Source organism: Cyprinus carpio, chromosome A1 (assembly GCF_018340385.1).
Source record: "Cyprinus carpio isolate SPL01 chromosome A1, ASM1834038v1, whole genome shotgun sequence".
Lineage (NCBI taxonomy): Eukaryota > Metazoa > Chordata > Actinopteri > Cypriniformes > Cyprinidae > Cyprinus > Cyprinus carpio.
The window spans coordinates 37,549,960-37,622,048 of NC_056572.1; the positions used below are offsets into that span (position 1 = coordinate 37,549,960).

General features: G+C 35.3%; 2 protein-coding genes across 4 annotated transcripts in view; one reads left to right on the plus strand and one right to left on the minus strand.

The window, feature by feature from the left end:
* Positions 1-10,735: 10,735 nt before the first annotated feature.
* LOC122147425 (deoxynucleoside triphosphate triphosphohydrolase SAMHD1-like) lies at positions 10,736-48,616 on the plus strand. Its single transcript, XM_042769992.1, has 16 exons — positions 10,736-10,786; positions 11,868-11,957; positions 34,718-34,878; positions 34,958-35,073; positions 35,218-35,277; positions 35,798-35,811; positions 36,120-36,442; positions 36,586-36,694; positions 42,355-42,446; positions 42,561-42,646; positions 43,014-43,096; positions 43,338-43,373; positions 44,001-44,090; positions 44,169-44,316; positions 47,499-47,599; positions 48,527-48,616. The coding sequence occupies exons 1-16, from the start codon at positions 10,736-10,738 to the stop codon at positions 48,614-48,616; spliced, it is 1,650 nt and encodes a 549-aa protein (XP_042625926.1).
* A 21,579-nt stretch (positions 48,617-70,195) lies between these two features.
* LOC109070538 (deoxynucleoside triphosphate triphosphohydrolase SAMHD1-like) overlaps positions 70,196-72,089 on the minus strand; it is a 4,141-nt gene continuing 2,247 nt past the window's right edge. For all 3 annotated transcript variants that reach the window (XM_042765351.1, XM_042765343.1, XM_042765348.1), the window contains 5 exons: positions 71,980-72,089; positions 71,580-71,716; positions 71,298-71,390; positions 71,111-71,215; positions 70,196-70,988 (listed from right to left, as the gene is read on the minus strand). The exon at positions 71,980-72,089 is cut by the window's right edge and continues 3 nt beyond it. In XM_042765351.1, coding sequence (XP_042621285.1) covers positions 70,836-70,988; positions 71,111-71,215; positions 71,298-71,390; positions 71,580-71,716; positions 71,980-72,089 — 598 coding nt within the window. In that variant the 3' untranslated portion in view covers positions 70,196-70,835. The remainder of the gene's footprint in view (positions 70,989-71,110; positions 71,216-71,297; positions 71,391-71,579; positions 71,717-71,979) is intronic.

Genomic DNA, 72,089 nt, shown 5'->3' on the forward strand with positions numbered 1-72,089 from the left:
GTGGATAAGCGGATATAATAAGTTAAATGCATACCTGGAGGAGGACAGATACAAACTCATAGCCATCAGCCGATTAGAGCAGCTGTGGCCAAACGGCAAACGCGGAAGCGACCATAAATGCAGCCGCTCTCCTTTACCGAACCAAACCAGAGTCACGTTCGATCGCAACAGCAGAAACCACACCACATCCGGCAAATGACGCTCTGCCTAGGTGCATTCGGCAATGGCTTTTATAGCCCGCACAATTGATGACATTAAAATGCCCAGCCCAACCACTTAACTCTGGAAATCATGCCACATTAACATACTGCAGAGGTGGGACTTTCAAGTCACAAGCAAGTCTTCAAGTCATATCTCAAGTCCTCAAAGTGATGATTGTGCATTAGTGATGAACACCTACTGTTAACAATCAACATCACTGAAGAAAAGAGAGAACACAAGAACTACAACATGACCTTTAAGCACAGCCTTGGATGAAATCAATTGGACAAAAAAAAAAACTTTGCCACCATAATTGTGGTCAGTATTTGCTTCAGTTGTGCACTTGAGCCTTTTAACGGCTTTGTTATTTTTGTTTGTATTTGCTTAAGTTTTTTACAGTTTCATAGCAAGCATTTGTGCAATGCCGAAACAGGATCTTGAACTAGCAGGTGTCTTATATTTGTGATGACTGCATGAGCTTGATTTCTTGTTTATTCTCAAAACAAAAAAGAGATAAATAAGAAAAAAAAAAGGTGTTTAGAATTAGGTATTTAGCCATGATCATTTATCATATGGTCCTCAACAGTGGTGACAAATAATTATTCATACTGCAGTGCATTATGGGAGTTTTTTCATGTATTGCAAACATGAAGCATTTTGTTGTTGTCACCATTGTAGAGATTCATATGCTGGTTCTTGATATCTGTGTGTCTAAAAAGCACTGGAGTTCAAATTTCTGTATGTGGTGCACAGATTTAAAATTCGTTCTCTGTAAATATTAGAGCAGTATTTTTTTAAGTAGGTTGTAGTTTCACTGGGATGGTAGTTTTTAACCTAAACTTAAGGGAAAAAAAAAAAACTTTATTTTGAATATAATCACACCAGCTCATTGTGATTATACATTTATTGTATATCACTGAACTCCCTTCTCTACAACACCACTTACAGAGCTACAATAGAGATCTAGCACAAGTAAATAAAGAGTTAAGAGCACAACTAAATCAAACACTGATCTCCCTGATGATGGTGGCATCATCTTAACCAATAAAACATTAACATCTGGTCGCTCTGTAATTCTCATCAACAGCAGGTGATCATCACAATGCACAATCATCATTTTAATTAGTCACTTAATTATCTCATTAACTTTAACTCTTTTAGGACCTGGGATATGACTTGAAGACTTGCTTTTGACTTGAAAGTCCCACCTCTGACATACTGGCTGTTTTTTAGTACTTATAAACAGAGGTGGAGAGTCCAGGGGTCAGAAAGTAAAAGTCGGACCTGGGATATGATATATTTCAGATCTTACACCATGAACTCAGGGCAGCCTGATTTCACCAGAGGAGGAAATCAAAGTCATTCCTTCCAAGTCACAAACAAAGTCTCAAGTCAAATCCCAATGTCCTCAAAGAGTTTAAAGTTAATGAGATAATTAAGTGACTAATTAACATGATGATTGAGTGCATTAGTGCTGAACATGCTGTTGTTTGTTGTAAATTACAGAGGATCAGATGTTAATGTTTACATTGGTTAAAATGATGCCACCATCATGGAGATTCCAGTGTTTGATTTAGTTGTGCTCTTGGAAGACCTGACGTTCCCACTGTTGTACTACCGATCTTTCTCTGTAGTTCTATATGTGGGGTTTGTAGAGAAAAGAGATATATGAACATTAAAACAGATAGTCACAATGAGCTGGGTGATTATATTCAAAATACTGTTTGTTTTTTTTCATAAGTTTTAGATTTTGAATAATCATCCCACGTGGAAACTACAGCATGCAAAAAAAGTACTGTTATAATATTTACAGAGAATAAATTTTAAATCTGTGTAACACATGCAGAAATTTGAACTCCAGTGCTTTTTAGACACACACAGATATCAAGAACCAAGCATATGAATCTCTACAATGGTGAAAATCAACAAAATGCTTCATGTTGCAATACATGAAAAACTCCCATAATGCACTGCAGTATGAATAATTATTTGTCACCACTGTTGAGGATCATATGGTAAATGTTCATGGCTAAAATGCCTAATCCTAAACAAGTTTTTTTTTTCTTTAATATTGAAGTATTATGGCAGCAAAGTATAATGAGATATCACTCTTTTTTTTAAAGAACAATAAAAAAATTCAAATCAAGACCATACAGTCATCAAAAGCATAAGTTACCCGCTCTAAGGCTCAAGATTTGCTCAGGCATTGCACAAACGCTTGCTATGAAACAGTAATGCATTTGCTTAGAAGCAAATTTATCAAAACTGTTAAAAGGCTCAAGAGTCCAATTATGAGCACAATACTGACCACACATTATGGTGGCAAAGTTTTTTTTTTTTTCCTTTTTCAATTGATACTGCATCATCCAAAGGCTGGTGAGCTTAAAGTCAGTTGTAGTTCTTGTGTTTCTCTTTCCTCAGTGATGTTGATTATTTAACAGCAGGTGTTCATCATAATGCACAATCTTCATTTAAATTAGTCACTTAATTATTTCATTTAACTTTAACTCTTTGAGGACTTGGGATTTAACTTGAGACTCGTTTTGTGACTTGGGAAGGAAAATGACTTGATTCCTCCTCTGGTTGAAATCAGCTGCAGAAAGTTCAGCTGCTGAGTTCATTGGTGGAATAAACATATGGCAGGACTTTTACTTTCTGACCCCTGGACTCTCCACCTCTGCTTATAAAGCACACATTCTGCATGACCATATTCTACATCCCTAATCCTACCCAATACCTAAATTTAACAACTACACTGTAAAATCCAATAGTTTACCTTACTTAGATGTAATTAGTTATCTTTACGAATAGTTGTTATCTCTACTAGGTTGTATTAAAGTTTCAGCTCTTTTAAGGCAAATAAAAAAATTTACTTACTCTATTGAGTGACACTTAAAATATTCAAGTAGCCACAAAGGAACCAATGACATTAATAGACCAGTGAGAGGCTAGAAGGCAGTGCACTAATATGTTGCTAATTTGCCGATTCCGTTTTTTTTTTAACTCACTATTATAGTGATTAGCGTTCCCTTTGGTTGGGCACTTGAAACTTCATTTATGTTACTATAATTTTTTTTCTGTTAATGGAGAAATGCATCATGAAATCAGAGTTATTTGATTTCAAAGAAAAGTAATAAATAGGCTGGTTTTATAAAATGGGATATTCTTTAATTAAAGAGTAATAAATAGGCTGGTTTTATAAAATGTGTTGTTTAATAATGACTTTTTTGAGATTTTATTTTTCATAAATACCTTTGATATGGCCTTTTTATATAATCCTTAAATATTGTGCGGTAATACACTGAAGTCACACACAGGACTAAACCATTCATACGCTCATCACGTAATCACAACCTGGTAACAATTAAATGTATTTATTTTCATTAATTGTAACAATAGCCATTTTATTTGCTCTTTTTTGTTGTGTGCTACTGCTGAACAGACACAGGCACGCAAATAAAACTCTACGGCAAATAAAAACAACAACTGTAAAACAAAGCAACTGCATATGAAAATTTGAGCAATGATTCTGGCGCTTAGAATGCATTCTGGGAGTCAGTGAGTAGCTATACTAAGTCCATGAGATTAAACCTAAAATGAAAGGATCAAGTACCCCCTACAGTTCTCTTTTTTAGTTAACACTAGAACTCTTGTGCAAGTTAACTATACTAAGCATTTGTCAGTACAAAAACATACGTTATTTCCTATTTCACTTTGACTTAGTTTGTTTCAAAGGCAATCAGTTTGCATAGCTTTTTTTAAGTAAGGCCCAACTTATTATTGGTGTTTATTTTACAGTGTAACCTTACTCAAACTATTTCATAATGCGCAGCAAATCTTTAGGAGTTTGTTCAGGGAAAGTCTTAGTTAATAGTGAATATGTATTACCCTATTCCAAAGACACAGGGCTTTTGCTTCAAAACCACTGGAAAACAGCCTTATTGACAGACAGATCCAACAACAGAGAATCCAGAAAGTAACATTATAATCAAAGAACAAAAACAATGGTCATAGCAACATTCATCAACAATGGCAAGTACACCGAGAAGCACCCGGCTGCAGCTTGCAGATCGAGGTGGGGCTGCACCTGGGGCAGGTGTGCATGTGTCGGGGCACCTGGTGCCTACTCTGATTGGTTCGATCATCTTTCATAGACATACATGATAGAAAATGGTAAATGTGTGTGTTACTTTGGTGTGGATAGGATGGAGTATGTTCTTTAAAAAGCTAAAAATGCTGTACAGTTTTACAAAGCCCTCATTATACATGCAGCGCTGTTTATTGTTAACAGTAGACTCACAGTATATCTTGATCAAATATTGAGATCAGAGGGATGTTGTAGCTCTGCTGCGCAAGTTATAATCTTCTGGAAACCATGTCTAGATTCAATCGGATGAATCATTGGGACAGTTTCTAAAACACTTAACTGTAAAGTGCACGTTGGCTTTAATGCATTAAAACGGTGTTTTAAAAAGATCAAACTCAGTAAACAAATTATTAATAAAGCATTCTATTCACAGGCAAGCAGATATGAGTCCAGAATAAGAACGCAATGCGTTTAATTACACGTTAAGCATTTTCATCCCATAACCTGCTTATCTTTAAATAGAATGCTTTATTAAAAATGTTTACTGAGTTTGTTCTTTTTAAAACACGTTTAATGAATTGCGCTACGTTAAGCATTTTCCTTTAAGGCTAATGGTTTTCTATGGGAGGAAAACACTTAACACGTAATTAAACGCATTGCATTCTTATTCTGGACTCATCTGCTTGTCTGTGAATAGAATGCTTTATTAATAATGTGTTTACTGGCTTTTTTCTTAAAAAAAAAAAAAAAAAAAAAAAAAAAAAAAAACCTTTAATGAATTAAGCCATGTTAAGCGTAGAATGTTCAGAATCATTCCAGCTGATTCAAAAGAATCGACTCAATAATGGTCACAAAATGGGTATCGGAGAAGATACCCAATTTAATATATTAATTTAATATAAATAGATGATACCTTATAAAGTTTATTTCAATATTTGACCGCAGTGGCTGTGAGACAACTGCACTAAAATTAGAGCATGATGCGCATAAATTGCGTTTGTTACTATAGCAACAGATTACAGGTATCTCCTTTCAGAATCATCACTGGCCGGTAGAAATAAAAGTTTTTCGATTTCTTCACTTTAAAATAATGAGGAGCAGGATATTTTCCTCGAGAATAAAGGGTAAGGAAAAGTCTATGCTTGCCATGTTAGTAAGAAAATAAAGTCTTCATAAGATTGAAATGGCACACAGCAGACACATTAGCATGTTGCAGATAATTATACATAACAACAATTGTCTTGTCATGCTATATAAATTAAAACAATACTGATACATCCTTTTCATTTCCTTTCTCATACACTGATGATATGAAATAATCAAATTTACAATAATTATTTCATTCATAACTCATTCTTCTATCTGAAGACCTGATCCTCCCACTGTGGATAATAAACCCAATTCATTTATTAAATGTAGTTGGTTGTTCGTCTGTTAGCCTAAAGATCAGCTTAATTTAGCAAAACAATCATTTCAGAGACATGGCGAGTTACAGTTTAATGTTTTATTTTTTCTTCTGTGCATTATAATGAAGGCTTTGTAAAACTGCACAGCGTTTTTAGCTTTTTAAACAAAATACTACATTCTACACCAACTACGGACACATTGCCTATCATGTATGTCTATGAAAGACGATTGAACCAATCAGAGTAGGCATGGGGTGGGGTGACACGTGCAGCCCCGCCCCAGGTGCAGACTGCACAATTGTCAAACAACTTGCATGACAAAAATATCACATTTATGAAGCTTGAATTTGTGCTAAAATTAACATTCACAAATGATGTAGTAGCTTCAATACATAATACATACTGTAATCCTTAATGCTGCCATATTCAGTGGACTGTGCGGTTTGAAGCTGAAAATATCAATCACTTAATCCAGCTGTGTGCCTGTGCTTTGAGTTGTTGTTTGTGTTATTGTTTGCTACTTATGTATACTTGAGTTTTCCTGTTGTTACTTGTGTTTTCTTGTTAAGGTGAAATAAAATATTTGATTGAATATCTAAAATGTTATTTTAATACCACAGACCATACCACAGAGAAAAAAACGGAAGATCATTGGGAGACTGAGTTGCTAATCATTGAAGGATAATAATCTGTGTGTTTGTTTGAATGTGGTGGTGGTATGATTATAAAAACAAGAAATCGACAAGTGCAAAATAGGTTGAGTCATCCTTTTAAATTATAAAGAAATCCATAAGATTCTCATATATTCACTTGTTTTTTTTTCCATGTCACCAGTACAATATTTTATGGATAAAATTCGTTACCTCAATGCAAGTGTTACCCAGATAACATGCACAAATCAACTAAATGGGTAACACTTTATTAGGGACCCCATTATGGCTAATTAATCGTTGCTTATTAGCATGCCTATTGTGTAATGTTAACGAGGCCCAGTGGGGGCCCAGGTAAATTTAGCAGATAGATTTGAGATGATCAAATTAAGGAATAATGCCTGACTACGCCACCTTGGGAATTTCACCCAAAGAATCCAACTAAAAGGGTTTACACAGGTTCTCTACCAAGAGAGAAGCAAAACGTGGAGACACAAGTATCAGTCAAATACAAAAGTTTTATTTTAAGGACAAAAGCATAAATTAGACAACCTCAACATCAACTTTTAATACGAATTTACATCAGTCACTTCAACTTGTCATGGAGCTGTGGCCAAACTTACAGGGGAAGATACCTCCAATAATAAGGGGATCTCACAAATCTGCACAGCACACTCACATACCAATTATTAAAGAAACACCAGTGCACGCCAGCAGACCACAGCACACAATGAAGAAGCACCACCACCATCTACAGAGCAATGGTTGCCCTGGTCAAGAAGGCCTGCAGCTCCTAGACAAAAAGAACTCAATACACACGTGCGCGCACACACGCACGCACACGCACACACACACACACACACACAGAGTACCAATTACACAACTGTAAATAAAAGCTTAAACAATACTTTAACTCAAAATGAACTACAACAAATGTACAAACAAATGTTTCACAATACTATCAACCAAAATAAATCAATTAACAAAAACTGCAAATTTCACATTAATATGAAAACGAAATTGCAATACACAAGAACTCAATACAAAAGATTTTCAAAACCGCGATCAAACAAAAATGATAACAAAAAAAAAAAAAAAAAAAAAAAAAAATAACGGATACAGAATAATACCCCTGCTTTGAATATTAAATAGACAAGGAATCCAACAAATGTTAACACAGAAATAAGCGTGCACACAAAATAAAAACAATCAAGGGCTTTTGTTTTGAAACAAAACATTAACACATAAGACAACAGTTCGTTGGCACAGGTCAAACACTACCCCAGCCCACAAACAAGGACTCAATGCGAATCAAACATTAAGACAGACAGACAGCGGTGCTGCCACTGTAAAAGACTGTTATTCACGCCTGCAATGGGAACAAGACGCATACAATGAACCATCCCTATAATCTATAAAGAAAAACCAGAAAAAATCTATAAACGTTACCAAATGACACGCTGCGCGGGAACCGGAATGTAGGTGTAATTATGTATCCGCCTATTTTGCAACAGCCGTCACCCGTACACAACACATCAACTGAAATAAAACACAAATTGCGACTCGCACCACTTCCATGGTGGATAAGCGGATATAATAAGTTAAATGCATACCTGGAGGAGGACAGATACAAACTCATAGCCATCAGCCGATTAGAGCAGCTGTGACCAAACGGCAAACACGCGGGGGATTGGAAGGGGGGGGGGGCGACCATAAATGCAGCCGCTCTCACTTTACCGACACCAAAACCAGAGTCACGTTCGATCGCAACAGCACGAAACCACACCACATCCGGGAAATGAAGCTCTGCCTAGGTGCATTCGGCAATGGCCTTTTATAGCACGCACAATTGATGACATTAAAATGCCCCAGCCCAAACACTTAACTCTGAAATCTGCCACATTAACATACTGCAGAGGTGGGACATTTCAAGTCACAAGCAAGTCTTCAAGTCATATCTCAAGTCCTCAAAGTGATGATTGTGCATTAGTGATGAACACCTACTGTTAACAATCAACATCACTGAAGAAAAGAGAAACACAAGAACTACAACTGACTTTAAGCACAGCCTTGAATGAAATCAATTGGAAGAAAAAAAAAAAAACTTTGCCACCATAATTGTGGTCAGTATTTGCTTCAGTTGAGCACTTGAGCCTTTTAACAGCTTTGATAAATTTGCTTGTAAGCAAATGCATTACTGTTTCATAGCAAGCATTTGTGCAATGCCGAAACAGATCTTGAACTAGCAGGTGTCTTATATTTGTGATGACTGCATAAGCTTGATTTCTTGTTTATTCTCAAAACAAAAAAAAGATAAATAAGAAAAAAAAGCAGTGTTTAGAATTAGGCGTTTAGTCGTGATCATTTATCATATGGTCCCTCAACAGTGGTGGGACAAAATATTATTCATAACATAATTATTCATACTGCAGTGCATTATGGGAGTTTTTCATGTATTGCAACATGAAGCATTTTGTTGATTGTCACCATTGTAGAGATTCATAAGCTGGTTCTTGATATCTGTGTGTCTAAAAGCACTGGAGTTCAAATTTCTGTATGTGTTGCACAGATTTAAAATTCGTTTTCTGTACATATTAGAGCAGTTTTTTTTAAGTAGGTTGTAGTTCCACTGGGATGGTAGTCCTTAACCTAAACTTAAGGGGAAAAAAAACTTTATATTGAATATAATCACACCAGCTCATTGTGACTATACATTTATTGTATATCACTGAACCCCCTTCTCTACAACACCACATACAGAGCTACAGAGAGAGATCTAGCCACAAGTCAAGAGTCAAGAGGCACAACTAAATCAAACACTGCATCTCCATGATGGTGGCATCATTTTAACAATAAAACATTAACATCTGATCCTCTGTAATTCTCAAGGAAACAGCAGGTGATCATCACTAATGCACCAATCATCATCATTTAATTAGTCACTTAATTATCTCATTCTGACTTTAACTCTTTGAGGAGCTCCTGGGATATGACTTGAAGACTTGCTTTTGACTTGAAAGCCTCCCACCTCTGCATACTGGCTGTTTTTTAGTAGTAATAAAGCACACTGTTTCTGCATGACCATATTTCTACATCCCTAATCCCCTACCCAATACCTAATTTAAACAACTACCTTACAACTATTCATAAGCAGCAGCAAATTAGGAGTTTGTTCAGGGAAAGTCTTAGTTAATAGTGAATATGTATTACCTATTCCAAAGACACAGGCTTTGCTTAAAACAGGAAAACAGCCTATTGACAGACAGATCCAAAACAGTAATCCAGAGACATTAATCAAAAGAACAAAAACAATGGTCATAGCAACATTCATCAACAATGGCAAGTACACAGAGAAGCACCCGGCTGCAGCCTGCAGATCGAGGCAGGGCTGCACCTGGGGCAGGTCTGCATGTGTCACCCCACCCCATACCTACTCTGATTGTTCGATCATCTTTCATAGACATACATGATAGGAAATGTGGTGTGTTGTTGGTGTAGGACGGAGTATGTTGTTTAAAAAAGCTAAAAATGCTGTACAGTTTTTACAAAGCCCTCATTATAATGTAGCTGTTTTATTGTTAACTTGACTCAACCTATGTCTGATTTATTGAATCACGAGATGTTAGCTGCTGCAAGTTTAATCTTCTGGACAAGTCGAATTCATGAATGAATCATTGGGACATTCTAAAACACTTAACGTGAAAGTGCATGGCTTTATGCATTATTAAAACGTCGGTGTTTTAAAAAGAACTCAGTAAACAAATTATTAATAAAGCATTCTATTCACAGGCAAGCAGATATGAGTCCAGAATAAGAACGCAACTGCGTTTTAATTACACGTTAAGCGTTTTCATCCCATAACCTGCTTATCTTTAAATAGAATGCTTTATTAAAAATGTTTACTGAGTTTGTTCTTTTTAAAACACGTTTAATGAATTGTGCCACGTTAAGAGTTTTCCTTTTAGGCTAATGGTTTTATGGGAGGAAAACGCTTAACATGTAATTAAACGCATTGCATTCTTATTCTAGACTCTTTTGCTTGTCTGTGAGATAGATGCTTTAATTCACCATCAACCTGTGTGACTGTCTTTGGGGCTTTGGTCTTAAAAAAAAAAAAAAAAAAAAAAAAAAAAAAAACCTTTTAATGCATTAAGCCATGGTAAAGCGGTTAGAAATGTTCAGAATCATTCCAGCTGATTCAAAAGATCGACCATCATCATGGTCACAACAATGGGTATCGGAGAATATACCCAATTTAATATATTCAATTAATATAAAGAGATGATAACCTTATTAAAGTTTATTCAATATTTGACCGCTCAGTGGCTGTGATGAGCAAAATGCAACTAAAATTGAGCAACTTATGGCGCAATAAATTGCGTTTGTATACTATGCAACAGGATTACAGGTATCCACCTCCTTTCAGAATCATCCAAGGACGGGTAGGCGGTTAGACAATTGAGAAATAGAGTTTTTTCGATTTTTTTCGATTTATCACTTTAATAAAATACATGGAGGAGCAGTGATATTTTCCTCAGAAGTAAGGGGAAGGAAAAGTCCTATGCTTTGCAATGTAGTATAAAGAAAATTAAAGTTTCATTAAAATTGAAATGGAACACCACAGTCACATTAGCCTGTTGCAGATAATATACGTAACTAACAATTGTACTTGGGTCATGCTATATAAATTTTACAACAATTAATGACTACATCCTTTTCATTTCCTTTCTCATACACTGATGACTATGAAATAATCAAATTTAACAATTAATTATTTCATTTCATAACTCCATTCTTCTAGCTGAAGACCTGATCCTCACCACTGTGGATAATAACCCAATTCATTTATTAAATGTAGTTGGTTGTTTTCGTCTGTTAGAACTAAAGATCGTGCTTAATTTAGCCCAACAAACAATCATTTCAGAGACATGGCGAGTTAACAGTTTAATGGTTTATTTTTTCTTGCTGTGCATTTATAATGAAGGCGTTTTGTAACACTTGCACAGCGTTTTTCTTTAGCTTTTTTAAACAAAATACTAACATTCTACACCAACTACGGACACATTGCCTATCATGTACGTGTCCTATGAAAGACGAATTGAACCAATCAGTAGCATATGGGGTGGGGTGGGACACAGTGCAGCCCCGCCCCAGGTGCAGACTGCACAATTGTCAAACAACTTGCAATGACAAAAATATCACATGCTTTATGAAGCTTGAATTGTTATGCTAAAATTAACATTCACAAATGATGTAGTAGCTTCAATACATAATACATACTGTAATCCTTAATGCTTGCCATATTCAGTGGTCCAATGTGCGGTTTGAAAGCTGAAAATATCAATCACTTAATCCAGCTGTGCTTTGGAGTTCTTTGTTGCTGTTTGTTGTTACTTGTGTTTGCTACTTTACGGGTTATGTGCATGAGTTAGAGTATTTTCCTTGTTGTTACTTTGTAGTTTTCTTGTTAAGGTGAAATAAAATATTTGATTGAATATCTAAAATGTTATTTTAATACCACAGACCATACCACAGAGAAAAAAACGGAAGATCATTGGGGAGTTGCTAATCATTGAAGGAGAATACTCATCTGAGCGTTCAGCTGAAGTGAAGGTAAGATCAATATAAAAACAAGAAATCGACAAGTGCAAAATAGGTTGAGTCATCCTTTTAAATTATAAAGAAATCCATAAGATTCTCATATATTCACTTGTTTTTTTTCCATGTCACAGTACATATTTTATGGATAAATTCGTTCCTCAATGCAAGTTTTACCCAGATAACATGCACAATTCAACTAAAGGGTAACACCACTTTATTAGGGACCCATTATGGCTGAGATTAACTAGTTGCTTATTAGCATGCCTATTGTTAATGTTTACGAGGCCCAGTGTGGACCAGAGTAAATTTAGAAGATAGATTTGAGATGATCAAATTAAGGAATAATGCCTGACTACTCCACCTTGGGAATTTCCACACACCAAAAGAATCCAAACTAAAAGGGTTTACACAGGTTCTCTACCAAGAGAGAAGCAAAACGTCTGGAGACACAAGTATCAGTCAAATACAAAAGTTTTATTTAAAGACAAAAGCATTATTAATTAGTTCGACAACCCTCACATCAACTTTAACACGAATTTACATCAGTCACTTCAAACTGTCATGGAGCTGTGGCCAAACTACAGTGGAAGATACTCCAATAATAAAGGGATCTCACAAATCTGCACAGCACACTCACATCACCAATTAAGCAACCCCAGTGCACGCCCACAGACCACAGCACACAATGAAGAAGCACCACCACCATCTACAGAGAGCAATGGTGCCCTGGTCAAGAAGCCTGCAGCTCCTAGACAAAAAGAACTCAATAAAACACGTGCGCGCTCACCACACACACGCACAGCACACGCACGCACACACACACACACACACAGAGTCCCCAATTACACAACTGTAAAATAAAAGGCCTTAAACAATACTTTAACTCAAAATGAACTACAACAAATGTACAAACAAATGTTTCACAATACTATCAACCAAAATAAATCAATTAACAAAAACTGCAAATTTCACATTAATATGAAAACGAAATTGCAATACACAAGAACTCAATACAAAAGATTTTTCACAAAAAACCGCGACAAACAAAAAATGATAACAAAAAAAAAAAAAAAAAACAAACACACCATAAGGAGGATACAGAAAATACCGCTTTGAATTAAATAGCAAGTAATCCAACAAATTTAACACAACTTAAGCGTCACACCAAATATAAAACACTCAAGGGCTTTTGTTTTGAAACAAAAACATCACAAAGACCACAGTTCCGTTGGCACAGGTCAAAACACTACCCCAGCCCCAAAAACAAGGACTCAATGCGAATCAAAACATAAGACTAAAGACAGCGGTGCTGTCACTGTAAAGATGTTATTCACCCTGCAATGGGAACAAGAAGCATACAATGAACATCCTATAATCTATAAAGAAAACCAGAAAAACTATAAACTTACCAAATGACAGCTGCGGGAACCGGAATGTAGGTGTAATTACTCAGCCTATTTGCAACAGCCGTCACCCGTACACAACACATCAACTGAAATAAAACACAAATTGCGACTCGCAACACACTCCATGGTGGATCAGCGGATATAATAAGTTAATGCATACCTGGAGGAGGAACGATACAACATGGCCATCCAGACTACCCCCCCCCCCCCCCCCCCCCCATCAGTCCCCGATTAGTAGCAAGCTGTGACCCAAACGGCAAACGCGAGGAAGATGAACCTAGATGCAGCCGCTCTCCTTTACCGAACCAAACCGAGTCCCGTTCGATCGGCAACAGCACCGAAACCACACCACATCCGGGAAATGATTAAGAAGCTCTGCCTAGGTGCATTCGGCAATGGCTTTTATAGCCCGCACAATTGATGACATTAAAAATGCCCAGCCCAACCACTTGAACTCTGGAAATCATTGCCACATTAACCATACTGCAGAGGTGTGGGACTTTCAAGTCACAAGCAAGTCTTTCAATCTTAAGTCATTATCTCAAGTCCTCAAAGTGATTGACTGATTGTGCTGCATTAGTGATGACACCCTACTAGTTTAACAATCAACATCACTGAAGAGAAAGAGAAACACAAGAACTACAACTGACTTTAAGCACAGCCTTGAATGAAATCCAATTGGGAAGAAAAAAAAAAAACTTTGCCAACATAATTGTGGTCAGTTTTGCTTCAGTTGAGCACTTGAGCCTTTTAACAGCTTTGATAAATTTGCTTGTAAGCAAATGTATTACAGTTTCATAGCAAGCATTTGTGCAATGCCGAAACAGATCTTGAACTAGCAGGTGTCTTATATTTGTGATGACTGCATGAGCTTGATTTCTTGTTTATTCTCAAAACAAAAAAAAGATAAATAAGAAAAAAAAGCAGTGTTTAGAATTAGGCGTTTTAGTCGTGATCATTATAATTATGGGTTCCTCAACAGTGGTGACAAATAATTATTCATACTGCAGGGCATTATGGGAGTTTTTCATGTATTGCAACATGAAGCGTTTTGTTGGATTGGTACACCATTGGTTAGAGATTCATAAGCTGGTTCTTGATATCTGTGTGGTCTAAAAGCACCTGGAGGTTCAAATTTCTGTATGTGTTTGCACAGATTTAAAATTCGTGTTTCTGTACATATTAGAGCAGCTTTTTGTTTAAGTAGGTTGTAGTTCCATGGGATGGTGGTGTCCTTAACCTAAACTAAGGGGAAAAAAAAAAAAAAAAAAAACTTTATATTGAATACTACTGTCACACCAGCTCATTGTGACTTATACATTTATTGTATATCACTGAACTCTCTTCTCTACAACACCACATACAGAGCTACAGAGAGAGATCTAGCACAAGTCAAGAGTCAAGAGCACAACTAAATCAAACACTGATCTCCATGATGTGGCATCATTTTTAACCAATAAAACACATTAACATCTGATCCTCTGTAATTCTTCAATAAACAGCAGGTGATCATCACTTAATGCACAATCATCATCTTTAATTACGTCACTTAATTATCTCATTAACTTTAACTCTTTGAGGACCTGGATATTATGACTTGAAGACTTGCTTTTGACTTGAACAAGTCCCACCTCTGACATACTGGCTGTTTTTTAGTGTAGTTTAGTATAAAGCCACACATTCTGCAGACCATATTTCTACATCCCTAATCCTACCCAATACCTAAATTTAACAACTACCTTACTAACTATTCATAAAGCAGCAAATTAGGAGTTTTTTGTTCAGGGAAAGTCTTAGTTAATAGTGAATATGTATTACATCTTCCAAAGACACAGGCTTTGAATTATTAAAAACAGGAAAAACAGCCTATTGACAGGACAGATCCAAAACAGTAATCAGAAGACATTAATCAAAAGAACAAAAACAATGGTCCATAGCAACATTCATCAACAATTGGCAAACAATGGCAAGTACACCGAGAAGCACCCGGCTGCAGCCTGCAGATCGAGGTGGGGCTGCACCTGGGGCAGGTCTGCACGTGTCACCCCACCCCATACCTACTCTGATTGGTTCGATCATCTTTCATAGACATACATGATAGGAAATGTGTGTGTTGTTGGTGTAGGACGGAGTATGTTGTTTAAAAAGCTAAAAATGCTGTACAGTTTTACAAAGTCTTCATTATAATGTAGCTGTTTATTGTTAACTTGACTCACTATATCTGATTTATTGAATCACAAGATGTTAGCTGCTGCAAGTTTAATCTTCTGGACCAGTCGAATTCATGAATGAATCATTGGGACATTCTAAAATGCTTAATGTGAAAGTACATGGCTTTATGCATTAAAACGGTGTTTTAAAAAGATCAAACTCAGTAAACAAATTATAATAAAGCATTCTATTCACAGGCAAAGCAGATATGAGTCCAGAATAAGAACGCAATGCGTTTTAATTACACGTTAAGCGTTTTCATCCCATAACTGCTTATCTTTAAATAGAATGCTTTATTAAAATGTTTACTGAGTTTGTTCTTTTTTAAAACCGTTTAATGAATTGTGCCACGGTTAGCGTTTTCCTTTTAGGCTAATGGTTTCTTATGGGAGCGGGGGAAAACACTTAACACGTAATTAAACGCATTGCTTTCTTATTCTGAACTCATCTGCTTGTCTGTGAATAGAATGCTGTATTAATAATGTGTTTACTGGCTTTGGTCTTAAAAAAGAAAAAAAAATCATGCTTGTCATGCTATATAAATTAAAACAATATTTTCTCATACTCTGATGATATGAAAATCAAATTTACAGAAATTATTTAATCCATAATTCATTCTTCTATCTGAAGACCTGATCCTTCCACTGTGGATAATAAACCCAATTCATTTATAAAATGTAGTGGGTTGTTCGTCTGTTAGCCTAAAGATCAGCTTAATTTAGCAAAACAATCATTTTTTGGGGGTGGTGGGTTGTTGCTTTTTTGTTTTTTTTTTTTTTTTGTGTGTTATTTTTAATGATTTGTTTGTAAAACTGCACAGCGTTTTTAGCTTTTTAAACAAAATACTATTCTACACCAACTACACACACATTGCCTATCATGTATGTCTATGAAAGATGATCGAACCAATCAGAGTAGGTATGGGGTGGGGTGACACGTGCAGCCCCGCCCCAGGTGCAGACTGCCCAAGTCGGCCCGCCCCATACCTACTCTGATTGGTTCAACAGTCTTTCATAGACATACATGATAGGCAATATGTGCGTAGTTGGTGTAGGACAGAGTATATTGTTTAAAAAGCTAAAAACGCTATGCAGTTTTACAAAGCCTTCATTATAAAGCACAGTCTCTTATTATTAACTTGACTCACTATGTCTGTTTTATTGAACAATGTGATGTTAACTGCTGTAAATTTATTCTGCCGGACCAGTTAAATTCACAAACAAATCATTGGGACATAAATTAACTAGCATAAATGCATGTAATTTAACGTATTAAAACTGTGTTTTAAAAAATACTAATAAAACAAACAAACTATTAATAATGTGTCATTGTAATTTAGACAGACACATAAGTAATCAGCTTATGAATCTCAGCAATGGTGACACTCTAAAAATAAATAGATCAGTTCTTAACATCACAAAACATGCTACTAAAGCAAATAAAACAAATAACAATGTAGTAAGAATCCAAGAAAACAAGTGGACAATTGAGCAGTATAACTTATTCACGCTGCAATGCATGCTGGGAGTAATGGGTGGTACCCAGCATGCATTGCATAATGAAGCTTTTGATTGTCACCATTGTTGAGATTCATATGCTGAATCTTGATGTGTCTGTCTAAATTTCACCACTTTTTTTTTTTTTTTTTTGTTATGGTATTGTCTTAACAGTCTTTCATAACTTGCACACATAAATACTCATTGTTACAGCAGACAAAACAACAACAACAAAAAAATCCTTAGTGTTGAAAAGTCAGTTCAAGAGCCCAACTAAGCTAAACACTGATCTCCACTAAGTTCAGACACAGCATTAGATGAAATCAACTGAAATAAAAGAATACATTAAATCTCTCAATATCTGATTAAACAACTCCACAAACAGCAGCAGCATCTTCACATTACTGATGATGAATTGAGAATTAAGAGAGATTTAGATTTTGTTCACTGTTAAAAATTGCTGTAAAAAAGGACGAATTTTGACAGTAACATGCTGTTTTCCATTAAAGCAGTGCTTTTGGGTAATATTTGACATTTTCGAGAAAGTAGTCTGCTGCTATATATCGTGAATTAACAGAGTTTAAAGTCGACACTCAGAGACTGTTTCAAATCACACCCTACACCCTCATTCACTATTCCCTACACGAGTTTACTAATATAATCCACCTGACAGAGAGAATGAAATCTAATGAGTGAATTCAAACGGTGATGAACACCTGCTGTTAACGAGCAGAATAACTGAAGAAAAGAGAAACAAGACAAACACAAGAAATACAACTGACCACAGCCTTAGATTAAATCAACTGAAGATATAAGCAATCAACAAACAGCTTTACCACCTTCACACATTACTAACCAGACTGAATTTATTTCTGTTAGGTGTCTACAGAAGATCTTATTGAGAATAAACAACAGTTTAAATGATGTTGTTTTATTGTTTCATTTGATGTTGGAGATCAGTGTTAGTTTTAGTTGTGACTTTTGGGCATTAAATTTTGTTTGATTGTTATAACTGTGTATTGGCAGCACAGTTGTTCCAACAGAATGTTTGTGGTTGGTCAAGCAATGTTGGCTGTTTCTGATAGCTGTATTCTATTATTTGTGCTTAAAGTTTTGTTTGGTTCATACTGAGTCTAATTATGCGAGCATTTCATATGTTTAATTTTGTTTTTTTTTTGTTTGTTTTTAAATTTGTTAGTGTTTTTAAGTGCCATATAACAACCACTTAGTAAGAGATTTTAGGTTATTTATGTTTTTGAATTTTTTTGGTTAATGGTCAAAGAGAAACATCAAGAATCAGCTTATGAAACTCAACAATGGTGACAATCAAGAGCTTCATGATGCAATGCATACTGGGTACCACCCATCACTCCCAGCATGCATTGCAGCAATTGCAGCATGAATAAATTATACTACTCAGTTGTCCACTTGTTTCTCTGCATTCTTACTATGTTTTTATTTTATGTTGAGCTTTAGTACCAAGTACACCCGGCTGATTGCAGCATGAATAACTGCATCATATGGGGCGGGCCGGCTGCATGTGTCGCCCCACCCCATACCTATTGATGGGTTTCTATCGCTGCTTTCATAACACTGTAAAACCTGACAAGTCACAGTAACTCAAACGTTTGAGAGTAAACAGATATCCTTTAAAAACCTGACAAGTTACACTGCACTTGTAAAACCCGACAAGTAACTTAACTCAAACCGTTTGAGTAAACAGATTATCCTTAAAAACCTGACAAGTTACACTGTAAAACCCGACAAGTAACTTAACTCAAACCGTTTGAGTAAACAGATATCCTTAAAAACCTGACAAGTTACACTGTAAAACCCGACAAGTAACTTAACTCAAACCGTTTGAGTAAACAGATATCCTGAAAAACCTGACAAGTTAGGTTTACTCAAACCGTTTTGAAAAGGAAACCGATTGCCTTTAAACCAATTTAAGTTTTAAAACTAATAGTTGTGAGTACTCTGACCTTAATTCAGTTGAGGTTCACTGAAAGAAGATTATTACATTGCAATTAAATAATTAAGTGATTAATTGAGTGGTAAATTGTGAATTAGTGATGAACAGCTGCTGTTAACAAAAACGAATTTACTGAAGAAAAGAGAAACACAAGAACTACAACTGACTTCAGACACAGCCTTAGATAAAATAAACTGAAATAAAAAACATTAAATCTCTCAAGATCTGATTAAAAAAACCCCACAAACCAGCATCACCAGCTCTCACTTATTAATAACCAGACTGACTTTATTTCTGTCAGACGTCTACAGAAGATCTTATTGAGGAATTAACTAAGGTTTAGATGTTGATTTATGTTTTCATTTGAAGTAACCATGTTAGAGATCAGTGTTTGCTTTAGTTGGGCTCTTGACCCTTGATTTCTGTCTTAGTTTTTTCTTTGGCTGTTGTAACCATTTGTTGTAACCATTTGTTGTAACTCAAAAGCCCAGAGAAAATATCATCAGGTGTTATACACACACTCACACTCTTAAAAGCTGTTTTTATCCAAAGCATCTTACAGTGCATTAAGGTTAGCGTTTTTCTTTATCTAACCTGTACCTAGATGTTGGTTGTTATACTATATATTGGTGATGACGATCATTGATTATTGAACTGTTTGGAGTCTAATCTCTGATGAAATAGTGTGTTGGTGTAATTAGTTGGATTGATTACCAGTAAAAGCGATTCCAGGCAATAAAAGCCAGTGGTTCTGTGATAATCAGTTTAATATAAAGAACTTTCCAAAACAGCTTGATTTTCTGTGGTGTCCCTCAGTCACACACAGACATCAATAATCAGCATATAAACCTCAACAATGGTGACCATTTAAAAAAAAAAAAAAAAAACACACAGCAGAGCATGCTGGGAGCCATAGATGAGTTTTGTACTACAATGTACCCCAACATGCATTGCAGCATGTTTTTTTTTTCGTCACCATTGTTGAGGTTCATATTCTAATTATTGATGTCTGTGTGTGACTAGTTGCTGCCATAGAAGACTAAACTGTTTGGAAAAACTTTTATATTAACTGATTATAAAAACCACTGGCTTTTTGAATTGCTTTTATTGTAATCAACTGAACTATTTATAAAACACATATTTAGTCAGTTTTTAGACTCTGAACAGCTTCATGATTGACATCACCAGTATGCTGTACAACAACCAATACCTGATAATATTTTCCATGGGTTTTTGAGTTAAAACAAACATGTTTCAAAAACACATGGCTACAACAACCAGAAAAACTACACTGCAAACACTGATCTCTAACATGGTTACTTCAAATGAAACAATAAATCAACATCTAAACCTTAGTTAATTCTCAATAAGATCTTCTGTAGACGTCTGACAGAAATAAAGTCAGTCTGGTTACTAATAAGTGGAGCTGGTGATTCTGTTTGTTAACGGCAGCTGTTCATCACTAATGCTCAATCAGCACTTAATTAATCACTTGATTACATAATTGCAAAGTTTTAAAATTTACATGGTTTAAGTACAATCTGTTTACTCAAACGGTTTGAGTTACTATGACTTGTCAGGTTTTACAGTGTACACACATTTCTTATCGTGTATTTTTATGAAAGCCGATCAAACCAATCAGAGTAGGTATGGGGCGGTCTTCACGTGCAACCCCACCCCAGGTGCAGCCCCGCCTCGATCTGCAGGCTGCAGCCAGGTGTACTTGGGTATGTCCTTTCAGAATCATCACTGGCTGGTTGAAATAAATTCATTCATTCTTCTATTTGAAGACCTGATCCTCCCTCTGGATAATAAACCCAATTCATTTAGTATATGTAGTGGGTTGTTCATATGTTAGCCTAAAGACTCAGCTTAATTTAACACAACAATAATTTCAGGGACATGGAGAGTTACAGGCTAATGTTTTATTTCTTCTTCTGTGCATTATTATGAAGGCTTTGTAAAACTGCACAGCGTTTTTAGCGTTTTTAAAACAACATACTACAACCGTCCTCCACCGACTATGAACACATTTCCTATCATGTATGTCTATGAAAGACAAACGAAACCAATCAGAGTAGGTATGGGGTGGGGTGACGTGCAGGCCCCGCTTCCAGATGCGCAGCCCCGCCTCGATCTGCAGGCTGCAGCCCGGGTGCTTCTTTAGTAGCATGTTTTTTTTGTGATGTTTAGAACTGATCTGTTTATTTATTTTTTGGATTGTCACCATTGTTGAGATTCCTACACTGATTACTGATGTGTCTGTCTAAATTAAAACAAAGCTTTCAATGTTTTTTTTTTTTTTTATTGAGTGATATGTTTTTACAATCTTTCATAAATGGTTTGCATGGTGGGTGCTTGTTTTTCTGCTTTAGCATCAATGTTCAATAAGATAAGAGACACCAGATAAATTCAGTGAATCTAAAGCAAGAGAATGATTACTTTTACCAGTCTATGAAACAACAATGCCAGTTATATATAAAAGAATCAAAGACAATATATATATATATACCCCTTTGTATATATATATTATATATATACTTAGCTATATATATATATATTGTCTTTGATTCTTTTTCCCATAACAAACAACAGTTTCAGAATCACATTGGTACAGCAACAAAAAAAAAAGTTAAAATTATAAATGTTCATGGTTAAATGCCTAATACTAAACAGTGTTATTTTTTATTTTATTTTATTTTTTTCTTAATATTGAAGCATTATGGTGGCATTTGCATAATGAGATTTCTCTTTTTAAAAAAAAAAAATAATCAAGAGATTCAAATCAAGGTCATACAGTCATCAAAAGCATAAACTACCTGCCAGAGGTGGGACTTTCAAGTCAAAAGCAAGTCTTCAAGTCATATCCCAGGTCCTCAAAGAGTTAAAGTTAATGAGATAATTAAGTGACTAATTAAATGATGATTGTGCATTAGTGATGATCACCTGCTGTTATTGAGAATTACAGAGGATCAGATGTTAATGTTTTATTGGTTAAAATGATGCCACCATCATGGAGATCAGTGTTTGATTTAGTTGTACTCTTGACTTGTGCTAGATCTCTCTCTGTAGGTTTGTATGTGGTGTTGTAGAGAAGAGAGTTCAGTGATATACAATAACTGCATAGTCACAATGAGCTGGTATGATTATATTCAAAATAATACTTTTTTTTTCATAAGTTTAGGTTAAGAACAATCATCCCAGTGAAATTACAACACCCTTAAAAAGTACTGCTCTATTATTTATAGAGAATTTTTTTTAAATCTGTGTAACACATACAGAAATTTGGACTCCAGTGCTTTTAGACACACAGATATCAAGAACCAGCATATGAATCTATACAATGGTGACAATCAACAAAATGCTTCATGTTGCAATACATGAAAAACTCCTATAATGCACTGCAGTATGAATAATTATTTGTCTCCACTGTTGAGGATCATATGATATGAATGTTCATGGCTAAATGCCTAATCCTAAACACTAGTTTATTTATTTTTTTTTAATATTGAAGTATTATGGTGGCAATGTATAATGAAATACCACTCTTTTAAAAAAAAAGTAATAAAGAAATTGAAATCAAGATCCAACAGTCATCATAAGTTATCTGCAAGTTCAAGATTTGTTTCAGCGTTGCACAAATGTTTGCTATAAAACAGTAATGCATTTGCTTTGAAGCAAATTTATCAAAACTGTTAAAAGGCTCAAGATATTTTAGGCAATATTAAAATCCTGGACGGGACGTGTCCCGTATGAACTATAAAACTTAAAGTGTTGCTGGATTCATTTGTAGTTTAGTAATATGAGTGTAACATTTTTTTTTTTTTTTTTTACTTTTGATTTACTCCATAAGATTGAACAGTTACATGACAACCTGAACATAAGAACAGTTTGGGTTTAAATTATTTTGAGCTTCAATGTCATAAACAACCATAATCAAATGACCACAAACATAAATACTGTATAACAGATGTATCATAAAGACACAATTATAGCAATCAAACAAAACTTAAAGTTCAAAAGTCAAGGGTCAGGAGCACAATTAAAGCAAATACTGATCTCCACAATGGCAACGTCAAACAAAACAGTAAAACATCATCTAAATCTCTGTAACTCTCAATAAGATCTTTTGATCTCTGATCTGACAGAAATAAAGTCAGTCTGGTTAGTAATGCGTGAAGCTGGTAAAGCTGTTTGTTGATTGTTTGAATCTTCAGTTGATTTTGTGGCGAGTAGGACTTCTCTTTTACCGGCAACGCCACCCGGGGAATTTCACCCCGAGAATAGGATTTGACTAACTCAATAGTTAAACCACCAAAATACAAAAGCACACAGGTTTGAATTATGCATGAAGCCAGAGACGTAGTTCCGTTTAAAAGACAATTTTAATTCATACAATTACTAAAATACAAGTATAAGATACAATACTCCCTAAAATAGGGGAAATGAGTGCTGAGGCCTTACCAGTGGAGAGGTAGGGTCAAAGGGTGTGGGATCTCAGAGGAAGATTCCCCAATCACACGTGAACACTCACACACACACTGTGATAAAAAAAAACCCCAAAATAAGCAAACAAGGGAAAACACAGCACACAAGAAGAGACACCACCACCAAGGACACCGACACCACCACTTTCGGCACTCAGCACTGTGGGAGAGAGAACAGTCAATTATTGGGGAGTGAAATAAATCAATAAACCAAAAATAAATGAAAAAAAGCAACTTCAGTCTAAGGCAATTCTAGGCAGCAAAGGGGACTTAATAGCTGTCTAGAGCCTAACAAAAAGAACCAAAGTTTAACAAATCAAAGTTTCAGCAAAAATGAAAATCTTTATCAAAACTTAAAGAAATATAAATTAACCAAAAAAAACACTTAATCATAAATTTAACAAAAACCCATAAACATAGACCCCAATCTCCACACACATTAAGGAGCACAGTCAGTCCAAAAGATCTGTGTCACCAATCACTCAATTACAGCCCTGCCAGACACCCAGTTGGGCAACAGATCCTGGTGCTGGAAGGCCCTTAGCGGCATTCAGAGCTTAGAGTGAGCTCCTGTAGCTATAACTGGTTAAACAATCTACAGTTAAAACAATAGTTGAGACAAAACAGCAGCGTGACAGGGAAAGGAGGGGCTGGTGCAGATACCAGCACAAGCGAAGCGGTTTACAACCCTGACGTACACAAACAAACCAAAGTCAGTAACAATTTGTGATTAAAATATACACGTAATGCCAACTAGTATACATACGTACCCATCAAGGAGCCTCACACCAATAGTGATGATAGTACAGCTACACCGAGCCAGCAGCAAAACTCAACCCGGTTCCGTCACAGGAATGATCGGGTTTGTAACAGGGAGACACTGCAAAAGACACTGCACGCTATAACGCCCATCCTAACGTAAACAAGGCCTATAGATGAATAGAATTCAAGTAGGGCTCGCTGCAGCCTGCGGTGGACATCCAACCCCGCCCACATCCAAGTGTGACGTCAGAAGTCACGCCCATGGCCCCGACACAACCCCGCCCTCCCACATCCAAGTGTGACGTCAGAAGTCACGCCCATCCCGACACAACCCCACCCACGTCCAAGTGTGACGTAAACGAAAGCCACGCCCATATCAAATACGTCTCCTCATGTGATTTCCCCATCCCCGTACCTGGAAAACCTGGAAGTATGTTGAAACAATTTATGGAAGTTAATGGGATCTAAATAAATAATATTGTCCTTCGTTTTACTAATACACGTTTTTCTTATTTTTGTGTAAAGGATGTCTAGGCTAAAATGGCACAACTTAAATCTAATATATATTTAATATGTCTAATATACGGAGCTGATTTTGTCATCATAACCGCTCCTAAAACGCTTATGTTGATTAAAGTAGGATTATTGTCAATTAAAACTTTTAAACCTTACCTTGGTTCATTTATGTAATGAGATAAATTCAACATTTATTGAAAAAACGATTTTGACCTACCCAAGGCAAAATTGAAATGCATCAAATTTAAAGGGGACAATTAGATTTTAGTATTGTAAAAGTATGCAAATTTATTGTAAAAGTTGGTATTATATAATTGTCATTTAATTTTCTAAAGATTTAATTCCACTTATCATAAAGTGTTTAACATTTGAATGATAGAATCAACAGTTCCCCATATGCAGTAGGCTACACATACTTAGGCTGAATAAAGATTGCATTGAGTAGATTATATAAGTAACATGACATTGACCCTTCAGGCCTTGTTCATCACCAACTTGATATGAACATGTCCAGGTCCTCCACATACTTAAAGATGAATGAAAAAGGCATCCATTGTTTCATTGGGTATTTTTATATTTATTATTTTATAAAAATAATTACATGTATAATTTTACAAAAAAATAAATAAATAAATAATAATAATAATAATAAACACCACCAGTTTTTGAACAGTAAGATTTTTATTATTTTTTAAAGTCTCTTCTGCTCACCAAGCCGGGATTTATTTGATCCAAAACACAGCAAAAAACAGTAATGTGAAATATTTTTACAATTTAAAAGAACTGCTTTCTATTTGAATGTATTTTAAAAATGCAGTTTATTCCTGTGATCAAAGCTGAATTTTCTTCATCATTACTCCAGTCTTCAGTGTATTAACATAATAATAATAAAATGTTTTTTGAGCATCAAATCAGCATATTAGAATGAAGGATCATGTGACTGGAGTAAGTCACCTTTGAAATCACAGGAATAAATTTCATTTTAATAGAAATATAGAAAATTTTAATTTTAAATAGCAAAATATATTACAAAAGCAAAATATTATACAAATATTTTAAAATTGGACTATTTTTGCTGTACTTCGGATTAAATAAATGCAGGCTTGATGAGCAGAAGAGATTTCTTTAAAAACATTAAAAAAAATGTCACTGTTCAAAAACTTTTGACTGGTTTGTGTTTAACAAAAGGTATGCTCCAAATATTATAAAGTCTGAGCAGCTTGACGCAATGAGCAGCTGAATGATCAGATAAACAGTTCTTGACATGCAATACACACACATACATACATAGACTACACAGAGAGATTCCTTGCTTCAAATATATCCTCCGATTCTCCCTCCAGGTAGTCTTTGATGGCATTCTGTTGATTTTTACTGTCCATCTGGAGAACGGCAGGCCCTGTCACCCCCCCACAGAATAACCCACGATGACTCTGTACCACGCTGGACCAATGGTCCCTTACAAAACTTCCAGGTTTATGTCCTCTTGGCGCTCCTGTTAAAAATAGAGAATACATACGTGTTGGGGGTATATGTGTCCACTAAAAATTATTTTCCTCATCTCATTCTACATAAACATATTTATGATTTTAAAACACAAAAATCAATCGATATCTAAAGAAATGCTCTCACCATACCTCCGTGCACCACTGCATGGCTTATGTGGTCCTTCAAGTGAACTGTAACAAGTAAATTTTCTTTACTGGTGAAACCGCAGCAGGGACCCCTAACCCGGGAGAACTTGCCCTGCATCAGGCTTGGGACTGAAAATGTGTAGAATGCTGTCACAAAAACATGACAAACAAGCATTATGTGATCTTTTCGTTAATATAGAAGAATACAAAGATAATTTGTGACATACACAGAGTTATCCAGCAAGACATAATGAAATGATGCGGTTGCCCAACCAAGTTACTGTGCATGGGTACTCTGATCAGAGTATATCATTAAAGAGGTTATATGTATGTGAGTGTTTTGGGTGGTGGTGGTGGTGGGCAGGTAAGTACATATGTGTGAGAGGGATGAAGTGTGTGTGTGTGTAAAGAGGTTATATGTATGTGAGTGTTTTGTGGGGGGGAAGGGTATAAAAAAAATATTGCCCACATTGATTCATAATTGATTTTATATATGTAAGACTTGTGCCTTCTATCTATCTATCTCTCTATCTATCTACACATGTATTATTATTATTGGTTTTAGTTATGTTTATTTTAATTCTATTATTTATTTTTTATGTTAATAGTTATGTTATTATTCTTGGATTTAAATATAAATAATAGACCCCCCCAACATAAAAACTCACTCATCTCACCCCCCACCCCCAACACACACACCACACACCATCCACACCCTCGCCACCGACCGGGGGATTGAAATACGACCGTATATATATATAAGTCTATAGTACTTTTGTTGCTAGCAATAAACGTGCCTGTGTGAAGTTGAAATTAAAAATACTGTTGTTTATGAACATGCACACAAATGACGCACAACATTCTTAAATTTGTCAACGTTTGGTAAAAGACCAAAGATATATTTTTTTTTTACTTACCGACACAGCAAACAAACAGCTTCTTTTTTAGCGGTTGGCAAACAATACAAATTATCTTCTTATTGATGCTTCTTCCTGTTTCAAAATGATTGAGAATGTGACGTATTTTGACATGGGCGTAGTCTGTGACGTTCACACTTGGATGTTGGGCCGGGTTGGATGTCCACCGCAGGCTGCAGCGAGACGCTCCTCATAAAATTAGCCCATTGCATTACCTGTCGAATTACCGTGACTGCACCGCAGCCTCGAAAGAGTCAAGAGCTGAAATGTGCCTCCGGCAACAAAGAGTAAGGAGTGTCAATAGGGAACCCCTGCCTATATAGCATGCAGCTAAGTCCTGATTGGTCCAGAGAGAGTGTGAGTGTGATTGAAACCACTGCGACCAATCAACCTGTTACAATCAGTGTGATTGAAACCATTGCGACCAATCAACCTGCTACAATTTCATCTAAAGCTGTGGCTGAAGTCAGTTGTAGTTCTTGTTTGTGTATTGTTTCTCTTTTCTTCGGTGATTCTGCTCATTAACAGCAGCTGTTCATCAGTGTCTAAATTCACTCATTAGTTTTAATTCTCTCTGTCAGGTGGACTATATTAATAAACTCATGTAGGGAATAGTGAATGAGGGTGTTGGGTGTGAATTGAAACACAGCCTCTGAGTGTTAACGTTGAACGCTGATAATTCACGATATATAGCAGCAGGCTACTTTCTCAAAAATGACAAATATTACCCAGAATGCACTGTTTTTATGGAACAGCATGTTACTGTCAAGTCAACAAATTAGAATATGGTGACATGCCAATCAGCTAATCAACTCAAAACACCTGCAAAGGTTTCCTGAGCCTTCAAAATGGTCTCTCAGTTTGATTCACTAGGCTACACAATCATGGGGAAGACTGCTGATCTGACAGTTATCCATAAGACAGTCATTGACCCCCTTAGAAAGCCACTCCTGATGCGTCTTACCTGGGCTAAGGAGAAGAAGAACTGAACTGTTGCCCAGTGCTCCAAACTCCTCTTTTCAGATAAGAGCAAGTTTTGTATTTCATTTGAAAACTAAGGTCCTAGAGTCTGGAGGAAGGGTGGAGAAGCTCATAGCCCAAGTTGCTTGAAGTCCAGTGTTAAATTTCCACAGTCTGTGAAGATTTGGGATGCAATGTCATCCGCTGCTGTTGGTCCATTGCAGGGGTCTCCAACCCTGCTCTTGGAGAGCTACTGTCCTGCATATTTCAGCTCCAACCCTAATCAAACACACCTGAACCAGCTAATCAAGGTGTTCAGGGCTACTTGATAATTACAGACAGGTGTGTTAGAGCAGGGCTGGAACTGAAGTCTGCTGGATGGTAGCTCTCCAGGAGTAGGGTTGGAGATCCCTGGTCCATTGTGTTTTTTGAAAACCAAAGTCACTGCACCCATTTACCAAGAAATTTTGGAGCACTTCATACTTCCTTCTGCTCAGCCGTTTTCTCGTTTCTGCTTATTTCATTCCAAATGGAAAAACTATCAAAACATACACGGACCAATTTTAATGGGAGTTTTTGATAGTGATTGAACTCTAGACTCAGTGAAAATGTTCTTTGATAATGTAAATGTTATTTTCTCTCTTTCTGTATAATGAAAGATTAGTAGCCGTTTTTATATCACATTAACTTTCAATGTTAAATTCACATTTAATATAAAGTCAGTCGTATTAAAAATATGTTATGGCATGACACCCATATTTGTTACTTAAGTAATCAGACAGGTTTTTATGCATGGTTTATAGATTACATTATAAGGCTACTTTGACCATCGCATATTATCTAACATAATCTATGAAGGTGAGAACTGAGATATTTCATGATATAGTTCATGCGTCTGGGAATGTTTCTAATAAAAATTAAAAAAAATAAAAATAAATAATGCTAAATAATAATTTGCCAATATGCTGTTGTAGCTGCTGTGTGTCGCATGATGACCCCCTCCCCCACCAACTCGTGCCCCCTCAAAAATAATGAGTGCATGACTCCCCTGCTTGTACATTAAATAAAATATTATTTTTACATTAAATAAGTTGTTACAGAGTATGAAATAAATACCCTCCAAACCCGCTTTAGGTCTTTTCCAGGAGGAATGCCTTTGCCTAGACACAATTAATATTGATATTTCCACAATATTTATGCTTGCAGAAATATACATTTTCCACAATTTTTATGATTGGAGAGATGTAGATTTATGATTTTTGGTTTGGTTGGTTATGTGTTTATGTTGATAACTTAGCGGTCATGTGAGGAGTTTTCACTCTTCTCTGTGTCATAGGTTATTTATACATATATAATACATACTTTAAAATATAATTTAATTCAGTGAAGCAAATCAGAATTTTCATCAGCAGTTACTCCACTTTTCAGAGTCATGATCCTTCAAAAAAATAATTCTAACATATTGATTTATTACCAGTGCTGGAAACAGTTTTGCTGCTTAATATTTTTTTGGAACCTGTTGACATTTTGTTTAGGATTCTTTGATGAATACAAAGCTAAAAAGAACATCATTGATAGTAGATCAACACATTGGAATGATTTCTGAAGTATTATGTGACACTGAAGACTGGAGTAAAGGCTGATGAAATATATATATATATGATATATATATTATATATATATATATATATATATATATACACACAGTATATATATATATATATATATATATATATATAATAATATATATATACACACACCACACACACATACATTACATACATTTTATCTATATATCCAAATAAAAATAAACTATAGAGATTCAGTATATGACCCAAAGTAACTACACAGCAAAAAATCCAGAGTGAAATCAACTCTGCTGGGAGTACATGTGAGACCACACTCAAGAGTGTGAAAGTGTTAAAATATGAGTGTTAAATTAACACTGAAGCGGAGTTAAAGTTAATGAGATAATTAAGTGATTAACTGAGTGATGACTGACCATTATTGACGAAACCTGATGTTAACAAGCAGAATCAATAAAGACAAAAATCAAAAAATTTTTATGTCACCATTATAGTGGTCAGTGTTTGCTTTAGTTGGGCTCTTGACTCTTACGTTTTTAAAATTAGATTTGGTTTGGCTGTTGTAATGGAGTTGTAAAACAGACGGGCAAACAAACAATATTGGTTTTCCTGAATCACTGAGTTAAAGCTTTCATTGGTGATTATTGCGGCCGAATGATTCTTCAGCGTAGGATTGCCGGCATTTTAAATACAATCTGTGGAATTTCTTAAAAGTTGTTTGTTCAAAAATCTTTCAAAAGAGTCTTTCCCATGAAGCACTTGTGTTGCAGTGCATCATGGGAGCAATGGATGAATTTTGATAGGTGGCACCCAGAATGCACTGCAACACAAGTCTCCTGCAACATGCTTTTTTGATTGTCACCGTCGTTGAGGTTCACAGGTTGATTCTTGATGTTTGCATGTCTAAATGAAAGACTCGAAAGATTTTTGAACAAACAACTTTTAAGAAATTCCACAGATTGTATTTAAAATGCCGGCAATCCTGCGCTGAAGAATTATTCGGCCGCAATAATCAACAATGAAAGTTTAACTCAGTGATTCAGGAAAACCAAAATTTTTTTGTTTGCCCATCTGTTTTATAACTCCATTACAACAGCCAAACAAAATCTGACTTTAAAATGTTAAGGGTCAAGAGCCCAATTAAAGCAAACACTGACCACTATAATGGTGACATTAAAATAGTTTATTTTCGTCTTTGTTAATTCTGCTCGTTAACATCAGGTCTCGTCAATAATGGTCAATCATCACTCAAATAATCACTTAATTATCTCATTAACTTTAACTCCGCTTCAGTGTTAATTTAACACTCATATTTTAACACTTACACACTCTTGAGTGTGGTCTCACATGTACTCCCAGCAGAGTTAATTTCACTCTGGATTTTTTGCTGTGTAGTAACTAACTACTTCAGTAGTTTTTTTATCTGATACTTTTTTACTGTTACTCAAGTAACTATTCAGACTAGTACTTTTACTTGAGTAAATATTTCTATAAGTACTTTTATTTTTACTTGAGTACAGTTTTTGGGTACTCTACCCACCTCTGACTGTTTCATTTGAAGTAACCATGTTAAAGATCAGTGTTTGTTTTAGTTGGCCTCTTGACCTTTGATTTCTGTTTTAAAAAACATCTTCTTAAACATGTTTGTTATAATTCAAAAGCCCAGGGAAAATGTGGTCAGTAGTTTGTTGTAATGTGTTTGGGACGACAATCATCAATTAGGTGATTGTTTTCACTTGGAGTCCAATCTCTAGTTAAACATATATCATATTGATTTACTAGAAATGATTCTGACAATCAATGGGTCTGTTACAATTAGCCAAAAAACTTTCCAAACAGTTTGTGCACAAAAACTTACTCATGGTATCAAACAGACTCACGACGACATCAAAAATCAGCATATGAACCTGAACAATGGTAAAAATTAACAAAATATTCAGATAAACCCCTGAACATCACAAAACAAGCAATTAACCCCTCTGGAGTCGATTAACGCGTATACGCGTTTTTGGGGTATTTTCCTCCTGATAACCCCGAAAAGAACTTAAATTACACTTTCAGTTTTGATCGTACAGATAAGTGCAATACATCAATCGAATCTGTAAAGGGTCTACTTTTTTTTGTATACAGACATAATAACAACAAAACTTTGTGCACTTATAAAATAAAGATAACAAACAAGGAGTGCTGTCTGCAGCCTTTGTCTGCGCTGATCTTCAGATACAAATGCGTCATTAAAATGAACTGTAACTCAGTGAATACTCAACGAAGAGACATGAGAGAGATATCTATAGAAAAAGCCTGACATGTCTACTTTTAAACTAAACAAGTGCTGCTGAAAACAAATATTCTGTGATAAAGTAATCCATATGAAAACCACGCGATGTCCGTTTTTCACGTCTGCCTTCATTATCTTCATAATGCGACCACGCCCCCGCGCCGAGCGCGCGTTTTGAGATTCAAATGTTTCACTGAAGCGCGCCGGCTTTTGAATACACCCACACAACAGAAGACAACGCAGCGAGATTGTTCTTTAAGTTTTTATTATTTTACTGTTTGCTTCGCGATGAGAGGAATAAGACATAAAATCACCCCAAAAAAGATGTTATGTGGTTGAGGATTTGAGATTTGGATTTCCTCAGAAAAAAGAATGGAGCACTTTATTCAGCAGAGATCATAAACATGAGTAAGTCTCTTTTTATTTATTTATATACTTGTACTAGATTTCACATAACGTGTAAACATTTTACTAGTTAGACTTTTTCCAAAGACTTTTTCCAAACTATAATTCCTGACTAAATGTATAATCAAGTGAAATATTATGAAGTTTTCAATAACAATATACACTACTATACCATTCAAAAGCTTGATGTAAATAATATAAATGTAACAATAAATGTAACTGTAAGAAAATGTAACAATCATTGCTGTTCTTTCAATTTATCCCCCCTAAAAAACCTAAAAAAAAAATATTCTCAGCTCTTTTCAACATTAATAATAACAATAATAATAATATAATAATAATAATAATGATAATAATAACAATAAATGTTTTTTTTGTAGAAAATAAGATTGTTTAAAAGGATTTCTGAAGGGATTGTGTGACTGGAGTAATGATAGCAAAAAATTCAGTTTGAAAGTCAGCTTTGATTGTTCCTAATAAACTGTTTAACTGCACTCACAAGTGAATATTAAGTTATGTTGTGGGATAATTAAATATATTCTAAATAAACTACAAACATAAAATTATATAGATTTATTTTGTCCTTACATTCTTTCTTGTAACTCATCCCTCTCAGTGACACAGCTGAACTGAATGGCTCATTATGCAGCTCATTATGCAGGCCTTTGTCTTCTCAGGTGTGAGATTCATGATAGTTGACGCCTACTCGCATATGACTTTTACCAACAAAAAAGTGTCTTAGAAAAATTCAAATCAATATATTGTTTTCTGTAAGTGAGTAAAACAAGATGATTTTCACATCATTTAGAAAAAAAAAATTCTAGGCTACAAGCTCCAGTTCTCAAAATTCCTGGGAACAAATTTTCTGTATGTGTTTTATTGCCTTTTTCAAGTGATTTAACATTTTTAGTTTTTCAATAACCACGCATAACATTTTTTTTCTCAAAAACACAATCATGTACCATACATGCTGCTCACATATATTATAGCCTAGTTTGTGCTGATTACAGTGAGATTAGACTTTAGCCATTTAGATATTTATAAGAAACTGAAAAAAGCACAAATGTCAGGGCATGACAAAACTTCTCCAGGCCCCAAAAATACCCTTAGACTCCAGAGGGTTAAAGTCATAACAAAAACAGCAAACATAAAAGCAAATAGTAAGAATAAAAGAAAATGGACAATTCTCCTGTAGTATTTATTAATGCAGCAATGCATGCTGGTAGCCATGGATGTGTTTTGTGCTACAATAGTACCCAGCATGCATTGCAGCATTTCTTTATGGTCACCATTGTTGAGGTTCATATGCTGATTATTGATGTCTGTGTGTGACTGACTGTGTTGGTAAAAGGAAGACTTATGTAAAAAAACTGTTTGGTTAGCTTTTTTCATGAGTATTATTTGAACCATTGGCTCTTTAAACCATTTGTATTATAATCAAGCTAAATACACAAAAACCCATTTAATACACATCAGACTCAAGCAGTTCAACAATTGATGATTGTCATCAACAATATGAAGTACAGCAACCAACAGCTGATGATGCTTTCTAGTTATACCAAACAGGCTTCTGGAACACATGGTTATAACAACCAGAGTAAACAGTGAGATAGAAGTCAAGGGTCAAGAGCACAACTAAAGCAAACACTGATCTCTAACATGGTTACTTCAATTGAAACAATAAATCAACATCTAAACCTTAGTTAATTCTCAATCAGATCTTCTGTAGACGTCTGACAGAAATAAAGTCAGTCTGGTTATTAATAAGTGGAGCTGGTGATGCTGTTTGTGGGGTGTTTAATCAGATCTTGAGAGATTTAATGTATTTTATTTCAGTTTATTTTATCTAAGGCTGTGTCTGAAGTCAGTTGTAGTTCTTGTGTTTCTCTTTTCTTCAGTGATTCTGTTTGTTAATAGCAGCTGTTCATCACTAATGCACAATTATCACTCAATTAATCACTTAATTGCAAAGTTTTAAAACTTACATGGTTAAAGTCAAGGCAATGTGTTTACTCAAACGGTTTTGAGTTATGCGACTTGTCCGGTTTTACAGTGCAGATGTTGCTCTCTGCTTCTGACCATTTTCTTTAGGTCGGTTTTTATAAAATCTAAACCTACAAACCTACATTTTCTATCTTGTAGGTCTTCAACGACCCCATTCATGGTCAAATGGAGCTGCACCCACTGCTGGTGAAGATCATTGACACTCCTCAGTTTCAGAGACTGAGACACATTAAACAGCTGGGAACTAAATATCTGGTGTATCCTGGAGCCACTCACACTCGCTTTGAACACTCTCTTGGGTAACTTTTTCCTCTTTTTCAAGGCTGGATCTTTGCTTAATTTTACTTGTAATAAACTGGTTATCTTTGTGTGTGTTAGCGTGGCGTATTTAGCAAGATGTCTTCTCAAGACTCTACGTGAGAATCAGCCGGAGCTCAACATTACTGAACGGGATTTCCTGTGTGTTCAGATCGCTGCTCTTTGCCATGACATGGGTGAGGAGCACAAACATGCATGTGCATATTTACACAGAAAAAAAAATTACTAATATAATAAAAAGCACACAAGAGTGTATTTCATTGCTATTTCTTTTATAGCAATGTTTGCTAACCCCCTCCTCCATTACTTTGTCCTTTCAGGTCATGGTCCGTTCTCTCATTTGTTTGATGGCATGTTCATCCCAGAAGTCCAGCCTGATGGTAAATGTCTGAGTTTTCTTACTTTAGTGATTTCAGCTTTGCATTTAAGCAAGCAATAATTAATATTTAGCTGTTAGATGTTTAATGTTGAACCACAAGCAAGGCAAATATAGAGAGTAATGTATATAACTAAAAGATCAATGGAGCTTAAATTACCTTTATTGTACATATAAAACATACAGTCACATCATTAGAGAGTCAATACCACATCACATCACTTTTTTTTTTTGTTTGTAACCTGAGTGCCAGTGAAACATATCATATCCTTTATTTACAACTTACAATTATTAAATCAAGTTAATCAAGTTAAATAAGTTAATTTCATTTATTCTGAATCATTTTTTTAAGAAAAATCTGATAGCAAACAGAATATTTTGCCATTGCTCAATAATTGTTGTTGTCCTTATTAAAACAATGTAATAGTTTGTGTATGTGTGTGTGTGATGGAGACTGACAAATGTATATTGACTATTATTAAACTTGCCTCACGTGATGCCTAAAATCTCTTTCCATTTCTCAGATAAGCATTGGGAGGTAAGCATCATAATATCATTTTATCAGAAAAGTTTAGTTAATTTAGAATAATATGTATTATAAGATTATATCAATATTTTTCATTTACTCAACTGTAAATGTTCTGTTACTGTAGCACTTCTTTGTGTTCACCAACAAAATACAGTTTCATTTTCATGATTCCATGCTCTGAACATCCATCTTCAAAGTTACTACTTCATAAAATTAGAATAATAAATAACATTAGAATATAAACTACTAAGCAAAGTTATGAAGTTATTGTGTACACTTTAATTGTACTGATGTGTATTTATGTTGATCTTCTGAAGCATGAGAAGGCGTCTGTTGACATGTTTCACTGCATGAGAAAGAAGAACGGACTGGACAAAGAGATGGAACGCTACGGATTGAATCTAGATGAAGACATCAAATTTATTGAGGAATTAATTCTGAAAGGAAAAAAGGATGGCCAGGTAAAACCGTGTTTAAGCTGCTGTTTCAGCATTTATCAGGATACAGCGTTTAAGTTCAAAATATTTCCCATCTTGCAGTGGTTAATGAAGGGCAGGACTGAGGACAAGTCTTTCCTGTATGAGATTGTGGCAAATAAAGTGAACGGCGTTGATGTCGACAAATGGGACTATTTGGTTCGGTTAGTTGTATTTTAAAGTGATGTTTAATATGATTTGAACAGGTTATGAATAGCTGGAGATAAAGTATAAATGTGGCTCATTGTAAGTGTTAATGCTCCAGCAGTGATTGCATTAGTTAATTCCTCTCTTATTTTACATGTAGAGATTGTTATTATCTCGGCATTCCATGTGGTTTTGACTCTCAGCGTCTGCTGAAATCTGCTCGAGTGTGTGAGGTGAATGGAAGAAAACACATCTGCTTCAGAGACAAGGTACTTGACAATTCACCTGTTCATTTACACCATCACTATGTGTGTATGATTTTGTATTTTTGTTCTTCACCAAGAGACTCAAAACTTTTCACTTATTGTGTGTATGTTTTTTTATTTTTGTTTTTAATTTGGAGGCTGTATTATTTTGAATTTTAAATTGCATGTTCTAAGATGATTTTGTAACTCTGATTTGAATGCTCTGTTTATAAGGGGCGGCTGCTTTCAGACTTCAGTGGAAACACCCACTATTACAACTGGCTAACATATTTGCATATGAAATAAGTGTTACACGTGGAACTCTCTTCAGTACGGAAGTTCTAAGCGGCCATGCATTATATTTTTTTTTCTTTTTGTTTTCTCGTTATAACGACTTAATTTTCTCGTTATCTCGACATAACGAAGGTCGTTTTCTCGTTATAACGACTTAATTTTCTCGTTATCTCGACATAACGAAGTTCGTTTTCTCGTTATAACAACTTAATTTTCTCTAAGAATTTACAAAACTGCGCCAGCAGGTGGCACTATAGACCTGAATATAACTGATGGGGTGTGTTGTATACTATCCACTTTACTGTACGCGGACCTTCCTCGTGATCGCTATAATTTGTGCAGTCTTGTTTATTACTGACATTTAATTAATTCATAAATGTTAAATGCTTGAATCAATATGAATATTTTGTGTATTAAGGTTCCTGCTAGATGCATGAGTTTCACCAACGCATTCTGTTTCATCAATAACTGCTTATTAAAACCAAGGTTGACATCACTGTATTCTGTTTGCACCAATATATATTATATTTGTGCTTCTTTTAGGCTTATGATTAATTTAAATTTAATTTTAATTTAATGATTAGGTAGTTAATAAGCGGAGATGTTCTGTTTATCTACAGTAGGACGGGATTTAACGATGTAGGCTGATGTGCTTCTTTTCCTTATTACTAATCTTTATTGTTAACCATATTGATGAGAAATGTGATGTATATGTAAAATCCATAGGCTAATTTAATTCAGTTTTGTTCTGTAATGTTGTAATGTTTTTTTTCTACACACACACACATACACTACACGTACACATGAACGCTCTTTTCAAACAGAAGCTTATAACACACATGATATCTGCCACATAATGACTACTACAAATTACAAATTATATATAATTTTATTTCATATAAAGGGAAAAATTAAAAGTGAGTTTAATCCAAGCAGCTCTAATGGCGCGACCGGGTGTTGCCATTTAAACATGTTAATTACAAAAAACAAAATGTTCGTTGTACTGTCTCTGGAAAAAATCAACAGTGATTGATCAGCCTTTATTTATACAGTATTGTAGACGTTATTATTACCTAGGCGAGGCAAAATTTGCTGAAATATAGGCTACAGTAAGAGCGCCTGCATGGCTGTCCATCAGATGCCTGTCAAAGTTGAGTTCGTTACTATAGCAACAGTAAAACTTTCATGTCGTTATAACGAGGGGGAAAACAAACTTTCGTTATGTCGAGATAACGAGACAATTAAGTCGTTATAACGAGGGGGGGAAAACGACTTTCGTTATGTCGAGATAACGAGAAAATTAAGTCGTTATAATAAGGGGGGGGGAGGGGGGAGAAAACGACTTTCGTTATGTCGAGATAACAAGAAAATTAAGTCGTTATAACGAGAAAACAAAAAGGAAAAAAATTGTAATGGGATGGCCGCTTAGAACTTCCGTACTTCAGTACTTTTACTGCGTTTTTACTATTACATTGTCGAGTTTAACTTATCATAAAAAGTGTTGATTATAGCATTATATTTAGATCTACTCCTTTCGCATCAAAGGTTGCAGTGCTGTACTGTACATTACACTATTTCAGTCAGTGCTCTAGTCCAGTGGTTCCCAACCTTTTTTTCAGGAGACCCCCATTTTAACACTCAAGATTGTTACCGACCCCCATACCCCCCCCCCCATTCAAACACACTAACACACACATTTCATTTAATGTGACAGTCAGTTGCATATGTTTTTAAGCAATGCAAAAACAGCAGAATGCAAACAATTAGCTCCAACTTGCAACTATTGATTTTTTTTTTTCCCAACAACAGGTTCCACTTTTTTTTCTTAAACCTGATGAACAAATAACAACAGCAGATTTTATTCTGTTAATGTAAATATCAAACAAATCTATCCATTTCACTTATTACCTTAAAAATGTGTAACAACATGCAATTCTTATCAGGCTCTGCTTTTAAACTGATGAACAAACAACAGGAGCAAATCAAAATATATTATTCTGTTGATTCTGTCTTTTATTGTATCATTGAACAGAGGTACAGTTTTTAGTTTTGAAGACACCTGTGACCCAGGGATCTTTTTGTTTGGGCAATTAGGAGGGCGCACTCAAAGGATGCAACCGTCACCTGCCTATTTTAATTTCAATCTCTAGTCAAAGCATCTCTGATGTTCTGGGGTCCTTTTGACATAAGTTCCTTTTTCCTTAGGAAAAATTCTCTGGGTTTACCAACTGTCTGTGAGTGTTTGGTGTTCTGATGTCTCCTTAGTTTGCAAAGCTTCATGCTTTCATTCGCTAGTGTCTCACCACAGATTACTCACCCAATTTTCACCTTGTCCATTGCTTCACTGAAAACTAATTCAAGATAACTGACCAAATAATGTTTTCTTTTTAGGGCATTGATTTTTATCTTTTCCCTGGCACTTTGCCATTTTCTCTTTGCGGTGTCTTTTTTTAAAGTTACGTCTGTACGTCCCCACTCTCGCGATACGCTGCAAACAGTTCTCAACATTTAGGAAATTTCTTCTCTTTTCATAAAGGAATATATATTTTTTTTAACATTTAGAATTGAATTATTTATTGTGCTTTTATAAATGTAATATAATATTATTATTATTATTACTATTATTTAAAGAGTGCACTAGGGCCTAGGCGACCCCTCAAAAATCATTAGCCTAAAGGGATGGCGACCCCCAGGATGGGAACCATTGCTCTAGTCCAGAGGTCGGCGACCCTTAAGGCATGACGTGCCATTTTTTATTTTTTGGTTAACCACTGTGCCAACGCCCCAAGGCCAATGCATTAAAACCGTTCAGTTTACACACACACACACACACACACACACACACACACACACACACACACACACACACACACACACACACACACACACACACACACACACACACACACACACACACACACACACCACTGACACACATATCTTAGATCGCGCTGTGCAAAAAGTAACATTCAGAAGCTCATAAACAATTTTATTTTTTGTATTTATTTATTTATTTTTTTAAGTATAAAGAGTCTTTAAGTAACTAAACTCAGCTTTATTGTTTGTACACTGTAAAACCCGACAAGTAACTTAACTCAAACCTTTTGAGTAAACAGATATCCTTAAAAACCTGACAAGTTAGGTTTACTCAAACCGTTTGAGGAAACCGATTGCCTTAAACCATTTAAGTTTTAAATACTTAACAGTTATGAGTACTCTGAACTTAATTCAGTTGAGATATACAAGAGAAGATATACATTGCAATAAAATAATTAAGTGATTAATTGAGTGATAATTGTGAATTAGTGATGAACAGCTGCTGTTAACAAACAGAATTACTGAAGAAAAGAGAAACACAAGAACTCCAACTGACTTCAGACACAGCCTCAGATAAAATAAACTGAAGTAAAATACATTAAATCTCTCAAGATCTGAATTAAACAACCCCACAAACAGCATCACCAGCTCCACTTATTAATAACCAGACTGACTTTATTTCTGTCAGACGTCTACAGAAGATCTGATTGAGAATAAACTAAGGTTTAGATGTTGATTTATGTTTTCATTTAAAGTAATCATGTTAGAGATCAGTGTTTGCTTTAGTTGTGCTCTTGACCCTTGATCTCTGTCTTAGTTTTTTCTTTGGCTGTTGTAACCATTTGTTGTAACTCAAAAGCCCAGAGAAAATATCATCAGGTGTTATACACTCACTCACACTCTTAGAAGCTGCTTTTATCCAAAGCAATTTACAGTGCATTCTGTTTAGCATCTTTTTTTTATCTAACCTGTACCTAGATGTTGGTTGTTATACTGTATATTGGTAATGATAATCATTGATTATTGAACTGTTTGGAGTCTAATCTCTGATGAAATAGGTGTTGTGTAATTAGTTGGATTGATTACAAGAAAAGTGATTCTAAGAGCCAGTGGCTCTTTTTTAATCAGTTAATATAAAGAACTTTCCAAACAGTTTGGTTTTCTGTGGTGTCACTTAGTCACACAAAGACATCAATAATCAGCATATGAACCTCAACAATGGTGACCATAAAAAAAAAAAAAAAAAAAAAAAAAACTATGCAGCAGAGCATGCTGGGAGCCATGGATGAGTTTTGTACTACAATAGTACCCAGCATGCATTGCAGCATTTTTTTTTTTGTAACCATTGTTGAGGTTCATATTCTGATTATTGATGTCTGTGTGTGACTAATTGAAACCATAGAAGACCAAACTGTTTGGAAATTCCTTTATATTAACTGATTAAAAAAGAGCCACTTACTTTTTGAATGGCTTTCATTGTAATCAACTGAACTAACTATAGAACACCTATTTAGTAAGATTTTGAACTCTGAACAGTTCCATAATTGGTTATCATCATCAGTATGCTGTATAACAACCAATACCTGATCATACTTTCTCTGGGTTTTTTGAGTTATAACAAACATGTTTCAAAAAACACACATGTTTACAACGTCCAAAAAAAAAATAATCTAAGACAGGAGTCAAGGGTCAAGAGCCCAACTAAAGCAAACACTGATCTCTAAAATGGTTACTTCAAATGAAACAATAAATCAACATCTAAACCTTAGTTAATTCTCAATAAGATCTTCTGTAGACGTCTGACAGAAATAAAGTCAGTCTGGTTATTAATAAGTGGAGCTGGTGATGCTGTTTGTGAACAGCAGCTGTTCATCACTAAAGCTCAATCAGCACTTAACTAATCACTTGATTACATAATTGCAAAGTTTTAAAACTTACATGGTTTAAGTAAAGGGCAATCTGTTTACTCAAACGGTTTGAGTTACTGTGACTTGTCAGGTTTTACAGTGTAGAGAGAGACAGACGCAGACAATTTAAGCTACATCTCGCTCTCTGTCTCAAAATCAAGTGGCCAAATTTGAATAAAAAAAAAAATAGTTTGCATTACTAGATATAGCTTTCGGTCATTTAACATTTCTATCGTAAACGTATTGTTAAAAGTTGAATATTAAATGATTTCTTGTTTCATCTTACCTCGCTCTCTTTAACGTTAAACTGACGCTCGGCGCTCTGCTTCTGTTAACAGTAAACCCCGCCTACTTTGATTTGATTGGCCACCTCAGTCATCTTGATATTGAGCGCTGTTAGACCGCTGAGGCTCTGATCTGAAGCGCCAGTATGTGCAGAGGTCGCATCTGTAGACTAGCACAAGTTAATTCTCACACTTTAATAGTGTTTATAGCTCCTAACAGGCTGTGTGAATATGAGAAGTTATTACCTCAAAATGTACGTCAGTATGCAGTGTTCCCTATTGCTCACGTGCCAGCGATTATCCCTCCGCGTGCCACTGTTGGCACGCGTGCTGTAGGTTGCCGACCCCTGATTTAGTCCATGTCTCTCTGTTCCTCTCACAGGTGGCTGATAATGTTTATGGGATGTTTCACACCAGATACACTCTTCATCGTCAGGCTCTTCAGCACAAGATCGGCTACATCATTGATGTCAAGTGGGTTTTTGTGTGAAAGAGCTCATTATTTTAATTTTGTTCATTCTTCTGTATGCATCATGATATTTCTTTAGGTTTTACTGTTATTTATAGCTGTTTGTTTCTGTACATTAGGATCAATGAAGCCCTCATGCTAGCTGATGGCAAGCTGAGGATCTCAAAAGCCAAAGATAACATGCTGGGATACACCGAACTCACAGGTCAGCCAAAGCATGAGTAGAAACTGAGATAAATTTTCTTTTAAGAAGTATCAAGGAAGTAACACCTACACATCTGACCTGTACACCTCAACCATTTTTACTCCGGACCACTTATGTCAAATATATCTAATATATCAAATATTTCTGCTCATCTGAGGCATCTGAAGTTATCCACCATGTAAAGACAGCTGAAGGGAGGGTTTACTTGACTCACATGACCTGCCTCAACTCATGTGATACTTGATTTTGGTTTCGTATTAAATCACTAGTTTATTCTAGGCATCATTTTAAGTTCATATGCATAAATGTGCTTTATATGCTATACTAATATTCCATTAACCCTTCCTTTTTCCTCCTCTTTTGAAAGATCACATATTTGATGAAATCTTGAGCCAGCGAGTTAGTCCTTTGTTTGTTGGAGAGGCCCGACTCAATGAAACTAAATTAAAGGTACCTTAATTTATATTAATAGTTAAACAGTCCAATAAAACAAATTTACTTTGTGTGAATGTTATATGCATTAGCACATTGGATTTAACAGCATCAGGTAAATATTTTGCCAGTTTCCAGTAACGGTATACAGCATGATATAATATTATTGAAGATAAAAAAGCATTAAATATAATTTTTATTTATTTATTTATTTAGCGACACGTGTATGTATGACTAGTTACTCTTCTGAATCATTTAGGAGAAACTGAAGGACAGAAGGAGAGAAGTGTTTCAGGTACTCCTTCCCTCTTTCACTTAGCTGAGATATTTATGAAACAGACTTGTCATATCATGATTATGAATTTCTCAAGAATACACTTTTATAAGCACCTAAAAACACTCTTGTTTAAACACAAACACACACACACACACACACACACACAATAAATAAATAAATAAAAAATAAATAAATAAATGTATTGGTATCTATCATACAAATACTGTATATAAACAAGTGCATTTATTTGCTTGGCAGAAATGTTAATGTGAGAACATGCTTATTTTAATGAATATTTATATATATATATAACATGTATAAAGTTCTTCAAAGTTTATTTATGTGTGCAAATGTGTAAATGTTTTCCATTTTATATCAGTATTTTATATTTATCTGTCTTACTTTCATATTTTGATGGATTATAACACTGCATTTTTAAAGCCTCTAACTAACAACACACACACACACACACACACACACACACACACACACACACACACACACACACACACACACACACACACACACACACACACACACACACACACACACACACACACACACACACACACACACGTATATATAATCTATATCACTTTCCATTTAGTGTAATATTTCACAAATTTCTTCTTCCATAAACTTTAGGAAGAACTGCAGAATAAATGGAGGGAAAGGGTAGAGGACTACAACCGGTCTAACAGCCCAGAACTAAAGCCTGATGACTTTGACATTAATGTATGTGTTGACACAGTAAAAATAAAAATATCAGTGGATTGAGAAAGGTTACAGGTTGTGTTTGTCATATCTCTGCAGGTGACCGATCTCAAGATGAAGAAGTTTCCTAAATGGCTTGTTAGAGTGTACCACAAAACAGATGTTGCTCAAGAGGTCCAGAAGACAGCTCAGGAATGCTTTCATGAGTGGTGCAGAGATGAGTTTATTGATTCCGGAGATACAACAGGTAACTCATATTGTGCTGCTACATCTGCATTTATGTAGTAGTGGATTGTCTGTGTTATCCTCTTTTGTCTTTAAGTATTTAGTAGGCTCTTTTATCCCAAGTGATTTACAGTGCATCCTAACCAGGCATTTAAATCATCTTCTCCTTTTAATATGAGTTGTTGTCTTAACCAGTCAAGACTGTAATGTATAAATGCATAAATATAAAAAAATATATATAATGCACAATGCATATGTACAACTGAAAATGAGCATTTTATTGAGAACCAGCCCTTCTTCCCTTATGACATTATTCTCAGAATGATGACTTTATATACAGTGGCAGCTCCTGACAATTTACTGATATTATTACACAGCTCATTTGTATTACACTGCTCGTTTAAATCACAATACTCACTTAATCACATTATATTACATTGCTCCCTTACATTACACTGCTTACATTACTCACCTCATCTGCGCTGAGATAACGTTCGCCATGATGTCGATCAAGTTCAGCTGTGTTGGCTTAGCTGTCCCCGTCATTCTGTTTTTTTTTCCGTTTTTTTTTTTTTTTGTTTTTCTTATTTGTTTTTGGTATTTGATAAGTTTTAAATTTTTTCTTGTTGTTTAAATTAAAAAGTTTTTAAATATTATTGGATGCCACTGTTCCCACCAATCCTTGCACAAGTTAAGGTTACGCATGATGACGAAAGCACGTTAGTGCGAGCCCTCCCGGAACTCATTGAGATTGCATTGCAGTGCCTGCAGTTCGAAAAAAAAAGATCTTTGAATGGAAGTCAGTTGCTCACTCGTTCGTTCATTCACTAATCCCTATATAATGTATAGCAGTTGAGTGGACTATAATCAGAAAGGAGTGAACGAAATAAGTGAACTGATTCGGACGGTGACGTATGCACTGTGCATGACACTTGGAGCTGTTGCAAAAACATCATCACATATGCACTTTTATATTACATGTAAATAATATTAATACCAATAACACTCAAAATTACTTTATTGTAATTATACAGACCTCCCCGTCAGCTTTGTGTTTTCATTGATGGTATATTATTTATTTGTTTTGTAATGCTTTTATGTTCATAGTCATATTATTAAAATACTGAGAACAAAAATGAACACACATTAACATGTTCATAATTTTATGTAATTATTATTATTATTTTTTAGTATCCTGAAACTCTCCCGAGCAGCGTTTTGAGCTCAGATAAGATAATGGTCATAGAGCGTCCTCAGGCGACTGTTAATTTTACATCAGAATGAATACACTACCTACAGGTGATTTACCAACATTTGTAAATTAGCCACCAAATATCATCATTTTTGTAATTTAACAATGATGCCACCTCAGTAAATTAGTAAAATATTAAACTGAGTTATTAACTACATAATATATTTTAATATGAATAATGTATCAAATAAACGTTAAAGTGGAAATAATAAATATGTAAACGGCATTCCTCATTCAAACTCGCTCGCTCCCGCTCTCTCTTCCAGCTCGTTTCTACTCCTCATTGGATTGTGGGAAATAGTGTTTCAGCGAGTGTACATCAGTTGTACACTCGAAATTAGAATGCATTGTGGGTAAAAAGTAGTGAACGAATGTAGGGAATGAAGCATAGACAGTAAAAGAATGAATTCGTTCAATCAGAATTCGGACAGCACTACAAAATGGCTGACACCCGATATAGGCCATGTCCACACTAATACGTTTTCGTTTGAAAAAGCATCTTTTTCTCTCTGTTTTGGCCTTCCGTCCACACTGAGACGGTGTTTTTATCAAGGAAAACAGAGCTTTTTGAAAACGCTCTCCAAAGGGGATAAATTTGAAAACACTGTATTCTTGTTGTAGTGTGGACTGTGAAAACGGAGGCTTTTGAAAACGATGACGCAAGTTTAGTCATGTGATGTACTTTTTATGTGTTGTTATATTTTTTTATTATGTTTTTGTGTTTGTTATGTTATTTTGAACTTTATACTATTGCTACAGATGTGTTACTTTGTACACTCTTCATATCACAGTGCTGCAAAGATGAAAGCAAATTTACTCACGATTGCGAGTTGCGTTATAGATCAGACGTACAATCGTGAGTGTGTGCGACCTGGACGCGTCAGTGAATGGTGAGTTATTTTCGTAAATAAAATATATAAAATTTCCTGTCAGAAATACTGCATGAAAACGTTTCATGTCTGTTCCATGTGTATAATCTGCAGTGAGCTTTTTTTAGGCTTTGCGCATGCGCAGAAAGCGAATTTAACTTTTTCTGATGTTTCTGTGTGGATGAGACACTTTTGGAAAACGCTTGTGATTGTTAGTGTGGTTGTGTGGATGGAGAGCGTTTTAAAACGAAAACGACGTTTTCAAATGTATCTGGATTAATGTAGATGTAGTGCACTATATAGTGGATGGGGAGTGGTTTCGGAGACAGCAAATGAGAGCACACCGGGCGATTCTCAGTCTGACAGAAATCGCCCAAAAAAGGGCGGTACTACACAAAACGGAACTCGACACTGATTGGAGTATTTAGAGTCTAGAATATTGAAAGCTAGCATAATACTGTGGTTGAATGTGAAAGAAAAAAAATCCCTCCCTTTCGTGCTTTGGTGGTGCGTCGCCGATTCGCCCTAATGGAGAACGCTTTGGTGGTGCGTCGCCCAATAGCCCTAATGGAGAAAGCGCCTATACATATATACATATACATATGTTACTTTATTCTCATTTTATTCTCCCAACATTACAACTTTATTCAAGTAAAATCCATTTTTATTTGTATTGGCCCTTTCATAGTACACATTGCTTCAAACCAACTGCACAGAAATTCATAATATTAATGTTTATAATTTATTAATGTCTCATAGTACCTCATTTGGCAGTGATTTAATAGAATTGAGATTTACTATTTACTTAATATAAATGCATTCATCCAGGGCCACTTACCAGCACCATAAACCTCATAAATGTACTACCTTGTATTTTCAGTAGATTGTTTTATTTTGTAATAAATAAAAAATGATAAATTGGTGTGTGTATGCTTCAGTGAAGGAGCACATTAATATAGAACAGTGATTACTCTGATGGGAACTATCTGTGCATTAAACAGTTTGAATGCAGACTTTCAGATCAGAACCCAGTATTCAGACAGACCATGGTTTAAAATTATTCTTTCAACTCTTTCCATCCAGACCATCTGGCTGAAGCCCGGAAGATTCTACTAAATATTGTCAAAAGACGTCTGCCAAAGTGTATTGGAGAGGCGCGACTGAAAGAAGAAGGATTAAAGGTACCTCACCTTTTGTTAAACAGTGCAATATAACAGAATTACTTTGTGACTTACTGACCAGCACGAATTCAGCAAGTAATGTTATACCAAACTGCTTCACAGCAACATCCCATAAACCTTGAATTTGCCATAAACATTCTTATTCTCTTATTCATGAAGACAAAACAGTTCACAAAACCCCACAATCATAGGATTAAACAGTAATGAAAATGCATAAGCAAGGAAAACAACAAGAAATATAAATATAAAAACATAATAAAAAGTGAATAAATTATAAAATAATTAAAATGATATAAATGATAAAATAATCAAATAATAAATTATATAATTGGCTATATTAATGATTATATGAAAAAAAAAACAACAGAAAATAAAAACACAACAAACATGTATGATTGCTATCTTGATGCAACACACTATTGAGGATTTCATTTGATGATCCTTAGATCCTTCAGTATTTAAATTCATCTTCACACTGACACATTAAACACAACAGTAATGTACCAATCCTACTGTCCATGAGTGTAGATGCAGATAACAGTAATGTACCAATCCTACTGTCCATGAGTGTAGATGCAGATGAAGACTGCAAGTAATATGATAATGAGTTACTATAACAAGAGAGTTTCTGGCTGCTGTTGGATGAGATGCAGTCAGGTGTGGGGTGAATCTGGGCAGGATCTCATCAGCCATGAGATTGAGAGCATCTGAATGATAGAGACAGAGAATTGTAATGAAAGTAATCAAAAATGGAAAACAGAAATAATAGTTTAAGAACCCCCAACCACCACCACTTAAATATATTTTGTCTACAATATTTGATATAATATTTGACTATATTTTAGAGTAATATTTGACTGGTTGTCTTTTTACCTTCAAAAACTTTTAGGATAAGTTGTTTGGTTTTATTTTGGTGAGAAAAGATGTTGGAGTTGGCAGAACACTGGGAGAAGACTGTTGGAGATTTTAAAACCACTCAGACTGATGTGGACTGCACAGTTTATGGTTGTGAATGCATAATATATTATTATATATATATATATCTATCGCTGTTAATTGTGTCGGCCTGAATACGTTGGTTTACTATGGGAGTTGATGGATGATTTCTGATGCCTGTATAGAATCACAGCAGTTCATCTGGCCCATATGTGAGGCGCAAATGAATGTAACTGAAGTGACAGTTTAGTTTTATGTTTGCTGATCATCTCACTGCAAACTCATCACTTTATTTTCACGTGGCCCATGTTTAGAGTTGGTGCCCAAGGTTTTGGCTATTCCCTAAGGACTCAGGTTATCACCCTACAGTCCATGTCTCCTCTTACATTTGAGATGGACATAGTAACAAATTTTCCAAAAACTTGAAATGCTTTACAGTAATTATAAGTTCATCAAAACCTGCATCGAACCACATCTTGAATGTCACAGAGCCCAAACAAGTGCAAACTCTTGGACCTCAATCTATGATAACCACCTCCACACCACAACCAAACAAGTGCCAGCAAACTTATCGAAACTGTTAAAAAGGCTCATAGAGCCCCACTGAGCAAATACGGACCACAATTATGGTGGCAAAGTTTTTTTTTTTTTTTTTTTTTTTTTTTTTTTCCAGTTCTATTGATTTCATCCCAAGGCTGTGCTTAAAGTCAGTTGTAGTTCTTGTGTTTCTCTTTTATTCAGTGATGTTGATTGTTAACAGTAGGTGTTCATCACTAATGCACAATTATCACTTAATTAGTCACTTAAGTATCTCATTAACTTTAACCCTTTGAGGACTTGAGATATGACTTGAAGACTTGCTTGTGACTTGAAAGTCCCACCTCTGGTGTATGTGTGTGTGTGTGTGTGTGTGAGTGAGTGAGGAAACATGCTTGTTCCATGTTGCATTTGTGAATTTTTTTTATGCCAGTTTAGTTGATTTTATTTGCCAATTTCTATAAAAATGCTCTCTGTTGCAGTCACATACATGTGTGTATTTGTGTGTGTGTGTGTGTATATGTAGATATGATGTTTGTTCCACTTTGTGTTTATACTCTAGGACCAGACCTTGATTTAAAAATGTGATTTTTTTTTAGATTTATGCCAGTTTTTGTTTATTTTAATTAGCCATTTCTGTAAAAATGCTCTCTGTTGCAGTCACATACATTTGTGTGTGTGTGTGTGTGTGTGTGTGTGTGTGTTTGTGTGCACACAAACACACACACACACACACACACACAAATGTATGTGACTGCAACAGAGAGCATTTTTACAGAAATTGGTGTGTGTGTGTGTGTGTGTGTGTGCATGAGATGAGGAAAGTTCGTTCTACTTTTTATTTATGATCCAGGACCAGACCTTGGTTTATATGTAGAAATTTTCAGATTTATAATGGATTTACTTTTATTTTTTTGACAAACAAAATGAAAAAAGTATTTTTTTTTTTTTTTCATTTTCCCATTCATTTTCAATGTGACACCTTAAATCAGACACCTTAAACGGTAAAAATTTTTTACACACCTTTAGAACAACCAAATCAAGCCCAGTTTTTTGTGCATGTTTAGTTAGATTATTTAGGAAAAGTCACAGAGTTTCATGCCCCTGAGATGAAGAAGAAACACTTTTTAAAAAAATGAAGGAAAAGTCCAGTGGGGTCCCCTGGTTGTGCATGTTTAGTTAGATTATTTAGGAAAAGTCACAGCTGTTCGTTGTTTGTTCTTGTTAGTTCACTTCACAGTGCATTAACTAATATTAACAAATACAACTTTTGACTTTAACTTAAGAACAGCTAGAGCGACTAACCGTGTTAAGAGACGTTTATATCCTCGAAAAAATAATTGTAATTTGTTTTTGATTATTGATAAATCGAGACCTAAACTTGCGGTGGGGATGACGTCAGTAACCCGCGCCATGCAGAAGTTTTGAAGGTACTAAAATCTAAAATAATATTCTTAATATCATTAACACCGTTTTTACCTTGGAAGAATTACATTTGGTTTTATAGGATTATGTTGAATTTATTGCTTCCTTTTAATCTGTAGGCCTATAGCGATTAAGAGTATGGCTCGCTAGCTTTTTTTTTTTTAACAGCCAGCTTTCACATAACCTTTTGGAATGCCCCTTACCTTTCTTTCACATAACCTTTTGGAATGCCCCCTACCTTTCGTTTCACCAATGATAAACCTTTTGGCACGCCCCCCTCCTTTTGGCACGCCCCCAACTTTTGGCACGCCCATTGCTCCAAGCTGCAGCTACCCCTACTTGGATAAAGTGGCCGATGAGTGTATATTACAAATAATGTAATAAGTGTTCAAGAGGAATGATTTAATTAAAATATTTGGTATTTAAAACAACAATGCAACACAATTATGATGTCAAAGTATTGTTTTATTACATCATGATTTTCAAATATCTCAGACTGTTAAAAGACAAATTGAAAAATGGCAACAAACTTAGCATTGCAATAACATAATTTTATTTCGGTATTTTCAATAACTGTACAATAACATTAACAGAAGCATTTTCTCAAAAATACCATGTGACAGATGGCTGCATTATGGCATGAAAAACTCTGTTCAACCGCTCACATGCATCTCTGACAGGGAAAGCACTAACAGGTGTGGTTTAGGGCTGCATGACTTTGGGAAAATAATCTAGTTAAAGATGTGATTTGTGATTTAAAATGTGATTTTTAAAACAAATTAACAACAACAACAAAAATAATGATTAGATTAAAAAAATCATAATATATATATAAGAAAAGAAAAAAAATTGCAGCAGAGCAAGATGTGATTTGTGATTTAAAATGGATTGTACTACAGCAAGCAGAGGTGTGTACCCAGGGGGTCAGACGACAGTACCAATGGTACCCTGCCATATGTTTTATGTCACCCATGAACTCAGCAGCTGATTTTCACCAGAGGAGGAACCAAGTCATTCCTTCCAAGTCATAAATGAGTCCTCAAGTTAAATCCCAAGTCCTCAAAGAGTTTAAGTTCATGAGATAATTAAGATGACTAATTAATGATGATTGTGCATTAGTGTGGACACCTGCGTTAACAATCAACATCACTGAAGAAAAAGAGAAACCAAGAACTACAACTGACTTTAGCACAGCCTTGGATGAAATCATTGGAAGAAAAAAAAAAAAAACCTTTCCACCATAATTGAGGTCAGTATTTGCTTCAGTTGTGCTCTTGAGCAGTTTTGATAAATTTGCTTCTAAGCAATTGCATTACTGTTTCACAACAAACATTTGTACAATGCTGAAACAAATCTTGAGCTAGCAGGTAACTTATGCGTTTGATTTAAATTTCTTCCCTATTCTTTAAAAAAAAAAGAGATAAATCTCATTACACAAATAGCACCATAATACTTCAATATTAAGAAGAAAAAAACAAAACCGCTGGTTAGGATTAGGCATTTAGCCATGAACATTTATCATATGATCCTCAACAGTGGTGAAAATAATTATTCATACTGCAGTGCCATATGGGAGTGTTCATGTATTGCAACATGAGCATGTTTTGTTGATTGTCACCATTGTAGAGATTCATATGCTGGTTCTTGTTATCTGTGTGTGTCTAAAAAGCACTGGAGTTCAAATTTCTGTATGTGTTACACAGATTTAAAATTCGTTCTCTGTAAATATTAGAGCAGTATTTTTCATTCTATTTTGCGTGCTGTTGCTTCACTGGGATGATTATTCAAAACCTAAACATACAGGGAAAGAAAAAAAAAACATTATTTTGAATATAATCAAATAAGCTCATTGTGACTATATGTTCACTGTATATTACTGATCTCTCTTCTCCACAACACCACATACAGAGCTACAGAAAAAGATCTGGCACAACTAAAGCAAACACTGATCTCCATGATGGTGGGATCATTTTAACCAATAAACATTAACAGCTGATCCTCTGTAATTTACAACAACAACAGTTGTTTCATCACTAATGCACAATCATCATTTAATTAGTCCCTTAATTATCTCATTAACTTTAACTCTTTGAGGACTTGGGATTTGACTTGAGACTAGGTTTGTGACCTTGGAAGCAAATACTTGGTTCCTCCGCCTCTGTGAAATCAGCTGCTGAGTTCATGGGTGGAATAAACATATGGCAGGACTTTTAACTTTTCTGACCCCTGGACTTCCCACCTCTGCACCTCTGCCAGCAAGCATTTTTTTTTTTTTTTAATGGTTACCATTGTGTTGAGGTTTAATATGCCTGATTATTGATGTCCTGTGTGGTGACTGAATACCACCAAAAAATAGATATATACGGGCAAAACTGTTTAGAAAGTTTATCTGATTTATCTCAGAACCACTCCTTTCTTTAGAATCAGTTTTACTATAATCACCAATTTATTAAAAATACATCTGCTCAATCAGAGATTAGACTCCGAACAGTCCAGTAATTGAATGATTGACATCACCAATTTTTAACATGATCGCCAAACGTCTGGTCATATTTTCTCTCGGATTTTTGAGTTTTTACAAACATGTTTCAAGGACACATGGTTACACCGCAAGCACGAAAAAAACTAAGACAAAAGTCAAGGTTTAAGAGCCCAACTAAAGCTCTTAAGCTGATCTCCTAACATGGTTACTTCAATGAAACAATAAATCAACATCTAAACCTTAGTTAATTCTCAATAAGATCTTCCGTATATGTCTGACATAAAATAAAGGTCATTCTGGTTATTAATAAGTGGAGCTGGAGATGCTGTTGACACATTAATGTCAGTGCAGCACAAATTTAGATCAGCTCTGATAACAGAACCACATTTGCAGTTACTGGAACTCTTCAAACTAAAGGACAGATATATTTGAATTGATGCTCATCTGTCCTGATGTGTGGTGCTGTATCTCCATCTCTTCTCTATGTCTCTCTTATTTCTCTCACTTTCAGTTCTGAACACAAAGTGGTTTTGATAAGAAATCAGAACCAGTCCTACGTTTACATTAGAAAATTGAGGGCATTTTTTCACATATATTATATAATGCTGTATGATGTTCCAGTGTCTAATGCACAGAAATGTCCTTAACTCAAACTGCTCTGGCAATAACTCAGCTAATAAAGTACAAGAAGAATTTACTATAAAAGAAAATACAATAAAACAGAATAGTCTACTGAAACATCTACTTGTAAAAACAAAAAAGTAAAAATAAATATAATACATTTAAAAAAATATAAACTACTGTACTATATTATGCTTATTTAAAGTTGTATAATATTATTGAGATGCCATCCAATACACTTAATAAGGTCTGTGAAACTTTTTTCATTATCAACTAGCACACATCCTGCATTTTCATGACTCATCTAAAACATAAATTATTTCTACTTATCACACCTTACTCACAATTCATGGAGGTTAAAAGAAGCAAACAGCATGTTCGTTTACATGTATATTTACATTCATTCATTCAGAAGTTTTTAGCTTGTAAGTAACTTACAAATGAGGACAGATAAGTACAAATTTTACTCTGACAAATGACACAGAACACAAAACAGACAATCTAAATTAGCTTTAAAATGTGAAAGTGTTTGAATGCACTGAACAGAAGAACCGGTACAACTGGATTCACTTGTATTTAAACACTGAATGTTTTAATTATTAGGCCTACTTATGAACTTATGAACACGTACATGTACACGTATTCTTTAGTTATAAAATACTTAGAGTATAAATGCTTTATAATTTAGCATGTTACCCTTATTCCCCAAACACTGCATATTGTCCCCTTATACCTATCACTGTAAAAAATTGCGCCGTTAAATAACAGTAATTTACTGGCCAAGTACAACCCGGCTGCAGCCTGCAGATCGAGGCGGGGTTGCACCTGGGGCGGGGCTGCACGTGTCACCCCGCCCTATACCTACTCTGATTGGTTTGATTGTCTTTCATAGACATACATGATAGGAAATGTGATCATAGTTGGTGTAAGATGGAGTATGTTGTTTAAAAAGCTAAAAATGCTGTGCAGTTTTACAAAGCCTTCATTATAATGCACAGTTGTTTATTGTTAACTTGACTCACTATGTCTGATTTACTGAATCAAGAGATGTTAGCTGCTGCAAGTTTAATCTTCTGGACAAGTCGAATTCATGAATGAATCATTGGGACATTATAAAATGTTTAACTTGAAAGTACGTGGCTTGATGCATTAAAACTGTGTTTTAAAAAGACCAAACTCAGTAAGCAAATTATTAATAAAGCCTTCTATTCACAGACAAGCAGATATGAGCCCAGAATACGAACACAACATGTTTAATTACGCATTAAGCATTTTCCTCCCATAAACTGCTTATCTGTAAATAGAATGCTTTATTAAAAATGTTTACTGAGTTTGGTGTTTTTAAAACATGTTTTATGCATTACGGCGCGTTAAGCGTTTTCCTTTTAGGCCAATGGTTTTCTATGGGAGGAAAACGCTTAACACACAATTAAATGCATTACGTCCTTATTCTGGACTCATCTGCTTGTCTGTGAATAGAATGCTTTATTATTAATGTGTTTAATAAGTTTGGTCTTTTAAAAACACAGTTTTAATGCATTGAGCCACGTTAAGCGTAGAATGTTCCGAATCATTCCAGCTGATTGAAAATAATCAGCTCAATAATGGTCACAAAATGGGTATCGGAGAAGATACCAATTTCATATATTAATTTAATATAAATAGATGATCCTTTATAAAGTTTATCTCAATATTTGACCACAGTGACTGTGAGACAACTGCACTAAAATAAGAGCACGATGGCATGTATTTTTGTTTGTTATTTTAGAATAAGATTGAATTGATTTGATTAAATTGTGTTTGCTGGCCGGTAGAAATAATGAAGTTTAATGAAATTTAAAATAATGAAGAGCAGCATATTTTCCTGAAATTAGGGATTGTGGGGGGGGTCTATGCTTTGCAAGTAGTAAAGAAAATTAAAGTTTCATAAAAATTGAAAGGGCACACAGCAGACACATTAGCCTACTGCGGTGTCATTTATCAACTGCATGACAGATAATTATAACAATAATTGTCTTGTCATGATATATAAATTAAAACAATACTAATACATCTTTTTCATTTCCTTTCTCATACTTCAAATTTACAGAAATTATTTAATTCATAATTCATTCTTCTATCTGAAGACCTGATCCTCCCACTGTGGATAATCAACCCAATTTACCAAATGTAGTGGGTTGTTCGTCTGTTAGCATAAAGATCAGCTTAATTTAGCAAAACAATCATTTCAGGGACATTGAGAGTTATGGGCTAATATTTTTTTTTCTTCTGTGCATAATAATGAAGGCTTTGTAAAACTGCACACATTTCCTATCATGTATGTCTATGAAAGACGATCGAACCAATCAGAGTAGGTATGGGGCGGGGCAACATGTGCAGAGCCGCCCCAATCTGCAGGCTGCAGCCGGGTGCTTCTCTTTACTGGCAGCAGGGGTGCCAGTAAGGTACTGTTAATTTACCCCTTTTTTTTTTTGTTTGTTTTTTTTTACAGTGTTTTACCGTAATTCTACCATGGAAATTAGCTCCACTCCCACTGCTTCAAACCGTTTGAGTTTAAAAGCTAGCATTCACATAATGTTAGTACTGTGAACTTATTTCATCTGAGTCCAGTGAGAAGGAATATTTCTTAATATAAAACTGCAAACACTTAATGTGTAATAGTAAAGTAACTAAAAGCATTATTTCTATTCAAATCACTGCAGTTCATTGTCAGCTATAGCACACATGTATGTGCTGAAGTACTTAACATAGAGATCATCACTGTATCAGCAACTCCACATTTACTGTCTTTATATAAAGCAGCTGAAAATCAGTGTTTGTGGCTCATCATTGAGTGAAGCACAGGCTCTACTCTCCAGCACAATGGTGAACAACAAAACTACATTAAACAAACAGATCTCTCTTGTGCAATCACACATTAATACAGTTGATTTCAGTATTTACTCTCATCATCAGTGTATGACTTTGGTTAACTTTTTTTCTATGGATGTTCACAAATATTTTAGTCAAATTAACTTTTTTTCATTTGGTAAATCTGACTTTTACGTTTTACAGTATATTGTCGTTTTTTCCTTGACTTAACGGCAACAAACTGAAGACAAACACTTTTTTGCTGGCAACCATTAATTTACGTCAACAAACTGTAGAAAAACAGTTATTCACTGGCAGCAGGGGTGCCAGTAAATAACTGTTTTTCTACAGTTTGTTTCCTGTAAATTAATTACAGTTTATTACTGTTAAATTATGTTTCACGCTGTTTTTTCTTCATCTTAAATCTTTAACCCTTTAAACGCCACAACAAAATCCTCAGTTTTAAATGAACACTTATAATGTGTGCACACTACAGAGTGTTAGAGTAACACTGAATCAGTGAAGTTAATGAGATAATTCTGTGATTAATTGATGATTGAGCATTAGTGATGAACACCTGCTGTTAACAAACAGAATCACTGAAGAAAAGAGAAACACAAGAACTACAACTGACTTCAGACACAGCCTTAGATGAAATCAACTGAAATAAAAGAATTCATCAAATCTCTCAAGATCGGATTAAACGACTCCTAAAACAGCTTCACCAGCTTCACAATACTAACCAGACTGACTTTATTTCTGTCAGATGTCTACAGAAGATCTTATTGAGAGTTAAAGAGGTTTAGGTGTTTTTTTTTTCACTACCATGATGGAGATCAGTGTTTACTTTAGTTGCGCTCTTGAATCGTGACTTTTCAACACTAAGGTTTTTTTTTTTTTTTTTTTTTTAGCATGCAATAACAATGTGTCTTTGGAACTTGTTATAACAAAAAAGTCAACAGAAAAAAAGAATGGGGTATTGTTGTTTATAGATTGATAAGAACAAACTTTTTCTTATTTCTCATCCAATCCTGTGTCCGTTCTCTTATTGAATATTGATACTACAGCAAAAGAAGAACACTGCTGAGCTGTAAGTTATGAAAGACTATTAAGAAAATATCATTCATCTAATATAAAAAAAAAAAAAAAAAACCTTAGTTGTAATTTAGACAGACACATAAAGAATCAGTGTATGAATTACAGCAATGGTGACAATCCACAAAATAAATAAACAGTTAAGTTCTGAACATCACAAAACATGCTACTAAAACTTAAGACAAAAGCTAAAATATAAGCACATGAGAATTCAAGAAAATAAGTGGACAATTTAGGGGCATAATTTATTCATGCCACAATGCATGCTGGGAGTCATGGATGAGTTTTATCCTGTGCTGGTACCCAGCATGCATTGCATAATGAACCTTTTGATTGTCACCATTGTTGAGATTCATATGCTGATTGTTAATATGTAATTGATATGTAATTATCAATAAGATCTTTTGATCTTTGATCTGACAGAAATAAAGTCAGTCTGGTTAGTAATGACTGAAGCTAGTAAAGTTGAGTTGTTTAAATCTTCAGTTGATTTAATCTAAGGCTGTGGCTGAAGTCAGTTGTAGTTCATGTGTTTGTCTTGTTTCTCTTTTCTTCAGTGATTTTGCTCGTTAACAGCAGCTGTACATCAGTGTCTTAATTCATTCATTAGTGTTCATTCTCTGTGTCAGGTGGACTATATTAGTACACTCATGTAGGGAATAGTGAATGAGGGTGTAGGGTGTGATTTGAAACACAGCCTCTGAGTGTCGACTTTGAACGTTGTTAATTTACGATATATAGCAGCAGGCTACCTTCTCGAAAAAGATGAATATTACCCAGAATGCACTGTTTTAATGGAAAACAGTGTTACTGTCAAAATTTGGCCGTTTTTTTACAGCGATTTTTAACAGTGTATGATACTACGATTGTACTACGATAGTACCCAGCAAGCATTGCAGCATATTTTTTTATTTTTAATTTTTTAAATGGTCACCATTGTTGAGGTTTAAATGCTGATTATTGATGTCTGTGTGTGACTGATTACCACCAGAAAATAGATATATACATGCAAACTGTTTAGAAAGTTTATCTGATTATCTCAGAACCACTCTTTCTTAGAATTAGTTTTACTATAATCAAGCCAATTTATTATACAACATCTGCTTAATCAGAGATTAGACTCCAAACAGTCCAGTAATTGATGATTGACATCAGCAATTTTTAGCATGACAGCCAACATCTGGTGATATTTTCTCAGGATTTTTGAGTTTTAACAAACATGTTTCAGGGACACATGGTTACAACAGCAAGAGAAAAAACCAAGACAAAAGTCAAGGTTTAAGAGCCCAACTAAAGCTAACACTGATCTCTAACATGGTTACTTCAAATGAAACAATAAATCAACATCTAAACCTTAGTTAATTCTCAATAAGATCTTCTGTAGATGTCTGACAGAAATAAAGTCATTCTGGTTATTAATAAGTGGAGCTGGAGATGCTGTTTGTGGAGTTGTTTAATCAGATCTTGAGAGATTTAATGACGTCTTGTATTTCAGTTGATTTCATCTTCGTCTGTGTCTGAAGTCAGTTGTTCTTGTGTTTCTCTTTTCTTCAGTGATTCTGTTTGTTAACAGCAGCTGTTCATCACTAATGCTCAATCAGCACTTAATTAATCACTTGTTAATTGCAACGGTTTAAAACTTACATGGTTTATGTCAAGGCAATCTGATTCTGTTTACTCAAACGTTTGAGTTAAGCCACGTTCAGACTGCACGATTTTAGCCCAGTTTTTGGCTCGCCGACAGGTTTTGAGAAATCGCCGACAAATGCCCGAAATCACAGGCAAATCGTTGCTCGTTCACGCGAGTGACAATCACACAGTGTGAATGAGCAAAGACACGATCTGAGAGAATCGCCGACGAGTCACCGACGCCAGTGAGATATTTGGCATGCTAAATATCTGGACCTGTCGGCGATTCAAAATCATGCTGTGTGAAAAGTGTTCTGACTGAAAATGTCACGGGGTGACGAAGGCCGGAACTATATGCCGAGGTTGTTGTTGTGGCGGGGAACACTTCCGGTGTAACACAAGGCCGGTTCCGGGGATACACGGAAGCAGCAAAAATAGCTGTGCGGGGGAAAATATGTAAGCAGGCGATTGGACCAAGAGGGAAATAAAAGAAGTTGATGTTGGAGAAAAAGAGAAGAACGAAGGAAGGATTTGTGGGGAGGCAGCAGTGACACAGCGAGCAAGGAATCGGAGGCAGAGAGAGACTGGATTAATTTGAGATAAGTGTCTGGTTATTCTGGTTCATAGTTAATCTATGAAGAAGCACTGCGTTGACATACTGTTGAAGTTCATGACTCTCTGTCTAGTTGCTGAGGATGGATGTTTGGGAATGACACAACAGTGAGAGCCCTGTTTTGTATCAACGCATGGAGAGAACATCAGTTGAGGTTGTTGTGTGGGCCCGTACTCTGCTTTAAGGATTTGAGGTTTGGGCAAGTTCCAATTATCACGTGTGAATTGAGTGTGTTGTAGTGTATTCACGAGTGTGGGATGCTGCAGAGTGTACGGGCGACTAGCCTATAATCCCTCGACAAAGTGGTGTTGTTCATTTGGGCAAGCCTTGCCCTGGGTGATGAAGAAAGGAGAATAAGTGATTAGAACTGTAAATTATACGTACCCTCCACTCTGTCTGAATCCAGTGACGAGCCTGTTAAAGCTGTGAAGTGTACATACTGCTCTCTATTCGCTGCCTGAGTCCAGCGAAGAACCTGCTGAAGCAGTGAAGTATACGTACCCTCCATTCTGTCTGAATCCAGTGAAGAACCTGCTGAAGCGGTGAAGTATAATTACCTACCTTCTCTCTGTCTGAATCCAGTGACGAGCCTGTTAAAGCTGGGAAGTGTACTTGCCTCTCTCTATCCTCTGTCTGAATCCAGTGAAGAACCTGCTGAAGCGGTGAAGTTGAAGAGCTTGTTAAAACTGTGAAATATATGCAACTCCCTTTTCTCTGTTTGAATTCAGTGAAGAGCCTGTTAAAGCTGTGACGTGTACATACCTCTCTCCATTCTCTGTCGGAGTCCACCGAACAACCTGCTGAAGCAGTGAAGTATACGTACCCTCCGTTCTGTCTGAATCCAGTAAAGAGCCTGTTAACGGCGTGACCTATATGCACCTCCTTTCTCTCTGTCTGAGTTTAGTGAAAAGCCTGCAGAGTTACTGACGTGAGTTATCTGCTGTTGTCGATCTGCTACCATTGTAGGACCCCGTGACATATGGAATCGAGTATCCACTGACTCGACCATTCATATTGAATCTGTGCTGAAGTACTGTAGAGTCACTGAATGGGTGCTGAAACCCCACTGAGCCACGGAACGGAGACAGCCACTGATGATATCCAGCCTGTGAACTTAGGAACGGAGTTACCGCCAAGCCGTCGCCATCTGGTGCCGTAGCCATTCGGGCTGTATTCACCTTACTGTGTTGGTAGTGGAGGAGGGGAACTAGAGCCACACACACCATCACTCAATCTCTAGGGAGGAAGCTCGTACTGCTTTTAGAGACATTTCTTTTAAATAAATTTAATAAACGTGTTAACTTTGAATTCTTGTGGTCTGCCTTTTCTCTGGTACGGGGTAGCTCCTCAAGAAGGGTGGTAGTGGGGGTGTTGGCTGACAGGGATTGCCTCCACACCCCCAGTCTAGGCGTGACAAAAACTACGTCGGCCCTGACTGACAGCCAATGAGAGGGCAAGATACAACAAGATACAGAGCAGCGGGGAGTTCAGGGAGGAGTTATAGACCACAATATCAGCAAGCATGGCTTCGTTTCAGAAAAAGGCTTCTCGGTCTATTTGGACCCAAGAAATGTTGGAAAAATTAGTCGAAATTTGGCAGGAGCACCTGTGTCTGTTTGACATTATTGACACACTGTTTTCCTAATTAATGTTGTTCAGTTGCTTTGACGCAATCTTTTTTTTTGTTTAAAGCGCTATATAAATAAAGATGACTTGACGTTTCATCTGACCTATCCCAGTCTCACATGAGAACTCCGGTCTTGCATGCGTGATATCGCGTTGTTTCCTTGTCACATCTCCCGCATGTTTGGTTGTGAAACGTAGTTTGCATGCCAGACAGAGTTGTCGGCGTTTCTTCCTATTGTAAAGTCATGCAGTGTGAAACCTTCTGTCGCCGATCCATCGTGCAGTGTGAACACAGCAGCGACTGAATGCTGGCCAAGATAGTCATGCAGTGTGAAAACAACAGTGACCCGACTACTTTGAAAATCATGCAGTCTGAACTCGGCTTTACGTGACTTGTCAGGTTTTACAGTGTAATCACAGACAGAGCATTATAGGTGTAAACAAATTGAAAGCTCACAATAGAAAGGCAACGACAGATCAGCTGTTCATCTAGACAAGCAGCACTACCTGTTCTTCACACATATAACAGAACGTGTTTCTCCATAAACCTTTAATTACTGCAAACCACCGAATGTTTTTTTGTTTATGTGAATTTTAACACACCTTTCCACACCTTACAGTTTGAACCTGCTCAGCTGAGTATTTCACAGAGGTGTTGCTGTGTTTTATGTTTTTCAGGAAACCTTGTCACATTTACTAACATGACACACCTGAAAAATCAGACAAAAGCATGACATGCACTAGGAAAAACTTATTACAGAGACTAATATTAGAGAAGGTGACCTCTTTTGCATAAAAGTGTATTGAGAGATTGTTTGACCTTTTTTTTGGTCAAAAAGTAAAATCTGAAATAGACGAACGTGCAAACCAAAAAGGATGTAGTTCCATAAATATGATCAAATAATGAAAGAATTTTTATTTTCCTTTAAGTAAAACACTGCAGTTACAGCTACATTAAATTCCTAAGTATGCACTCAATCAGCAATCATATAATAATGTAACACAGGTTAAGTGTAGCTTAAGTACATTCCCAATAATGAAAATACAAATATAGTCAACTACTGTACTTCTGGGGTATTTTAGCTGAAGTTTATTGCAAGACACATTAATGTCAGTGCAGCACAAATTTAGATCAGCTCTGATAACAGAACCACATTTGCAGTTACTGGAACTCTTCAAACTAAAGGACAGATATATTTGAATTGATGCTCATCTGTCCTGATGTGTGGTGCTGTATCTCCATCTCTTCTCTATGTCTCTCTTATTTCTCTCACTTTCAGTTCTGAACACAAAGTAGTTTTGATAAGAAATCAGAACCAGTCCTACGTTTACATTAGAAAATTGAGGGCATTTTTTCACATATATTATATAATGCTGTATGATGTTCCAGTGTCTAATGCACAGAAATGTCCTTAACTCAAACTGCTCTGGCAATAACTCAGCTAATAAATTACAAGAAGAATTTACTATAAAAGAAAATACAATAAAACAGAATAGTCTACTGAAACATCTTGTAAAAACAAAACAAGTAAAAATAAATATAATACATTTAAAAAAATATAAACTACTGTACTATATTATGCTTATTTAAAGTTGTATAATATTATTGAGATGCCATCCAAAACACTTAATAAGGTCTGTGAAACTTTTTTCATTATCAACAGGATCTACAGCTCAGTCTGTATTTGGTGAGTTAAATGTCATTTACATGCATGGACATTTAATTTTGAAATGTTCAATCATAAGATTTAAAACAAACAATGGCATTTGCGTTGTTTTTAACAACACTGCTCGTTAACAGCAGATGTTCTTCACTAATGCACAATCATCATTTAATTAGTCACTTAATTATCTCATTAACTTTAACTCTTTGAGGACTTGGGATTTAACTTGAGGCTTGTTTGTGACTTGAAAGGAATGCCTTGATTCCTCCTCTGGTGAAATCAGCTGCTGAGTTCATGGGTGGAATAAACATATGGCAAGACTTTTACTTTCTGACCCCTGGACTACACTGTAAAAAATGATTCACTTTATTTACTCAATAAAATTGTTTAAAATTGTATATCCTATATTATTAAGTAAATTTAACACATTAGAATTAATTAGAAATAATCAAATTAGATGCTTACAAGCAACCATTCAAAATGAGTAGAAGAACATGAAAAAAATTAAGTAAAATTTACACAAAAATATTGATTTCATTGAAAAAAAAAAAAAAAAAAAAAAAAAAAAAAAAAAAAAAAAAAAAAACACTATGCTAAAGAATACTATGTTTTACATGCCAGGCCAGTAGTTGGCGATCATGAGAAACACCCTGTGAAAACATTATATGTATGCACATGACGTCAACTTTTTTTACAAATTCACATTTTTGTTGCTTACATAGATATTATACAGGCATAATGTTCAGAAGTTTGTGTCTTCAGTCCCTCAAAACATAGTTATTGAAGACACCTAAAGTTCACAAACAGAATCACTGAAGGAGAAAAAGGTAAATTTATAGGGTTACCATTATAGTGGTCAGTGTTTGCTTTAGTTGGGCTCTTGACCCTTGACTTTTTAATATTACATTTTGTATGGTTGTTGTAACTTGAATTATAACAGCTAGACATGCCAAGTGTAAAGCTGTTCAGGTGGTGTTGGTTATGATTTTACATAATCATTGTTTGGCCTGAGTGTTATAAATACAGCCTGTTCTGTGAGTTAAATTAACATTCAATATAGCAGCCCCTGTAATTCAACAATAGAAAACCTAAAATCTCCTGTTCAATCCGGAGTTTAAGAATTCTGATTAAGAAAAAAATTTGTAGTGGGGAAGGGAAACCCTTGTAGACACACAGTGACATCAAGAACCAGCGTATGAATCTCAAGAATGGTGACGAACAGCATATTCAGATTAACAGATGAACTGTAAGCATCACAAAACAAGCTACTAAAAATTGCATAAAAAAGTAAAAATAAAAGAAAATATTAAGAATAAATCTTAAAACAATTAATCTCATAATTTATTCATGCAGCAAAGTCTGATGGGAGCCATAAATGAGTTTTGATTGGTGGCACCCAAAATGCAGTGCAACATGCTTTGTGATGGTCACCATTGTTGAGGTTCTCAGCCTGATTCTTGATCTCTGTTGCCTAAATGAAATAAATTTTCATTTTTTTTTTAAATGTTTTGAAGCATTTGCTTCTTAGAATCTCTCTGATTATGCTGAAAATACCAGACCTTATACTGTACAGACAAAGGACGTCTGTTGTTGATAAGACACAACCAACTCAGAAATCCAGATCAAACGATGTCAAAACAAACAACACCAGATGATCTTATTCTTTATTGGCTTGTCTAACTGCTGTATCACAATTACAGCAATAAAAAAAAATGTTTAAAAGTTTAAGGGTCAAGAGCCCAACTAAAGCAAACACTGACCACCGTAATGGTAACCAAAATGTAGATTATGCTCCTTCAGTGATTCTGTTTGTTAACATCAGGTGTCTTCAATAACTCTGTTTTGGGGGCTTGAAAACACACAAGCTTTTGAACACTATGCCTGTATCATCTCCATGTAAGCAACAAAAACATGAATTTGTGAATTACATTTTTGCGCTGTGTTTCTTAATCGCTAACTACTGGCCTGGTATGCATAACATAGTATTCCTTAGCATAGTGATTTGTTTTTCTTTCTCAAAGAAATGTTTTTTGTTTTGTTTTGTTTTGTTTAAACTTTACTTTTTTTTTTTTGTGCTATTTGACTCATTTTGAATGGTTAATTTCTAAGCATCTCATTTGATTAATTCTAATGAATTCTTATGTGTTAAATTTAATTAATAATATTGCTTGTAATCTGTTGCCACAATTTTATTAAGTAAATATAGTGTATTATTTTTTAACAGTGTACACCAACTACGCACACATTTCCTATCATGTATGCCTATGAAAGACGATCGAACCAATCAGAGTAGGTATGGGGCGGGTTAACATGTGCAACCCCGCCTCTATATGCAGGCTGCAGCCAGGTGCTTCTCTTTTTTTTGTCCAACAAAACCAATATTTTTGTATACATTTTACTTATGTTTTTCATGTTATTTTACTCATTTTGAATGATTGCTTGTAAGCATCTCATTTGATTAATTCTAATTAATTCTAATGTGTTAAATTTAATTAATAATATTGCTTGTAATCTGTTGCCACAATTTTATTGAGTAAATATAGAGTATCACTTTTTACAGTGTATACACCTCTGCCAACCGCTGGGTCAAAACAACCCAAACAATCCAACCCAAAGGTTTGTCCCTTTTTTAACCCAGCATTTTTTAGTGTACTAAATAGCCACATATGCTATGTATTGATACAATTACTAATCCGGTGTTTTGAAATTTCCCTCAGTAAAAAAAAAAAAGAGAGAAAAAAAAGAAAAGAAAAAGAAAACAGAAGTCACTGCAGTTTTATTGGGTACAAAGAAACATAAAACAAAATACAAACCTCAATTGTTTTGTTGTTTTATTCACTGATGTTGTTTTGTAAATAGTTCTGTATGTGTAATGATGTCTTTGTATATGAGTTATTTGTGTGTTATCTCTGCTGTATTTTGTTCTTTCTGTCTTCTGTAACTCTTACATACACCCTTTCAGGTTTAAGTGTTTATGTGCGTTTGGTTTTCATTTTTAAGCCTTACACAGTAGCACAATGTGTTTTTACTTATAGAAGCAATGTTTGGTCTTATGGGTGGGAAAAATATTAGATTTACATTTTACAGCAAACATGTCATTAAGCCACATGAAATGGTTCTGATATCTAGTTCCCATGTTAAGTTTAATCCGTAACTTGAAGTAGGCGTAACTTAACGAAAGAGGCGTAACTTGAAGTTGTCCAAATCACACAGAACCACGCGAGATGTAAAAACGAGATTTTGTCGGGCTGCGTTCGAAACCGCATACCCTTTAATTAGGCACTTAATTTCAATAAGAAACTAATTTAAAGAGCGATAAAAGAGTACATACTCTACAGCCTGAATGCGTATTTGTGTATGAAGCAATTAATGCGATTTGGATATCATCATCCGCTATGTTGATCATGTGACCTACAAAGTTAAAACGAGCGAAATTTAAAACATATGAGTGAAAGGTTTAATGAATGTATTTGTATCTTGATAATGAAGATTGTAGTATAGCCAATACTGTTAATTTAAGTTTTTTATATTTTTAACTCCACTAATGTGATTTTTTTATAGAATTAGAAAACCCAAAATCGTTATCTCTAGAATATTTTTTCAATTATTTTATGTGAATTTTTTTTCTTGTATAGTATCTCATACTATGATGAACATGTTATTTTTTTTATTTACTGTTTTATGGCGTTATGATTGTTATTGTTAGATACAACCGTCTACCGTGATCTTTTATGTAATAAGTTTGGCAATAATAATAAAAAAGAGGTACAGGTGCACTACCACCTCACAGCATCACTAACTCAACAGTCCAGTACAGTTTTCTCTCAGCGACTCTGCAATATCTGCACAAACGAAACGTCGAACAGCTGCTCGAAGATCTCACCTTTGGAGAAGATTGTTGATTTTTATACTCTAAAAATGTAAGTATCACTACTCAAAAATTAACATTACCCCATAATGAATTGCATCTTTTGCTCACCCCAACACTTACATGCAATAATAATGATAAATGCCAACCAATAATTATATACCATTTTTTTTTTCCTTAAAATTACATTTTAGTAAAAGAAGCAAAAATGTATTTTCTGTCGTGACATAGCTATACATGAATATACACTAATGCAGTTGATGTGAATACATCAATTTTCAGTCAAGCAATTAATACAATAAATAGATCAAATATTTATATTTTATTTACTGACAACAAGAAACATGTCTAAATGATTAAAAGAATGTATAAATGTTAGCATCACAATAAATACAGACATGTACAAGTCACCAACACATGAAACAAAGCTTCTTTCAAAACTAAATTGTTCTAACAATCATGTATTTACAGACGGTGAACCCCACATCTTACTATCATCTCAACACAGCTGAGACAGTTCTGCTGCTGCGCTGTGCTTCACAATCTCACTCTTCTCAACGGGGATGTCGTTGAGCAACAGGATGAGGAAGACCTTGATGACGGCTCTCTGAACCACACTACCTTGAAGCGAGAGCAGAAGAACACATGCAGGACATCTGCTGCTGCTGTGTCTGCTCCAAACAATCGTGTGCTGCTCTCCATGAGCACCACTACCTGTAAAACATTTACACAGAGTTTACAAGTACATGCATTGATTTATTACTTTTGTAGTGTGCTAAACCACTGAACTGGTTCAAAACTGTGCTTGAGCACGGCTCTTTCTCCAGCTTGATCAGAGGATTGTAGGCCTCTGTAATAAGAGCACATGTTGCATTCACTTCAGATAAAAGCTCCATCACATTTTTTGATGATGCTTTTGAAGCTTCTGAAAGTCAGCCTTCGTCTTATAAAACAGAAAACCAGCAGAAACAAACTTTACCAAAATCAAATCCTCAGTGTCTTTTGGTGTTTCTCTAGATGCTCTCGCTGCTCTGGGGTCACTGATGATGAAGAGACCACAGCAGCATCTGGTCCTGATGAGACAGTAAGAGCTGGAGTGATGGAGCGTCTCATCCGTGTCTCTGGACCATTTCCGGATGCTGCAGTGGACTTCTCCATCCTCAGTGCACACACCAGTCTGCAGACATTTTCATAACCTACAGAAATACACACACACAATACAAAAAGTCATTACTTTATTCTTTTGTTTCAGGTTTTTCCTTTTTTTCCCCTTTCCTTGCAGGTACTGCTCCACCACAAAAGATCTGCAGCTAATGCACAGAAAACAACAATAAGAAAAGTGCTGTAATAACTGTTTGAAATTACACTAATTAAAATGTTTTATTTATTTTTGTAGTGTACTTACACAAATGCTTTGATGGCAGCATTCCTTCATCAGTCACTCTACAGCAGATAAACATAATCTGTTCCTGTAACATCCAGACAAGAGTCAAGTAACCTCTGTGATTTATCTGTGATATACTGCATCTGCATGTTGAGTTAGTAACTGATGTAAATTAACTCGCTTTTTATACAACACAAATGTTCCTAAAATTATCAATATTGCAAATGGACAAATAAAATAGATAACTTGTGTTTAGTTACTGTATGTAGATTTGTTTGTTTACATGACTTACACTCATCTAAAGCAGTGTTGACAGTGAATTCTACATAATAGCACACACACATCACTCAGATGCCTGTTTCATGTCTGTTAAATGTGCTTATCTGCAATACTTATTAAAGACTATCCTGTCAGATGATAAATAGACATTTAGTAATAGTCTTTAAGATGTATATATGGTTTATGTAAATCCACTTTAAAAGAAGTGTACTTAATGGAGCTCCCCTTTTAGTTATTCATTATAAAATGTGTTTTTACAGCACAATCACAAATATGCTATATTATGTAAGTAACAAACAGGGTTTAGATTAAGCCAGGATCAGGCCATAGCTCAATTAGTCTTGTCTGTGAAACCGGAGGATAGCGTCTTTACACCTTTTGCTTATATGTTGCTGACTTTAACACCTTAGTTTTAAAAGATTATTAACTCCAAAAAACAATAACACTGTATGAAAATAACTTTTACTCTTAAATTTAAATAATTATTTCGTGAAAAAATATATTACTCACCATTGTAACTCATTGTAACTTCTTTCCAGTTTTAACGGCGGTTGGCATCCAGCTTATTGGTGCAATACCGCCCTCTTCTGTCCCGGAGTGTGGATCAGATAATAGGTTTTCCTACTAAAAGGTACGCATCACTCACATTGTCCCCTACCATTAATATCTACACACACCTTATGCATCAAATCCTGTCTAAAACCTCTGCTTACCTTAAAAAACGTAATCAATATTCTACTCTGTGCCCTACTGAAAGCAGCCAACAACTTATCATTTTGACATCTCGCGTGATTCTGTGAGATTTCGACAACTTCAAGTTACGCCTCCTACTTCAAGTTACGCCTCTTTCAAGTTACGCCCCTGTCTTGCAGTCTGCAGACGTACACGCTTGGAGTGTTCAGCTAAAGCAGCTGGTCTGAGTCTCACTTGAGGATGTGATGCTGCTCTGCACCACTAGAGGATCCTTCACATGAGCAGAGCTAAACACCAAAGTGAAAGTAGAGGGAAATAAATATCTGAACATTGTGCTTGAAATGTTTGTGTTTCAAAGTAAACATTAACTGGCAAATATTAGAGAAAGTGAATGAGAAATATAATTCTAGCTGCTATCAGCTGCTGTAGAGTTGAGTTTGAAGAGTTTCAGTAAGTGCAGCTGTGGTTCTGTTATCAGAGCTGATCTAAAGTTGTGCTGCATTGAGATGAACTTGTCTTGAAATAAACTTCAGCTATAATACCCCAGAAGTACAGCAGTTCACTGTATTATGATTGTGAATGTACTCAAACTGCACTTAAGCTGTGCTGCAGTTATTCTTCAGCAGATTGTGTGCACAGTTAGGAGTATACGAGTGGATTTAATGCAGCTGTACATCAGTGAACTACTTCAAGGAATAATTAACCCAAAAATGAAGATTCATCATTTGATCATCATGGAGCTACATCCTTCTCTGTTTGCAAGTCTATTTCAGATCTTTATTTTATTTTTTATTTTTATTTATTTTTTTCACAAAAAAAGTCAGTCAGTCTCTCAACACTATTTTTAAGAAAGGAGTGAGGAAGAGCTTTTATTGAGAATTAACAGAGGTTTAGATGTTGATGTTTTATGTCAATTGACTTTATGTAACATACAGAAATACAACTTTGTTTTGTCATGATTTTTTTTTAATCACAATTCCATCCTGTCATGTCAATTTCAATCTCATAATTACAATTTAGTATGTCTTAATTTTTAATTTAGATATTAATTTTAATTTAGACACAGAAGTTTGTGCTTTAAACAGACAAATGCAAAGCAAACTAAGCTCAAGATTACAGTATGATTAATTCTACAATTAATATCAGACAGAGTGTTATAACAGACACAGGTGCAAAGTGACTCAGGAAACATTTACAAAATAAAAGTCCAGATGAAGAGCACTAGAGCCCTCTGCTGGACACTCTTCATGTATTACAGTGAAAAACTTTCCGCTGATGAATTAAAGTGTGCTTAATTCATTTGATATTATTATACTATCAATACTACTCATTTATTTATTTTCCATTATAGTTTTTCTCTGTCAGCATGTTTTTTTTTAGAAACATGGAAGTGAGCAAGCTTTATTTGATCTTTTGCCTCCTTGTAAATAAAGTGTCCCTGTAGATTATTAATTAAACAATCAGTGAAATTACAGACACTTGAACTGATTGTGCAGCAAAAAACCTTAAAAATCATATATTATAAATCATATGCACATTACTGGAGTCCAAAATTGGAGTCACACCAGATCTGAAAGCACTTCTCAGCCTCCTCCATCTTCTTCATCTGCTCCTCTTTATTCCCATCAGTGTTTTTGTAGTAAACTCTGACCAGCTCTTCATTAAACCTCTTTGGCAGGAAACTGGACAGCTGACGGTACAAGAAAAATTAATTTCTATTATGAGGAAATGTGACCATGATCTACACTATACACTTCAGACCAGCATTAGAAAAAAATGACCTGAAATATAAAGGTTTAAGTGTGACTTTACCTGATGATCCTTAATGACAGAAGCTTCGTTGGGTTTCCTCTTGCTGTAGAAATAGACGTTTTCAATGGGGTTTTTGTCCTTCATGCCGTGATCCAGATCAACCACCTGAGTGAAAAGAGATTAACTGGTTTTTGAAGATATGAAGGCAGAGATTAAGTTTTTGGTATAAACATGCAGTATAACTTACATAAAGTGGTAAATCATCAGCGTTCAGAGAAACAGTGGGGTCTGTAGGTTTGTACTTCTCTACTGCAGCTTTCCATGTTTTTTTCAGCTCTTCCTGATTCGAGAGAGTCAGTCAGTTACTGGATTGTGTTGTGACTCAGTGCAAAAGATGTAGTTTTGTTTAAAACATCATGTTTCTAACGATATTTGAAAGCAAAGCCTTTCAGTGTTTAGTAAGGCACGTCTTTTGAGTATAAAATCAGTCAAACACTAAACCAATGTGTTTTTTTAGTTTCTGTCAAACCTCTGAGATGTGTTTCTCACTCAGTCGAGCTTCTCCAACAAACTTTGGCAGTTTTCTTCTGATGATCTTGTTCAAGATGTCTCGAGATTCCTTCAGTTTATCAGAAGTGGAGGACAAGATCTGCTCAAAGATCTCATCTGATGGAAGAATAGAAGATTATATTTTGTTAGTTTTTTTTTTTAGACAAATAAAAATCTAAAAAAGAAAGTGTTTATCATGATATATTTGAGACGTACTACAGGTAAAATCAACCATATTTCTTCTTTTTCTGTTTTGTGGTGTTTTCAGCTGACCTGTGAGTTTGCTGTTTGTTTTACATTTTACTTTTACTTTTTTTAATTTATTTATAAAACAGTTTACTTTTTTTTAATTTATTTATTTTTATCTGTTTTCAGCTGACCTGTGAGTTTGCTGTAGTCCTCTGCTGTTTTTATGGCTTCAGAAATCTTCAGCATATCTTCAGGTTTTCCTTCATGAAGATCACGATCAGCTCGTACGAGAGCTTCTGCA

What these genes read in the sequence shown, in the direction of transcription:
- LOC122147425 (XM_042769992.1), top strand. Translation starts at nt 10,736, where the DNA reads ATGCAACAGGATTACAGGTATCCACCTCCTTTCAGAATCATCCAAGGA. An exon ending in ACATCTGCTTCAGAGACAAG is followed by an intron (nt 36,695 to 42,354) that starts GTACTTGACAAT and finishes TTCCTCTCACAG; the next exon opens with GTGGCTGATAATGTTTATGG. An exon ending in GGCTACATCATTGATGTCAA is followed by an intron (nt 42,447 to 42,560) that starts GTGGGTTTTTGT and finishes TCTGTACATTAG; the next exon opens with GATCAATGAAGCCCTCATGC.